The 72089-nt window shown below is 37.0% G+C and overlaps 5 protein-coding genes across 5 annotated transcripts; 3 read left to right on the top strand and 2 right to left on the bottom strand.

Moving 5' to 3' along the window:
* Positions 1-10138: 10138 nt before the first annotated feature.
* Positions 10139-10688, top strand: LOC133791521 (transcription factor bHLH25-like). Its single transcript, XM_062229442.1, has 2 exons — positions 10139-10516; positions 10614-10688. Exons 1-2 carry the CDS (start codon positions 10139-10141, stop codon positions 10686-10688), a joined length of 453 nt encoding a protein of 150 aa, XP_062085426.1.
* A 3699-nt stretch (positions 10689-14387) lies between these two features.
* LOC133789512 (pectinesterase inhibitor-like) lies at positions 14388-15130 on the top strand. The gene has a single exon (XM_062227347.1). It carries the CDS (start codon positions 14524-14526, stop codon positions 15034-15036), a length of 513 nt encoding a protein of 170 aa, XP_062083331.1. The 5' UTR covers positions 14388-14523; the 3' UTR covers positions 15037-15130.
* Positions 15131-31463: 16333 nt separating this feature from the next.
* On the bottom strand, positions 31464-32431 carry LOC133791522 (uncharacterized). The gene is made up of 3 exons (XM_062229443.1): positions 32096-32431; positions 31687-32015; positions 31464-31515 (listed from the first exon to the last, which is right to left on the bottom strand). Exons 1-3 carry the CDS (start codon positions 32429-32431, stop codon positions 31464-31466), a joined length of 717 nt encoding a protein of 238 aa, XP_062085427.1.
* Positions 32432-32569: 138 nt separating this feature from the next.
* On the bottom strand, positions 32570-33923 carry LOC133791523 (uncharacterized). The gene is made up of 2 exons (XM_062229444.1): positions 33357-33923; positions 32570-33289 (listed from the first exon to the last, which is right to left on the bottom strand). The coding sequence occupies exons 1-2, from the start codon at positions 33921-33923 to the stop codon at positions 32570-32572; spliced, it is 1287 nt and encodes a 428-aa protein (XP_062085428.1).
* An 18546-nt stretch (positions 33924-52469) lies between these two features.
* On the top strand, positions 52470-67288 carry LOC133791524 (uncharacterized). The gene is made up of 4 exons (XM_062229445.1): positions 52470-53212; positions 53296-53831; positions 53907-54047; positions 67223-67288. The coding sequence occupies exons 1-4, from the start codon at positions 52600-52602 to the stop codon at positions 67286-67288; spliced, it is 1356 nt and encodes a 451-aa protein (XP_062085429.1). The 5' UTR covers positions 52470-52599.
* Positions 67289-72089: the final 4801 nt, after the last annotated feature.

A 72089-nucleotide genomic window follows, 5' to 3' on the forward strand; every position in this document is an offset into this window, starting at 1 on the left:
GACTGTCACTCTGCTTCTGCTCCTCCTTCTTAACTTGAGGGAAATCCTTCTTTAGATGACTAGCACTCCCACAAACAAAGCAGGCCCTGATCCTGCACTCACCCTGGTGTCGACGCCTGCACCGCGGACACATTGAAAAACTCCTCTAGTTGTCACTGCCACCCTGACGGCCAATAGAAGCACCTCGTGCCCTCCTATCCAAACTGGGAGGAACAAAGGAATCTGGGGCCTTCCTCTTCTGCTCATTAGAACCACCACCATGACTGAACCCAACAAAAGGAGGCACTGTCCTCCTGGCATCGCGCCTAACAGCGCTATCCTTCCAAATCTAATCTTTGACCCTCTCAGCGGTAAGGGCCTTGTCCACAGCTTGGCCATAAGTAGTAGTCTCTAGATCCAAGGTAATATTCACATCATGGGCGATCATAAAATTCAACCCCCGCACAAACTTATCCCTCCTGGCCGCATCTGTCGGCACCAGATCTGGCGCAAACTTCGCCAATCTATCAAACTTTATTGCATACTCTGTCACGGTCGATCGGTTCTGAGTCAGGTTGATAAACTCATCAACCTTCACAGCTCGAACTGCCACACTGTAATACTTCTCATTAAACAAATTTATGAATTCTTCCCAAGTCATAACTAATACATCCCTCCTCTGAACCACCACATCCCACCAAATGCGGGCATCCTCTCTAAACATGTAACTAGCACAGGCTACCCTCTCATTCCCCTGAACTCTCATAAAATCTAGAATCGAGGAAATCATATTCATCCACTGCTCTGCCTGCAGTGTGTCTGATCCATCCTCGAAGGTGGGAGGATGCTGCTTCTTGAACCTCTCATACAAAGGTTCCCACTTATTCTCCATAGTAGACTGCACTGGCATTGGCGCTGCACTGGTAGCCCAGTAGCCTGAGGCGAGGCCTGCTGCCTCAACTGTCGCAACTCTTCCTCTGTTCGCTGCAGCCTCGCTTCCATCTCAGCAAACATCTCTTGCCAATTCTATGGGGTAGGCGGAGGGTCCTGACCCTGGTTGTCATCCTCGGCCCTATTGCTGCGGAGTCTAGCTGATTGTCGAGGCATCTCAACAAATATGCCTGCAACCAACGACGCCGCTCATCAGGCATGATAACAACATCCAAAACCACCCCCCAAGCACATCAGTCATCCACAAATAATAACTCATATAACGTATAACACACAATGGGCCATGCCCTGGCATCATGCATATGTTAATTCATTCATCATGCTCTACATAAAATAAGCAGGCAAACAAGGCATTCAAACACATATTCAGACATATTAGTCAATCTTACCAATCAACCCTGAGTTGAGCCTATCACTGCCAGCGTGTGTACATGTTCGGTCAATCTCCAGAACTAATAACCTTGGCTCGCTTTGATACCAAGTTGTAACGCCCTACTACCTTAGAGCCGTTACTAGGTGAGTTTAAAAACGTTCTTTCAACTCGCTAATCGAGGTTTTAGGTCAAATAGTGTAATTAAGCCATAATTAGAGGAAAAACTTTAGAAATAACACTATAGCATTGAAAATCATAAGAGTTTGACACCTGGGATCCCAAAATACAGTTTAGAGATATTTACAACATAAAAATTGAACCAAGCCGACTAAACGACGGAATCTAAGTACATTTACAAGCATTTCCCAAAAATCCTCTGGCTGTGGCAGCCAGGCTGGCCCAACATGTACACGCCGCCTCATGCCTGCTTCACTCATGGTTGGTTGGTCTTCTCTTTACCCTTACCTGCACCACAGAGCATCTGTGAGCCGAAGCCTAGCAAGAAAACCCACAAACAGACAACATATGCAACACATATATCAAACATATAAACAGGCCACGAATGGGCTAAACACATACGGCCTAGCTGTCCCAGGTGTTTAAAAAGCCCCGAGTTCGTGGACCACGTCGTGAGGATATCCCATGTATCCTTTTTAGGGACTCGCCCTGGCAACTCGCACTCCACGTGCTCAACGCTGCTCGCGGCCCCTTGCTGTTCTCGGCCTTACACTCAGCGTGCCCTTCGCCGTTCCCGGCCTCTGCCGTTCTTGGCCTACACCGTTCCCGGCTCTTGCCGATCATTCACATAATAACATTCAATGCATAGCAAGCAAATGCAGAATTCTAGCTATTTCAATCTAAGGGCTACGCCCTGCAGTTTAAACACATTGGGCTCAGCCCTGCATACCAGTTCTATTCAGACACTTTGGGCTCAACCCTGCATACAAGCTCTATGGGAACAAGTATGGCTGTTCAGAAATTTTTACAACCCGCCCAACCCGAATAATCAGCCCAAACCAACCCGAAAAAACCGCCGAAAAATGCAACCCGAATAAACCGACCAAAATTTAAACGCAAAATTGTTACATTGGGCGGGTTGAAAATAATTATCAACCCGCCCAATATAACCCAACCCTCCCAATTAAGAATTTATTATTTTTAATATATTCAAATAAATATATAAATTAATTAAGTTTTATTTTAATTTTTTTACTATAATTTAAAAATATTGTTTTAAGCTTAAAAAGATAAATTTCACACTATTAGTACTAGTATTTAAAAGAAAAAAATTACAAAAATGTAAAAAAAAAAATACCACTTTTGTTTGGGCGAATCGAGGCCCTTAAGCCATATTAGTGAATTTAGGGTTGTTACAACTATTCCCTCCTACTGAGAATTTCGTCCTCGAAATTTACCTGAATAGCTCAGGATATTGATTCCGCATCGCTGATTCTAACTCCCAGGTCGCTTCCTCGACCTTGTTGTTTATCCAAAACACCTTAACTAATGGAATTGTCTTATTCCGTAAAACTTTGTCCTTCCGATCCAAAATCTGAACTGGTCGCTCTTCGTAGGAAAAATCTGTCTGTAACTCTAAGTCCTCATATATTCAACCACGGTGCTAATAAGCAATTCCTGATATTCATCACCAAATAGTAACGCTAATAAGCATTTCTAGCATTCATAAGCGATAACAATACAAATAAGCATGTTCAAGCATTTATACATTTATAACAATGCTATTAAGCATGTTCTTTAATCTATGCCATTATTAATAGTGCTAATAAGCATTTCCTCACCTACATGCAATTAACAGAGCTAATAAGCATTTCTTTAACCTTTATAATCAATCATAGCGCTAATAAGCATTTCAATAACTTTCACATACGACAATCATGCTAATAAGCAAGTCAATTTATATTCGTGCTCAATCAGGGTACTAATAAGCACATTCTTCTCAATATTCATAATAGTAATAGTGCTAGTAAGCACATCTCTTATCATACACACAACAGTTAAGGGCAAGGCCCTATCAATATAACCCATGCTTCTTAATCAAGCATGAAAATAAGACATTCATATGTCAATTAGGCAGGTAAACATTAATTAACATAAATAATTACCGAAGCCTAACTCGAGCTTGTCTTCAGCGGCGAGTGTACATGCCCAGCCAATCTTCAGGAGCCAATAAACCTAAACTTCTCTAATACCAAATTGTAATGCCCTCCTAATAAGGACCATTACACCGTGCAGTTTAAATAGTGCTTAACTTGCTAAACGAGCCATTTGAGTTTAAACTGTGTAATTAAACTAACCACAGGTTTAGGTACTAAAAATTTCTATCAAAGTAAACAATTTTATTAAATATGTTTAACTTCCATGCATGGAATTCCATTGTAATTAAAAATGGTTACAAACCCAAAAATGAATACAACAGCCGACCTACGTGGCAAAAATCAGGGTTCAATCCCAGTTCCAACTGACAACCTCGGCTGTGGCGGACGAGTAGGTCACATATGTACACTTCACCCCTGAAACTCTCCAACTCATGGATGATAAGTCGGGTCCTTAAACCTTCAACTGATAAGTCAAATCCTTTCATCCTTTGACTGATAAGTCAAGTCTTTCAATCTTCGACTGATAAGTCGAATCCTTTAACCTTTGACTGATAAGTCGAATCTGTAGAGCATGTTATAACCTTGACTATTAAACCAGGCCCTTTATCAGGTAACACAGACAAATCTTCAGCTTATAAGCTGAACTTTCCCAACCAGATATATAGATTAACAACCACTGGATTACACAAGTGCGTATCGTAATCCTTCTTATTTGTATGGCATTCGAGCCAGTCAAGTGGATGTCGCACTCCCTTTCCATTTGTTTGGCATCTGAGCCAGTCAAGTGCATGTTGCACTCCCTTTCCATTTGTTTGGCATCCGAGCCAGTCAAGTGCATGTCACACTCCTAGGGTGGCCCAGCCATGGTGGCCCACACTCCATGTGCATAATGCCTATCTCAGCCCATAAGCTGAGTCCTACTGATCCTTGACTCATAAGTCGAGCCTTACAAGCCTTCGACTTATAAGTCCAAGCTTTAGGACCCTCGACTTATAAGTCGAGTCTTTCAAAATCCAACGTAACCTCGAATAATAAGTCAATCCCAACTAACATCCTAATAATCCCCTGGTTTATGAACCCAACTCTCTAATCACAATGGACAATCACCTATTTTGTTTATCATACATAGATACAAATACAATGTATTATAATACACTCAACAACATACATAGGCATAATCATAATCATGCGCATTTTAGTGTACTTAACTAGACATTCACCCACATAATTATAATCATGCTCATTAACAGGGCCAAAGCCTTAATCATGTCTATTTTTAACCATTGGGCTAAGCCCTAATCACACAATCACATACTGGATGCAGTTTTCTTACCTTCGATCCAAATGCAAGTTACTAGCGACGCCCTTTTAGTACGATTCCTGATCCGAGCCCTTAGCGATGACCTAGTCACAACCATAATAAGGAATTCCATCAACAACGAGTGATTAAAGGCTTTCAGACTGAGTCCAAGCCTCCGGGACATCGAATTCCACCTAATCATGGAAGTAGAATCGATCCCGAGCCCAAAAGGTTAAGTTCCCGACCTAAAAACACCCCTAGGTCCAAAAATCCCCTTAAGGGCCGCATCCCTGAGGACCCATGCTGCGGCCCGCCTCTAAATCAGAGGCTCAGCTGTAATGCCCTAAACTCCAGGGACCATTACGGTGATCCTTGTAAACAGTGCTAAACTCGCTAATAGAGTCATTTGGTCAAAATCATGTATCTAAGTATGATTAGAAATTTAGGGATTAAAAATTTTGGTTAAGATATAACATTTCATTAGAACGTTTATTATATACATTGGGATTCCAAAAATATAATTTAGAGGTCTATTACAAGAAAATATTTACAACCAGCCGATCTAGGCGGCAAAACAGGGTTAACCCTAGTTCCTCTTCAAACATCGGCCGTAGTGGTCGAGCAGCTGCATATGAACACATCGTCACCTAAGCTCTCCAACTCAAGGATGGTCCAACTTTCTTTTGCCTTTACCTGCACCACATAACACCCGTGAGCCGAGGCCTAGCAAGAAAACTCAATATGCCCATGAACAGTCATATAATGACATCAAATCATAAGGCACACGCCTAGAAAATATAGCCCTATTCAAGCAGGCAAACAGATTCATGAAATGATGGGTATCCAGGATAGAGAATCCTGCCCTCCTGAATGGATGACTATCAAGTCAATCTCAATCAGATAAGTGATAACACTAGTGGTTCTGGTAACCATACCGGGCTTATTGCCCTGAGTAGAAGAGTGACAATTGTAATAGTCACTAAGGTGGGTTCCGTTCCCAATAGCCATGTGACGATAGGGTCACCGGGGATTTACAAATAAGTGAACCTTTCACTAGCTTAAACAGGATATGTGCATGATGACTAGTCACCAACATAACCTACCTCATGACAGCAGAGTCATAACCATGGGATTCTGCTCCCTAGCCATGTGACAAGTAGTCACCTAGGCCTTTGGCCCTGGCTCTGAGTAACTAGCGTAGACTAGTCAAGCGCTTTTGGTGTTCATCGACCTTAGGGTTGGTCCAACATCAATGCTCCCAGAGTCATTCAATGCTGATATCGATTAGATCTAATCTTTTATCGGCCCTGCGTTCATGACGCTTATGCGATTTTCTGCTCTTAGGTCAGTGATGCGCGACCAGTGCCGTCCCTAACTAGTCAGTGCCATACACAAGTAAGCAATGCTACCAAACATATATCATATGTAAAATATCTGAATACAAGGCATTCAACATGCTACTTAACAATTGCTAGCATAATTAGGACCATGCATAAACACAGAGGATCAAGCTCTGAACAACTCATATTCAATATTCATAGCATGCCTTAATCACATGTTTCTCATGCAACACATGCATCACATTTAATCACTTGACATGCCTCAACAATAACCATGCATGCCACATTTAAACATCCAACATGCATCAAGAATAACCATGCATGTCATATATACACAGAGTGAAGTTTTCTTACCTTTGGTCCAAGCACATGTTACCAATAAACGAGCCACAAGCACGACCCCAATTCTAAGCCTCTAGTGATAACCTAGTCACAACCATAAATGGTGATCCAATGAGTTCAAGTTCTAAAACTAATCCCAAAACCAAGACCTAGCCTCCAAGACATCAAACCCCACTAATCCGGGTAGTAGGAATGATCCCAAGGCCTAAAACCATGTTCCCGAGGTCAAAATGCTCAAACGGGCTCAACACCCAACCTGAGCCGCGGCCCTAGCACCTTGAGCCGCGGCCCCCAGCCATCCCAGGAGCAAGGGCCGCGGCGCCCCTCACACAGGGCTGCGACTCCCAGCAAGGCCAAAATGCCTCCACCTGCTTCTTCGAGCTAGGGCCGCGGCCCCCCACCCAGAACCAGCCATAAACCAGATTTTAACCTTTTAAAACCTTCCAAAAACATATCCAAACTAAAAATCAAAGTTCCCAAACATCCCCATGATCCAAAACCCATAAAACCCAAGCTTCAATTCAATAAAAAACTCATCAAAACACAAAGTCCAATTCGAGCTTAAAAACTTTAAAAACTTAAAACTTGAATTACCTCCAATTGAATTGTTTCCAACTAAATCCTTTGGCTAATAAGCTTCTAACCTTTCCTAGGATCGCTATGCCTCGATCCTCGCTTGAATCCGAGTCCTAGAACCTAAGTTACCTTCGAAAATGCGATCGAGAGACGAAAATGGAACTTTGAGGGAGAGAGAACATACAGAACGTTCTTTTTATTCCACTACAAGAAAATGGGGTCTTTACCTACCAATTGTAAGTGTAGGTAAAACTAGCCTAATGGTGGGTAATATAGTTTACCTACCAATATTGAATTGGTAGAGACTGGTAGGTAAAGGTTAGTAGGGAAAGAGTCTTTACCTACACTTATTAATATTGGTAGGTAAAAGAGTCAGTGGACCCCACTAAGTTATAAATCAATTGATGAGTCATCAGATGACGTGTTTGATGACATGGCATCCTACGTGTATGCTGACATGGTTTCTGTAGTTTTACAAGTCTGATGACGTGGTATCATACGTGGCATCCTACGTGGTGTCATTTTATTAGCCCACATAGCATTATTTTATTGGTCTGTTACACAATTTATATTTTGTTCAAATTTAATGGTTATGTGTAGGTAAAAGATAATAACAGTTATTTATAAATGTTCTATATTAGAAATAAACTAGAAAAAAACCATACAATAATAAAATGTTTAATGCTAAAATTCTTTATAATGTTCAATACTAAAATAAGTCATAAAGTTATCATTTTAAGGTTACCTCTACCAAAATAAAAAAAAATTCATAAAGTTCATTCCTTAGTAAATTAATGTAAATAAACTAAGAATCATCTTGTGACTCCCGAACTGAAAAAGATGGTGACTCTCTTAAATTTGCATCTGAAGCTTGGTCTGTTGGAGGTGGTGGAGGCGGTACCATCAAATTGTTATGACGAAGTATATCCACAACCACACTAAGTTGTTCGTTAGTAGCATTAAGGCGGGAAGTTGTATAATTAAGTCGTTCAACTAACTCTTCATAAGTTGGTTGATTACCCACAATATTTTCACGATGTGAAGTAGAAGTTGTTACACTAGAAGACCGCCCCCACCCTCGCAAGTATACCGAATCACGTCCAAGTACACGCTCCATAATCTCTTTATCAGACAATTCTTCTGGAGGGTGATGACCCCTTAACTCCATCATTTTATCCTAATAATATATTTAATTAATTATTAGTAAGAAATATAATAAATAAAAATTTAAATGACTTACATATAATGACCCGAGCTCTGTTCCAGTCCATCCTTTCTCAGCATCATAATGCTTTAGACGCCATGTCTCAATTTGACCGGTAGGAGAAGTTAACACTATTCCACGTCAAATGTGATGTCGTGGTGTCGTAGTATTCTTTAATGCTCTTTCCTGAAGAAATAAATCCAAATAAAATTTATTAGAAAAAATCTTACAAAACCTTTTCTTTTGAACAACACAACTGTCTATTTATCACAAACTTTATTGAACAGTTAACACTAAAATCTGTAAACCAAAGACAAAACAAAATACTAGAAAAAGAAGTGATCCGAGTCATGAACCCCAATAAGAGACGCAATGGACGTGATCCGCTCCAACTGACATGGAACTACACTAATGAAGCAGCTGGGAAAGCCAACAAATTCGATAGGTTAAATTCCCCTAAAACAGTGGCCATTGTCCCTGTCATTTTGTTTTTAGCAGCTGTAAGTAAGGAAGAAATAATCTTGTATTCCTCTGATTGGTCACTAGTGCTGATCACATCTAGCTAACTAAGGAAGAAATAAAGAGCTTATATTCTCACTCTCACAACTCACAAGTTAAGTCTATCATCATCCTTTGCTTTTTTCAAAATATATAAATGGAATGAAGTAACAGATTAATCAGTTTGTTTGAACATCTATCTGTAAACTCCTCAAAATTGGCAATTCAACATTTCCATTACAGAAGAGTGTAATACCACTTGTAAAACAAGTAATAGTGCAAACACCTTAACTACATCAACTACATAGTTAGAAAAAACTTCATTCCCACAACCCAAATGAAAGAAACACAACAACTGAGGGCATCACAGTCAAAGAAAGATAGAAATTTCAACAAAGAGGTCATCTACAGCCAAAACAGAAAAAAATAGCAAAAAGCTAGATGTCAAGAACAATAACAATATGTAAATAGTATGTCGGGTCTCTTGTTCCTATCATAATAGCAATATTATGATAAAAAAATGTTACCTAAAATTCAGGAGAACGCTTATATATGTAAATAATATTAATTGCTAAAAAAAACGCTTATATTCTGATGATGTATATGATGTATAAACATACATGCATATATATATATATAGTAGTGTAATATATGGCACTTGTACCCTTATAATTTCCAATTTTCCTGAGTGCTAATCAGGTAACTGCCAGATATTGCTACATATAACTCAGAGAGCACATGCCATAATTGTCAAAAAGATTATCAAGAGACATCTATATATTAATAATATATATTATTATATTAATTATAGTTGATCTCTTTCAAGAATAAACTTTTTACTTCATTATTGCTAATATTCCTTGCCTAAATAGCTGGCCAAGAACCCCATTTGTACTTGAATCTATCTGTATGTGTCATTCCACAACTACATTTTTACAGAGCTTATAGTTCCTATATATATATATATGCATGTACGACTATTAAAGAGAAACTTTGTATGTGTCATTCCACAACTACATTTTTATAGAGTTTAGTTTCACAAACCAAATCACATTAACATGTTAATTAAAGCCTAAAGTCCCCACCTTTACATATTGATCAGAAACAAAGGCGTTAGCAATAAAAGTAATAGTATCATTCTTCAACCCAAAACATAGAACCGGGATAAAGCCAGAAAACAAATAATCAGCCATAGAATACTTTATCAGGACCACTTTCCCTTCTTCAACAACATTACCATAATATTTCAGACCGTGTACAAGGACTCTCTAAACAGCAAATAGAGCTGAATCCACATGTATTACCTAGCTTGAGCTACTCCGAGGATGGAGTCTAACTTTTCAAGTTCAGTAACAATTGGTGTCTAAAGATTTGACTTCATGCATATGTTTAGAATTCGGTACATTTTTTGGCAGAGTATTTTAAATCTAAGGTAGAGAACTCATGTTATTGGTACATATGGACAAGGCTTCTGTTCTTGGGGATGCTATCAAGTACATGAAGCAGTTACAAGAAAGAGTGAAAACACTAGAGGAAGAGATGAGAAAGAGAAACATGGAATCAGTAGTCTTTGTAAAGAAATTCCAACTCTTTGCAGATAAAGATAATAATTCATCTTATTCTTCAGATGAGAATTGTTCCTCATTCGATGAGCCGCTACCAGAAATTGAAGCAAGAGTTTGTGACAAGAATGTACTAATAAGAATTCACTGTGAGAAAAAGAAAGGGGTTATGGAGAAAACAATTGCTGAGATTGAAAAGCATCACCTAACAATTATCAACAACAGTTGCATGACATTTGGAAGTTCTTCTGTTGATTTGACAATTATAGCTCAGGTAGTGTTTATCATCCATTATATATATAATAGTATATTATTTCAAACGATTAAATTGTATAGAAAATTTGAACTACAATCATTATTACTTTTGACAGATGAACATGGAGTTCTCCATTACAATGAAGGATCTAGTCAAGAATCTACGCTTGGCTTTCAGCTTGTTCATGTGAAAAAGCTTCTAACTTCACAAAGATGAAGAGAAACCCATAACTAAAGAATAATTACCTATATATACAACCTATCCAAGTTTATTTCAAACTATGTGTCTTCAAGGTCTGAACTGAAGTGCTCGACCATGTTAAAACATACCAAAATGGTTAATTAGCTCATTTACTAAATTAATATTTGATTATAAAATATTCATTATATGAAAGAAGAAAATAAATTAAACATACCTGGCTGTTAGAAAGTCTATGACATCAACAGTTTGGGTGTTTGGTTGATATTATGGCATCACAGTATAGTATCATCAGTTTTGCCCCATTCAATTAAGAGACCTGGGCATTTGGTTGAAATTATGGCATAAACCTACCAAAAGTCATATAAATAAAAAAAACAAATAAATAATATATAGGAGCAAGTTTGGTTGAAATTATGGCATAAACTTAAAATGCAATCTGATACGAGTATGGGCGTTTCTTCTCATAAACCTTCTAAGGATTTCTGGGCTTCAGGGGAGGACGGAAGAGGCACCCTGCTCATGGACATCTGGGTTTTTCTTTTCAGGTGGCGGTCGGCGAGTATGGGTTCTTCTCTCAGGTGAGGATGGGCGCTTCTTCTCAAGCGATGGTCAGCGTCAGGGCCTCGGGGGTACTCTCGATGAGGATGGGCGCTTCTTCGACTGGTTTTCTAAGAGGGAGAGACCTGACCAGAGTATTTTTTTTTGTCTGAAAGGGTTAAATGATAAAATATATATTATTATGATTTTGTTTTTACTGATAGTTAGAATTAATTTAATTTTAATTTTTGTTTTTGTAATGTTTATTTGTTTTTAAGATTTGTACCATTTGTTAAAAATAATATGACATGAAAAATAAGTAAGATGACATGTAGGATATTTTTAACACATCATCACACAACTCAGCATCATTTTTATTAAAAATTAAAATAATAAGAGGGAAACATTGGCACCAAATGCAAAAAAAATTTCCCTCCAGTATATGTGTAGGGTAACACTCTTTACTTACCCATATTATTAGTAGATAATCATCCTTCTAAAATATTATAATATTGGCAATATTTACCTACCAATAAATCTTACGAATAAATATTGGTGGGTAAAGGTTCTCTTTACCTACCAATATATATTGGTAGGTAAAGATCAGATTTCTTGTAGTGTTCTTTTAAAAAATTACTTCAAGCTTAAGTAGCCTCAACCAAATCGTAACACTCGGGGTCCTGAAAACACTCTCGGGGACAAAATAGTCAAAATCTCCAGAATTTCTACTGATCTTACTAACTCCCAATTTATCACCAAATATTAATTCCCATTACCGAATAACCTGGTAATGCTCTAAATACCCCTTGACTCACTCCGAGTCAAGAAAAAATCCCATTGTGACTTTCCCACTAGCTTACCTCCTAGGATCGTCTTGTGCTGAGTAACCATGGCATAACCAAATAATAATAAAGCACCACACACATATCACATACATGCCAAATATGCCCGAAATGGCCAAAATATGAAAGTCACTCAATTACTCAAAAATGGGTTCACATGCATATTTAATACACCTAAACATGCATATTATCATTTAATAATACAATAAATCAATTATGGCCCTCTCGGACTCCTAATCAAGGTCCTAAACCTTATTAGGAAATTTGGGGCATTACATCAGCCTCCCTGGAAAACCAAACACGCACCGCAGCACTCCCTTGAGGCACTGTGACCCACCTCTGCCTCCGAGCCCACCTGGCTCCTTCTTGTTCCATAGGGCTGCGACACACCAAGAACAGGGCCGCGACCCAATCCTTCGAACCCAGAATTCCTGGGTTTTTCCTTAGCCGAACCCAACTAGAAGCCATGTAATTATACCCCAATCTTACAATTAAATCCCCAAAATCAATACACTTCTTTCCAGCAACTAAAGCTAGCTAATTACTAACTCACAACCCATCAACACCTCCAAAATTCATTCCCCAAAGTCTCAAATATGCAAAAACTTTAAACTTCATTCATAACCACAGAAACTTCATAAACGAATTTTGAATTTAAGACCTTACCTCTGATATGATGATTCCCTTGAGCTACTCTCCTAATTCCCAAAGCTCAACACCTCAATTTCTTAGGCTTTGTTCTTCAATTTTCCTCAAAATTTTCAAGCTTCCATGGAGAGAGAGAGTCATACGAGAGAGAGAAAAAGTGATGCTGCTGAGAGTTTTCCTTTTGGTTTCCTAAGCCCTCTCAAAGGTTCCCAGCCAACCATGTCACATATGTGGCCAGAAATGACCAAACTGCCCCTTTGCCCTTAGCTTATTCTACACATACTCCCAAGGGCGATTTTGTCCTTTGTCTCATACCCCACTACTCACAATTTACATCCTATAATTCCCGTTACTTCCAATGCTCTCACATGATTACCAATAGTTTCCCGCTAAACCCCAGTAATGTACTAAATCACTAGAATACCCCTGAGCTCACCCTGAGTCGGATATTAAACCCCGTTGTGACTCTTCCGCTAATTTGCTCACCAGAATCGCCTCGCGTCGAGTAACCCAAATATATCTACATAATAATGTAGTCTCAATCACACACATGCATAATTAATATTTCTAAACATGCAAGCATAATTATATTATAATATAATTCACATAATAACATGCTCATACTATATGAACACATAATTAACGCAATTATTGCCTTTCGGCCCCCTAATCTAGGTACTAAGCTATATTAGAGAATTTTGGATGTTACAATAAGTACTAGATAAGTACTATTAAAAACATAGAGTATCAAGTTTGTATTTTGATAAAACACATGGTACCTAATATGTATTTATCATATTTTGAATGGTTGTTTTTTAAGAATAACCCTTTTGGTATATGCTTTATTTAAATGATATAAAGGACAGCTAGTTATGTGTTTTGAATAATTAAAATGCCGCTTTAGGCAATGAATTTGAAAACACCTCAATCAAGGTATGCCATTACGGTAAATGCAACTACTAATTAGAATTTATATATATTGGTAGCAATATTTTTTTGTTCTTTTTTAACTTTAATTTGAGCTCATGATGAAAATATTTTGTACGGTGAATTGTATAATTTACCTAATCTCCAAATAAAGATATAGTAAACTGTTGCATTAGTTACCTCATTGGTCCTAGAATTTATCATTTCATCCCCTAAACTTTAATGTTGTCATTTCGGTCCTTAAACTATGAATATTACGATAGAGAAGTTGTAGAGATTATAGTGGAAATGTTCTAATTACAGAAGAAAATCTTTTTTAAATGAGCCAATAAAGAATGGTATCATATTTTTCACAAAAGACCATCTTATAACATATCTTCTTTTCTCTCTCTCTCTCTCTCTCTCTAATAAAACCTTTCATTTATAAATATTTTTTTTTCAAGAAAAATACGTAATAATACCTTATATATGATCTATGAATAATATTTTCTCATTTTGGAAAATAAAATTTAAACTATTAGAAATATTCCATTTGCGTCGGCAAAGATATATCTCTTGGCAAATAGATTTTTTTTGTGTGTGGAAAAAGTTTTCTATCTCAAATTGACTATATTCTTTCCCCAAAAGACATATATATATATATATAGAAAAATTATTCTTTTGGCCCCTGCGTATATTTTGCTTGATTAGCTATTAACTAAAGAAGGGAAAAAAAACTACCATACATATCTCTATCTAAACCTGAAGATCTCTCTATATAAACACCAACCTTTATACCATTCTGTCATATTCTCAGAGAGAGAAAGAGGAACAAACAACAATAAAAACAAAGATATCTACCTTTACAGTATAAGTCTAAGCCAAAACAAAATGAACCCCATTTCGATATTTTGCTTTGTGACCCTTCTCTCCATTGGTTTGAACCAATTCCCTCAAGTACAAGGTGATTTGATCTCCGACGCATGTAGCAAAGCTTTGTACAAAGATCTTTGTGAGAAGACACTCCGAGCCGACCCCAGCAGCAAGACAGCCACCCTCGATGGCCTAGCCAAAATCGCCCTCAAGGCAGCGGCTTCAAGCGCCAAAAACATCCAAGGCCAGATCACCGGTCTACTAAAAACGGCGACGGATAAGGGTGTCATAGCTGCCTTGAACGATTGCACTGATAATTATGATAGTGCGAATGAGCAACTCAGCGACTCACTCAGTGCCATCGATGCCAAACGCTACGCTGATGTTAAGACTTGGGTCTCGGCTTCCATGACCGATGGTGACTCGTGCGAGGATGGGTTCAAGTCAGGCACCTCTCCGTTGACACAAGCCAATACCAACTTCGGTCAATTTTGCAGTAATGTCTTGGCCTTAACCAACCAACTTGGTTAAACTAGTGTTTATTTGATTTTTTAGTCATTTGTTTTAGCTTTTTTGTTTTGAAAAAAAGGATTATTAAAAGAAGAATAAACAGTGCAGAGAAAATGTAAACAATGGCCAATGGAGCTCGTGTTTCATGGTGCTCAAATAATAATATTACCTACGTTATTGTATTTGCATTGTTTATATCTAAAAATTCATCTTTGATTCTCTTATTGATTAATAATTGTATTCATAATTTGACTGATTTCGTTTTTGATTGCTTCTTTTGATATAATTCTCTTAGCGCCGTAATATTTTAGGTAGCACAATATATTGTATTAATTAGTTATATATTTGACTTATCTCTTGTTTTGTTGGAATATTTGATATCATGTATATATCGATTTGCTTATGACAACGTCTTAAAGGGCAACTGACTCATGTTACGTAAATTACTAATTTAATCATTCTTATAAAAATAATTTAAAATTATAAAGTGTGTATCTAATGAATTTCTCAGTATAACATTTTTTTTTTCTGTCGATGAATCTTACAAAGATTTTACTGTAATTGTTTTGGAAAGATTGTTTTTGTCATATAATATCTTTTTTTTCTTCTTCTAACTCTAGGTTAAATAGAAAACTATTACCTATAACTACAAAAAACGGAAGAAGAAGAGGAAACTATTTTAGTAAGTGTGTAACCGGTTAAAAATCCGGAAATATACACATGTTAGATTGTGAAGGTGACTGATGTAATAATCTAGAATACTAGTATCTTTATTCTAGAATAGTCTAAATTATTAGTTTTATTTTATATTGTTTCTATTATGATGTCATCTATGTGAAGATTTTATAAATACTCCACTTGTTTTATTGCAAGGAAATTTGGAAATAAATATTGAAATAGAGTTTTGAGAGTCTCTCTCATATTTTGGGATTTCCTCTTGTTTGTTATGGATTTGGCATAAGCTATGCTCACCCAATCCAACTCACTGCATCAGTAACTACTAACTAGTAACCTATCGTTGCGATTTGATGATAAAAAAAGAAAAACGATACTGATCTACAACACGAGAATAAGAAACTATATTTGCAATAATATAGTAATTGTTTACCTAAAAAACTTAAAAATTTAGACATATATGTGGTTCCTTTTCGATTTAAAAAAAAAGAGGTTTGGATCCGGAAAAAAAATTAGATTTCAAAATTGCAACAGTAGAAGGAGGAATTATGAACGTTGCTGACAAAAGGAGTTGTGGGTGAACATTGTTGGAAGGGTGGGGATCGTTGACACCGGAGCCGTAGTCGCAGGTCGTTAATGCAAGATGGAGGTAATCGAGAGGTGCCAGGGTGATCACATGAAGTGTTCAGCCCAATTTTTCCTTGACTTTTCTGATTGAACTTTGGGTTTGGAGGAATTGCTTCCCATTTTGTTAGTTCAGTGTTTCCCCATAAATTTTAAGCTTTTAATGAATATTTTCCATAAATTTTGAGAAAAATAATTTCCCTTTATTTTTGCATAGTGTTGGCATAAAAGTCATAAAAATAAAATTTTCCATATATTTATATAGATGAAATCTTTTCATTAGTATACTAATATTATAAAGAAATTATAATAATGTTACAGATTTTTATATTTTCTTAATTAGTGCAAAAATGAGTCAACCATAGTAGAGACATTAATTGAAATCAAAACTAATCCTTACCATAAATAAAATATTCCCTTATTCAACCCAATTAACAATAATAATAGTGATATTAATTAAAAAAACACTCTTATAAACAGTATATATAACACCCAAACTTGCATTTGAATTTGTAGGAGAAACAAAAATGATGGCTGAAAAACTTTCATACGAACAAGAGTGAAAGCTTCACATTTTTTTTTATAATCTAACGGGTTTATAAATCATTTGGTTTATTATTTACTAATAATGCCAATTGTCATTGAAGAAGTATTGCTTTTATATTATAATAGAAATAAACCATGTAGTTAGCCATTGAAAAATAAGATTATTATACATCATAGTTGATTTCTATTTGCAAATATTTCAATAACTATTACGTTTCTTTCTTCAACCAACAATAATATGTTATTTATGTGTATAATATTATAAAGTGATTGGTTTATTATTTATATATATAATGAAAATTAGAAATAAACCATATAGTTAGCATTGAAAAACAAGATAAATATACCTCATAGTTGATTTCTATTTGCAATTATTTTAATAGCTATTATGTTTCTTTCTTCAACTAACAATAACATAGGGGTGTTCATAAAACCGCCCACACCGCACAAACCGTTCACACCACACCGCACCGTAATTTGCGGTTTAGAACCCTTCGTGATGCGGTTGCGGTTTATATTTTTGCCAAACCGCGCGGTGCGGTACGGTTTGCGATTTTAAATTTTATAAATGCGGTTCAAACCACACCGCACCGCGTCATTATATATATTAACTTTTTTATATTTTTTTTTTCAATTTTACTACATTTAAAGTTAATGCATAAATATTTATATAGTATAATATAATATACACAATATTTAGAAAAAAATATAATGTTTCATAGGATGTTAACACATATTTTACTTCAATCTAAATATATTCCTCTTTAATTAAAATAATATTTACTTTTATATTACATTTTTTATTTGTTATTAGTTTGTTATATTTTTATTGTTTTGCTTAAAGTTTATTAGCTTTATTTAATTATTTTGTTAAACAAATTATGGTTATGAGATTTATTATGAATCTTTTTTAATTATAATATTTAATTATTAAATTATTTGGCGATAGGTATAAACCGCCAAAACTGCACCGCATCACACCGCATTTTTACGGTGTAGGTTGCGGTTTGAAATTTTTTTCAAATCGCATATGTGATGCGGTCCAAAAAATTAGAGAAAAACCGCACCAATCGCACGACGAACAACATGTTCTTTATGTGTAGAATATTATAAATTGTTTGATTTTTTATTTACTAACTAGCTTATCATCATATAAAAATACTACGTATAAGTTGTTTTTTTATCAAGTTACATTTAAATACAATGACATAATTAATTAAATTATTATAATTCTAGGATCTGACATGATGAAAATCTTGTAACTATTATGCTAAGTTTAAAACTAAACAAAATAGTTTTTAAACCAATTAGTTTATGAAATGTCTAATTTAGCTTATTTTCTTTTAACTAAATGAATATAAACAAAAAAAGGTTATATTTACTAAAAGTTTTGTCTTCTCCACCCATAAATTTCAAATCTAAAAATTTTAGTGAATCAAACCAAATATCCTAGCAAAAAACGTATATATATATAAAAGAGTATACAAATAAATATATAGTAAGTAAATAAATATGAAGTAGAAAAAATGGATATAGAAAAAAAGTTTCCTTTTTAATTAATGAATAAAATCAAATCACTTAATATATTATATAAATGTAAATAGTTTCAAAAATCATAACATAATAAATGAAAATAAAAAGATAATACACTTTTATACTATAAAAAGAAAAAAAAATGCTATAATAGTGGAGTAATAATATTTTTTGTAATAGAAAGTGTGATTTTCCCTTTATATGCTTGAGGCTTAAGATTACATAATTTTAGTGTTAACAAATTTTTTACATAAATTATTATATCTAGACATTTGATGGTATGCAATACTATACTAGTGATAATATGTGTGTTGTTTTCCCCTGAAAAAAATGTGTACTTTTTTAAATATGCTCCATTTTTTTACTACTATTATTTATTCAATTCATTTTACTTTTTTTTTAAAAAAATTGCCGTACATATAAAAAAGAAAAAAAAAAGTCTTATAACCGTACATATAACAGATTAAGTTATAATTTAGTAACAATGTAAAACTTTAAAGTATGACTATAATAAGATAATATAATTAGGAATAGGTTCTATGAACACTGATTTTTAACCACTAGATTAATTAAGATTTGATGGCCTAGATTGTTTGTTTTATTTGATAACATTTACTATTTAATGAAAAATTATAACTCTTTATTTGTTTCTAAAAATAAAAATAGTAATTAGTTTATTTAATATGCTATAGTATTATCCTTTCAAAAAAATAGCCTATAGTAGTAAAAGAATTAATTTTATTCGTTGAAAAGGGATACGTTATTTTACATTTTACTTGTAAAAAAAAAGCAACATATTTTTATTAATTTTCTAATAATAGTTTTTTGTTATAATAAAATAAATTTTATATGTGCTAGCGATATCAAGATATAAATTGTGCTTATTTTTGTAACAAGTGTAAATTATTTTATGTATTCCATCTCATATTTTTTTAGCATATATATGTAAGGTATATAATTCCTACACAAATGACTCTTGATTAACAATTTTCATTATTATAAAATTGGATACAAGCAACGTGTCATTTATTAAATTTTTTTAAAATTTGTATCATTGTCATATAAATTTAAACAAAATTTAAACAACTTGTTGTATACATGCTTTTATTATTATTACTGGATACAAACAACGTGTAATGTGCACGTTTGTTTAGTTTAAATTATAGAGTTTATTAGTTATTTTTATTAAATTTATATTAATGTCATATAAATTTCAAATAAATATCCTATTTTAATTATATAATTTATTTATTTTTGTTTAAGTTTATGTTGTTCTAATTTTTGAATTTAGGAGTGACAAAAAGATATTATATATTATATATTTAATGTAATATTAACTATTATATGTGGATTTTAGAAAATTTTTTTTGCTAGTTTTTAAAAAAAAGTAATTTGTTGCTAATTAACAATAGATTATATTATATGTTTAATATGATATTATTGTAATAAGTGAGTTTAAGTTTAATTAAATTTTATTTAAGTTATAAAATGTATGATTTTATTATTTTTAAATAATTATTATTGTAAAATATCTCAAAAAATTCTATTTTAATTTGTTTAATTATTTATTATTTTTAAATAATTATTATTGTAAAATATCTTATTTTAATTTATTTATTATTTTTAGATAATTATCATTGTAAATATCTCAAAATTATCCTATTTTAATTTTTTTAATGATTTATTTTGTTTTATTTAAGTTTAACGGTTTACAAACTACCGTTAAATATAAAAATATTATGTTAAATATAAGAATATTCCGTTAAAGTTAACATTAAAAAATAAAAAACCGTTAAAACCAAGAATTTTCGTTATCTACATACTTATTATATAAAAGAGATATTACATGCTTTTCTAACGTCAGGAAAATATAATTAAATAGATATTATCTTTGTGCTAATTTAGTTAAATAATATAGATATTTTTATATATAATCATTAATTTATTTTTATAAATTAATATCTCATAAGTAAATATCTTAGTGGCAGTTTAGTTAAATAGTTAAATAGCGTAGATATTAATTAAAGATTTATATTTTAGTTTTACGGTTATTAAAAAATAAATTAATGGAAATAGATATTTAGTCCGTTATAAATACAAAAATACAAAAAGGAAAATAGATATTATAATTATGACTAAATACCTAAACTTTATTCTCCTATTTGAAAGAACTAACTATCAGTAAGACCATTATGATCCGAAGACTAACACCAAATCAAGAAGAGAATAAAAAATGAGAAAATTACAGAATACACCGTATAAAGCAAAAAAATTTGAAATATACGGTTTCCTACTTTTATACGGTTTTTTATACCGAATTTACGGTTTTTTATAAAGTCTTTTTTCAAAATTCAAACCCGAAAGTTTTATTGTCTTCTCTTTCTCTTTCATCTGTTTCATTCTCCCTTGTTTCTCATTTTTCTTTTTTCTTCATCCGAAAACCTAAGTGAGTTTCTTCATTTTTTTTCAAAATCGTTTGCCATTTATTGGTTAAACAATGGCTGTCACTCGTGAGGGGTCTGCATCTCCTGCTCGGACGGGTGCTGCGTTTTCTGGCCCAGGAGCCTCGAAGGAATCCGAGGATCAAGAGTCTGCCGAAACGAAGGGGAAACTTTTGAAGAGTAATCTTTCTCCTTTATCTAAAGGGAAAGCTGTTTTGAAGTATTCCTCGGATTCTCCCTTTCCTAATGTGATCGAGGATGATGTTGGTGGTTCAAATGAGTTGAAGGAGGGCGACATGCATGCGAGTGCTGAGTTAATCAAAAAAAAGTTGAAGCGAAAACATGTTCCATTGTCGAAGAGCAAATTCAGTGCCAAGAAATCAAAGAAACTATCGATTGGAGGTTCTAGTCGAGTAAAGTGCAAGGCTAACAGAAAATTTGCGAAGAAGAATGTTAGTTTACTGGATAAACCGAAGGTATTTATGGTTGTTTCGTTTAAATTCTTTTGATCTTTTTATCTTGTAGAGAATGGTGAATAGAATTGTATGTTTTATTCATGTGAATGTCATATATTTATACAACCTAGGAGAAACTAAAATAGGAAAGTATGAGAGAAAATAGGAAACGAAATAATTACAATTGACCCTATCTTCTAGCTAATTTACAGCTAATTATTCTAACACTCCCCCTCAAGCTGGAGCATAGATGTTAATCATGCCTAGCTTGTTACAAAGATAATCAACCCGTACCCCATTCAAAGCCTTCGTAAAAATGTCTCCTAATTGTTCTCCAGTTTTCACATATCCTGTATAGATCAAGCCTTGTTGAATTTTCTCACGAACAAAATGACAATCAATCTCAATGTGCTTATTTCGCTCATGAAACACAGGATTTGAGGCAATATGAAGAGCAGCTTGATTATCACACCATAATTTTGCTGGCACTGAAGTCTGAAATCCTACTTTAGTCAAAAGCTGATATATCCACATTATCTCACACACAGATTGTGCCGTAGCCCTATATTCTGATTCAGCACTGGATCTAGACACAACATTTTGTTTCTTATTCTTCCAAGAGACCAAATTACCTCCAACAAAGACACAATAACTTGAAGTGGATCGTCTATCCACCTTGGAACCAGCCCAATCTGCATCTGAGAAACACTCCATCTGGTTGTGCCCATGATCCTTGTAAACAATACCTCTTCTGGGTGCTCCTTTCAAGTAACACAAAATTTGCTCTAAGGCTGCCCAATGATGAATTGTTGGAGATGACATAAACTGATTGACAACACTAACTGAGAATGCAATATCTGGACGAGTCACAGTAAGATAATTCAGCTTTCCAACTAATCTGCGATATTTCTCAGGATCTTCAAATGGTTCCCCATCACATGTCAGATGCACAACTGGATTCATTGGAGCACTACAAGGTTTTTCTCCCAATTTTCCTGTCTCAGTTAACAAATCAAGTACATACTTCCTTTGAGATAGAAAAATACCTTGTTTACTTCGAGTGACTTCAACTCCCAAGAAATACTTGAGCACCCCCAAATCCTTCGTGTGAAACTGGGTATGAAGGAATGATTTAAGGGAAGAGATGCCTTCAGTATCATTTCCAGTAATAACGATGTCATCCACATACACAACTAACAAAATGATACCAGCAGTTGATCTTTTATAGAACACAGAATGATCAGACTTACTTTTCAACAAACCAAATTTCTCAACAGCCTGACTAAATTTACCAAACCAAGCACGAGGACTCTGTTTCAAACCATATAGAGACTTGCGAAGACGAAAAACTCGGCCTAACTCCCCCTGAGCAACAAACCCAGGAGGTTGCTCCATATATACTTCTTCCTCAAGATCTCCATGAAGAAAAGCATTTGTAATATCAAGCTGATACAAAGGCCAATGATGAGTAGCTGCCATGGAAATGAACAGTCGAACAGATGTGAGTTTAGCAACAGGAGAAAAAGTATCACAATAGTCCACTCCATAAGTTTGAGCATAACCCTTGGCAACAAGACGGGCCTTTAAGCGAGCAATTGTTCCATCCGGATTGAATTTAACCGTAAACACCCATTTGCACCCTATGGCCCGTTTTCCGGAAGGCAAATTAACCAAGTCCCAAGTACCATTTGCATCTAAAGCATTCATCTCTTCTATCATTGCAGCAAGCTAGCCAGAATGAGACATTGCTTCACGAACAGTTTTAGGAATAGTGACAGAATCAAGAGAAGCAATAAAAGAGCAAGAAGAAGAGGAGAGATGATTATAAGAAACAAAAGAAGAAACAGGGTATGTACATTGGCGTTTACCTTTACGTAGTGCAATGGGAAGATCATCTTTGAGTGCCGGATCTGATGACGAAGATGTAGGTGCAGGACATGAAACGGGAGGTGGAGGAGGTGGACGCCTGGTGTACACTATAGGAGGCTTAGGAAGTGGTGGAGGTGTAGACATTGCGGGAGCTATGACCGAGGCAGGTGAAGGAACAAGAGACTCATCAGAACATGTATCAAGCGCAGAGGATGTGACAGAATATACCAACAAATCATCATCCTCCCCCTGACGAGTAGGAGTAGGTGAAGATGAAAAATAAGGTGTATTTTCCACAAAAGTAACATCAATAGAAACAAGATATTTGTTGAGATCAGGACAATAATACCTATACCCTTTCTAAAGACGATCATAACCAAGAAAGACACACTTTAATGACTTAGGGTCTAATTTGGAGACATGCGGACGGACATCGCGAGCAAAACAAACACTGCCAAATACCCGCGGAGCAACTGGAAACAATGACTAACCAAGAAAAATAATTTTAAATGGGATCTCACCATTAAGTATAGAGGATGGCATGCGATTAATAAGAAAGCATGCTGTGGAAACTGCATCGGCCCAAAAAGGTTTAGGAACTTTCATTTGAAACAAGAGGGCACGTGCAGTTTCAAGAAGATGTCTGTTTTTACATTCTGCTACACCATTTTGAGGTGCAGTATCAACACAAGAAGTTTCATGAAGCATGCCATTAGAGGTCATGTAATATTGAAATTGAGCAGAAGTGTACTCTTTGGCATTATCACTTCGCAAAGTACGAACAGACACATTAAATTAATTTTGAATCTCAGCACAAAAAGCACAAAATATAGAAAACAACTCAGAACGATTTTTCATTAAATATAACCAAGTTACACGAGAATAATCATCCACAAAAGTAACAAAATACCTGAATCCAGGTTGAGACAAAATAGGAGAAGGACCCCAAACATCAGAATGAACTAACTGAAAAGGAACACTAGCACGTTTATTGACTCGAGGACTCAAACTAACACGATGATGTTTGGCAAACTGACATGACTCACAATATAATGAAGACACCTTACTATACTGGGGACAGAGTTTCTTGAGCAGAGGAAGGGATGGATGGCCCAAACGAGAATGAGCCTCAAACGCGGAAGCAACACTCGGACAAGCAATAGAGGCTGGTGGAAGTGGATCAAGAACATACAGGCCACCAGATTCATGTCCTTTACCAATAATCTTCTTCGTCATAAGATCCTGAAACAAACAATGATCGGGAAAGAATGAGATTGAACAATTTAGATTACGAGTGAGTTGACTAACAGAAAGCAAATTAAAGGACAAATTAGGTAAATGCAAGACTGATGACAAAGTGAGCAAAGGTGTGGGAGCAACAGTGCCAGATCCAAGAACAGAAGATGGTGATCCATCAGCTAAGGTAACAGTAGAAGTGGGACTATGAGACTGAAAAGTAAAAAAGAGACTGGAATTACTTGTCATATGATCTGTGGCACCAGAATCAATGACCCATTTTGAGGATGTGGAAAGAAGGCATGCATTAGAGTTACCTGAATCAGCTATCGCAGTGACAGAAGGAGATGAAGACTTAAGTGATTCCTGATACCTCGAGAACTTGGAAAATTCATCAGCAGAAATAAGGACCGATTTGTCAGTTGCATCACTAGTGCTTGCAATATTAGCAGAGTGTTTTTTGCTGATTTTTGAACTGTAACTTCCGACACTCAAACTTGGTGTGGCCTGGTTTCTTACAATAGTTGCACATGATGCTCCTGGAATCTGGTGTTCGATTATCTGGTCCTTGTGAATTACCTCCTTTGTATCAACTTAGAGTAGAGTTTTTCCATGGTGCAGAATTGCTACGACTCACCAAGGCGCTATTAAGAGAAGCTGAAGAGGTAGTTTCTGTGCGAAGAACACGAGTAAACACATCTTGAAAAGAGGAGACATCAAAACCAGAGAGAACTTGTGACTTTGCAGAGTCAAATTCAGATGAGAGTCCTGCAAGAAAACTCATAATAGCCATCTGCTCTCGTTGGCGCTGTTGAACCTTCACATCAGGACTAAATGGCAATAACACATTAAGCTCTTCATATGTTTTTTTAAATGCCATAAAGTAACTCATAAGAGACTGATCTTGTTTCCCCGCACGATAAAAGGCTTTGCAAACATCATATATGCGAGATATGTTGTTTTTTCCAGAATACAAAAACTCCAAGTAATCCATTAGTTCTTTAACCAATTTACAATGATTAATCAAACTAATTACCTCATTATCGATAGAATTTTGAATTTGAAGGAACAAGCGAGCATCCTCACGGAGCCATATTTTTCTTAAATCGTCTTTTTCTTTGGGAGGATCGTCAGTCAAGTGATCATCTTTGTCAATACTCCTCAGATACAGTCGAATCGTCTTACTCCATTCCAAATAATTCGAACCAATCAATTTATGGTCCGTGATTTTAGACATCACGGGAACCACATCAGAAACAACCACTGATTTCGAATCTGATTTTATCTCTTTCATAATCTCGAAAGTAAAAAACAATTGAAAGAGAAAAGGAAGAAAGCGAACACCAAAGAATGAACACCCAAACACGAAGGCAAAAGTATCAAACCACAAAATGAGAATAACCGCCGGAGAGCGATGCAAGGAGGACGGGGAAGGAACCCTAAACTCAAACCCTAATCTTTATTTTTTTATTTTTTTTATGAACCCTAATTTCGAATTTCGAATCACAATTCTAAGTATTGCTCTGATACCATGTAGAGAGTGGTGAATAGAATTGTATGTTTTATTCATGTGAATGTCATATATTTATACAACCTAGGAGAAACTAAAATAGGAAAGTATGAGAGAAAATAAGAAACGAAATAATTACAATTGACCTTATCTTCTAGCTAATTTATAGCTAATTATTCTAACATATCTGTTTTTGAATTTGTTTTGAATCTGTTTTTTATGGGTATGTAATTATATGTTATAATTTTTTTAATTATTTTCCCAAATTTTCTTGTTATTGTTTTATCTAATATAGCAACATTGTGTTTCAGAGTTATCTACTTGTTTTGTTGATTTGTTTAAAATTGTTTCAATTTTTTTTCTTATTTTAATTTCTCTAGTTGCTATATAATGGGTCTGTTTGTTTTGTTGCTGTTAACATTTGTTAATTTTTTGTATCGAAGTGTTGCATGTTTGTTAATGGTATTACCGATGTTGTAACCATGTTTTTCTTTTTTTGTAAACATATGTTACAGGTCATAATTTGGTAGTTTTTGTAACGAAGTGTTACAAGGTTTTTAATGTTCTTACCGATGTTGTAAATATGTTTTTATTTTCTGTAAACATATGTTACAGGTTCTAATTTGGTAGTTTGTGTATTTTATATATTAGGTTTTATATTCTTGAAATATGTTTTCAATGTGGTTAATGCTCTGATTTGAGTTATTTTTTTTAATTTTGTTAGGTTTTTGTACCAATATGTTACAGGTTTGTTAATGGTATTACCGATGTTGTAACCATGTTTTTGTTTTTTTGTAAACATATGTTACAAGTCCTATCTTGGTAGTTTTTGTAACGAAGTGTTACAAGGTTGTTAATGTTCTTACCGATGTTGTAAATATGTTTTTGTTTTCTGTAAACATATGTTACAGGTTCCAATTTGGTAGTTTGTGTATTTATAGATAATAGGTTTTATATTCTTGAAATATGTTTTCATTTTTTCAAGTTTTGATTCTATCTGTTTTAATTTCAATTCATTAATTTGTGTTTTACTTGTCATCTAATCATTGCTTTGTCTTGTTTTAAAATTCTGTTCTTGGCTCAGGTATCATTCACAACAATGTGGATTATATTTTTCAAGTTTGATGATATATTTTATTATTTTGTAAATTTATGTTACAAGTTTGTTAATTTTGGTTGTCTATTATTCTATGCAGCTTATGGAATGCTTTATCAAACATGAGGATCATTATAGAGCAAGAGTCAATTTTCACTGTGGTTTTGAGAAGATCAATGTGATCTCAGAAAAATTGACTGAGTCTCAAAAGGTTTTGTTTAGTAAGACTTACTTTGGTCATTTTCTAAACCTTAAATCTTATGCTAATCAAGCTAAATTGGTTCACCATGTTTTGTTGAGAGAAGTTAACCAGCCAAACTTAAATGAAATGTGGTTTAAAGTTTGTGGAAAGCTAATTAGGTTTTCATTGGGTGAATTTGGGTTATTGTCTGGGTTAAATGTGTTTGGTGACATTGATAGAGGTGGAATTAAGAATAGTAATCCTATTGGATTGTATTCTAAATTTTTTGGTGACCATACAAGGGGCATTTCAAGAATTATTGTTGAAGAAAGGTTTAAGGCTGCCAATTTTGATAATGATGATGAGGCTGTTAGGATGGATGTACTTTACCTCATCACTAAATTTTTGTATGCTTGGCAAAAAGAGAAGAACATTGAAAAAACTGACTTGTATCTTTGTGATAGTGGTGGTTTTAATCATTTTCCATGGGGAAATGATATTTTTAATGTGACTCTCTCATCTTTGAGAGATGCTTTAAGGGAAAATGAAGTTGTTATTACTAGACAAGGTTTTTACCCAACCTATAAGTTGAATGGTTTGCCATTTGTTTTCCAAGTTTTCATTTACGAATCAATTCCTAGTTTAGAGGGAACTTATTGTGAGAAGGTTAGTTATGGTCTGCCTAGGATTATGAATTGGTCATCTGTTGCAATCCCATCTCATAAGGAGCTTGGGAGGAATGTGTTTTCATTACATAAGGTAATTTTTATTCTTTTTGCTTTTCTTTATATATGAATTTATTTGATATTTTTAATATTGTAAACTGATTTTTCTAATTTGTTATTTGCAGACCGAAATTGTTAAAGTTTTGCCCACTGATGAAGAGAACAATGCCTTCAAGCTTGAAGGTTTTTTCCAGTGCAACAAGGATTTGAATGTTGCTGATTTTGAGGATGATGATTTTGTTGCTCCTCCAAAGAAACCAACAAGTGAGGCTCCTTCATCATCTTATGTTCCTTGTGTGACATTTGGCTTTTCTGATCTGAAAATTATTGTGGATGAATGTCAGAAGAAGTGTAATATTATGTCTAAGGAAATTGCAATTTTAAAGTCTGCTAGTGAATCTAGACATAGGGCATTGATGGAGATGTTGGTTAATTTGAAAAACGATCAAGATTTAAAACACAAGGCAGTTATGGAAATGTTAGGTGAGTTGAGGCCAAAATCATGTGGTATTAATGATGATATTGATCCTGTTGATGGTGGTTTTGTGGGAGCTGATGTTGGTGATACTTCTGGTGGTGGTGGTGTTTTAAAGGAAAAGGATAAGTTTTTTGAGAATGAAAGTTTTACCCAAGTTTTTGATGAATGCATTCAAGCAATGCAAGAAGATGCTGCTGGAGATATGGTAATTGTAGATGATAAGATTGATACAGTAAATGCGAATGAGAAGACTACTGGGAATGATATTGAAGAAACAATGGTATGTATACTTATCTAAATATTAATTTTATTGCTTGGTTGGTTTGTTATTTTTTATTTTATATTTTATAGATGTTTATATTTCTGTTAATATATATAATTAATATTTTCCTTTTATTAATTTTTGTTTTCCCTTTTTGATAGGAATTTGATTTTGTTTCCATTGGAGTATGAGAAGTGGAAGAGAAAGTTTAGAATTCTTGTTTTGTAAACCTTTTGTTATTAATTTGTAAACTTTAAATTTCTAAGTTAGTTTTGTACAAGACTTTTCCAGAGCATGTATAAACTCTGTTATGTTTTTGTAAACTTATGAATTTTGGAATGTTTTTTTTGGCAATTATTCTTGTTTATTATATCTAGAACTTTTTTTTCCAGAGCAATGACCAGGTTATTTTGGTTTCATGATATGTATTTTTTCAAGGTAATGTATTCGTGTATTTCTTTATTAATTTCTAAAATTTTGTTTTTCCATAGAATATTGTCAAACCTCATGATGATGTAGTTGATGTTGTTAAAGATCTAGAAGAAGAGGCTCATATTTTTAACAACATGAATGTGGAGATTTTTGATAAAGTTGTTCATGCAGCTATTGGTGATTTGGCAAAGAAAAAGGTAACTAAACATGGCAGATATTGTATTTTTTTTTCTTTTTGCAATATTTTCCAATAGTTGTATTATTGAGTTTTTCATATTATTTTTGTTTCTAGGAAGTTGTTATGGCAACACCCATTGCTGGTTCTTTGATGAATACAGTAGTTGTGTCTAGTCCTGTTGTTGGCAAAAGAAATCCAAAGCCTACTACAGTTTTGCAATCTTCTTTTGTGAACCAATTTGGATTATCTTCTTCTGAGGATATGAAACATTTAAATGTTGTGAAGTCTAAAAGGAAGGTTGTGGGACGATATGCATTTGGAGACAATTTTTTTTTATATGCCTAATCAAAATGACCAAGACTCTTTTAACAAGTGGTTTTCTCTGGGGCTGAGAAAAAATAATAAGTATGCTTCTATTTTTTAATTGTTTTTTTATTTATTTTGTATTTCAGTTTCTGTTTCAACATAATTCACTTTTTAATGTTTATATTTGTTATAGGTATAAGAAATTTGATGATAATAATAGTATCATTAGGGAGCCATTTCAGTTTTGTGTAACTGAGATTGAGAGAAAAAATTGGTTTTATGATTTAGTTAAAGATGGGAGGGATTTGGACAATGAGGTATTTTTTTCCCTTAATATTATTAAGTTGTTTTAGTTTTACTGTTTTCATTATTCTTATTATGGTTTGCTTCTTGTTTTTTCAGCATATTAATGTGGCTTTTTATTACCTTAGAAAAAAAGCCAAGTATTGTGAGTCAATAAAGGTTAGAGTTACTACTACAGATAACTCTTTTGATCAAGTTATCACTGCTCTGTATGATGTGTATCTGTCAAGTGACTGTGGTCAATCTGTTATATCGAATAACAATGTACTTTTTGAGTATATTTGTGGTTATAAAATGCTTTGTAACACCCCTTGGTTGCTAGTAGATTTTGTTTTATTCCCTATTAATATGACTGTTGTTGGCTGTAATCATTGGATTCTTGGTGAGTTCAATGTGAAGCAGAGATTTTTTAAAGTCTACAACTCAATGAGGAGTAGAGTTATGGATAAGAAAGTGTTGAAAGTTGTTGAAGCATAATCTCCCCTTGTTTCTTTCTTTAAATAATTTTTATGAGTCAAGGGGAGATATTGATCTAAATGCACAAACATTCAAGGGCATTGATATGTGTCATCCGTTGGGCATTGTGCTTGATGATGAGGTTCCACAACAGAGTAACAAGTAAGTGGTTTTTATTTGTTATTATTATTTTTTGGTTGCATGATTTTATTTATATGCATTTATGTATTACTGATTTTGATTTTTTTTTGTAGCGATTGTGGGATTTTTGTCATAAAGTATGCTGAATTTCTTATGCATGGACTTATTGAAAATATCCCCAATCCTCTGAATGTTAGTTTCCAGAGAAACAAAATTGCAGTTGAGCTATATGTCCATGCTAAAAGAAAGAAAGATGAAGGCTATCTATCTGATGGGGAGTTCAGAGGAAGAATGAGCAAGAAGAAGTTGAATATTAATGCAATGGAAGTATGAGAGGATCAAAGTAGTTAACATTTTGGCTTTTATCTTGTAAAGACGATACATACTTATGGCAAGATAACTTTTGTGTTTTTGTTTTGCAAACTTTTAAGCAAGTATCATGTTTGAATATTTTGAATACTGTGGCATATCAATGAATTTTGCTATTAGCCCTTTTTTTATGAGGAATGTTGTACAGAGGTGTCTCAAGTTTGTAACTTGAGTTCACAACTTTATTTTTATATTTCATGTGTTAGGTAACATGTGTTAAAAGTTTGTAACCTAAGTTCATGCAAAATTGCGTAGCATTACTTAACGTCTATTAATAGTCACGATAACTTCAGTTTCAAATATGTATCAAATCGTTACAAACTTTTGAAGTTAATCCTTTTAAATGGACTGGAAACTTACAAATGAAAATCAAATATTTATGTTTCAAAACTGTAACATAAGTTAATAAAATAACTTATTTCCCATTTATTTGATATTGGAAGTGTCTGTGAGAAACTTGTAACATATCTGTAACAAATATGTAACAAAATGTTACATTAATATTCATTTCAGATATATCTGTAACAAATATGTAACAAAAATTTACACATAACGCCCTGAACATTAATTCTGATATATTGATGCAAATTTTTTCCTAAGTTTTTATAATATTCCATATATTCAATAAAATGTCATAAATCTTTATCACAAGTAATAGTGATAAGTAATGTTCCAATAACTGTACTGAAACATACAAAGTTTCAAAATTCAAATAAAAAGTATTTTCAATCTATAAGCTTTAAGTGTTTTTTTGTTCTCAATAGAGGCTGGTTTGTGCAGGTTTTTCGGTTGTGCCCAAGCTCTCCACACCTTCCACATTTAAGCTGATAAGACCCCTCTCTTGCTGAAACAAACCTTTTTTTCCTTGGCCTTCCACTTTTTCTGTTTCCCTTTGGAGGTAGTACTTCTATTTCCTCAACATTATTTGGAACTCTCCATGTTTTTGGTTCTCCCAATGGATGTATTGATGCATTATAGGTGTTCAACATGGCTTGTTTTGTGAAATAATATGAGCAATATTTTTTATACTGAAGGCTCATCTTTCTAATGACTGCCATGGCATGTTCACAAGGTAATTCATCCAAATCAAACTTGTTACAAGTGCAAGATTTCTTTGCAATGTCTACAATGTTTGTTGTTAAACCACTGTGTACACTGTAAATGAGTGTGCTAGCTGGTTCTACCTGCAATGAAATAATAATAATGAGCAAGGAAGTATATTAATACAGTGGTATTTATAAATAAAAGAAATAGTTGTACTTACAGTCATTCTTAATGACTTGACAAAGTTCTTTCTTAAGTATTCCTCTTGTTTCTTTGGCAATTCTGTAAACGTTGCTTCTGCTTCTTTTTTGTTGTTGTAGCTCCATTTTTGAATCAGGTTTCTAAGGCACTCAAGTAATGTTGTTACTGGAAGCTCTCTCATTTCTTTTAGTGCTGCATTAATGGATTCAGCTGTGTTTGAAGTCATAGTTGCATATCTACGACTTTTGGAGTGGATTCTTGCCCACTTTTCATATTTAACCTCATTGGCCAGAAAAGGACGGATTCCTTCATGTAAATTGTCCAAGTCCTTCATGTATTTTTCAAAATCTTCCATGTTATAAGCTTTTGCAGCAGCATGAAATGCAATATTGGTTGCTTTTGCATCTGTTCTAAACTTGTTCTTTATGTTGCAGAAAAGATGGTAGGAGCACACTCCATGAGTTACATTTGGAAAGACATTTTTTATAGCATTCTATATGCTTTCATGTCTATCTGAAACTATACATAACTCTTCTCTTTCTCCATAACATTCTTTTATTTTTCTGAAGAACCACTCCCATGAATCATTGTTTTCAGAATCTGTTATAGCAAAAGCCAATGGGAAGATGTGTCTATTTGCATCTTGTGTTGAAGCTGTGAGAAGTGTACCGCCAAATGCAGCTTTTAGGAATGTTCCATCAACAACAATTACTGGAATGCAATGTTTCCAACCTAGAATTGATTGTCCCATAGCCATAAAAAGATATTTAAATATGTTTAGACTATCAATTTCCAAATCTGTTACAGTACCTGGATTTTTGTGCTTCAAAATGTGCAGATATCGTGGAATGTCTCGGTAGGAATCTTGACTTGAACCATGTACATAATTAACTGCTTTTTCCTTAGATCGCCATGCTTTTTGGTAACTCATGGAAACTCCATATCTGTCCAACATGTCTTTAGCTATATCTTTAGGTCTATAATTTGTTTTTGGATCTGTGAACTTGCTCTTCACAACATTCCCAATCATACTACTTGAAGCTTGTCGGTGATCTCCAAGAATAATGTCCAAGGAACATGTGTGGGCACGATTGAACTTCTTAAGTTGGAACATATCTGTCTTTCCATATCTTGCAGCACGAAATGACCACGTACATTTTGAATCAAGGCACTTCAACTGATATTCTTTTTTGCAAGATTTGTGGACCTTGAACTGAAAATTGTTTTTTTATGGCATAGAGACCAATTGTTGTTGTAAGAACCTCTTTGTTTTTGTATACCTGTTTTTCTCTTATTCCATCAGAAATTGCATGAGTTATAACTGTAGTTTCTGTTTCGATATGTTCAGGAATTGATTCATGTCGTTCCTTCTCCAAAATCAAATATGTAATTTGATCTGCCAATTGAATAAAATTTGGTATTTCTTGAGGTTCATCTATAGAGAATGTCGATGTGTCTGAAATATCATTCTCTATATTATTACTACTTGAAGCAACAGTAGAACTCATCTTTTGAAGTGCTCCACAGGTAATTGTTTGGTTGTTCTCTGTTACAGAAACTATCAAAGGGTATTTTGTGAGTGTTCTGTCATTTCTTTTGTACTCCAAGTAGAATTGTATAGAGCTATCACTATTGATCTTCAATGGAGGCAATGTTTCAAAAATCTGGTACTCAATTGTTGCATTTTCTATTGACAGAATGGTAGACAACTCTGTAGACAAGATATTCATTAGTGTTGTAAATGAGCAATCTAATGGTATTAACACTCCCAGCATTTTGAAATTCTCATACACATTATTTTCATTCCAATGACCATCATAATATACCAAAGATGTTATTGGATTCATATCTGCAGATGAATAAAAAGAAAAAAATTAGATTGATATGTAAAATTCTTTATATTTTCATTATAAAACCAAATAGGAGCATCACAGATTTAGCAAAGACAAATACCTTATGGGTTATAAACTACCAAATCCAGCACAAGCTATTCATTAACACACCCCCAAATAAAATGAGAATTTAGCATATAAACTCCTCCGTTTATTGGTTTTTAAATGACCAAATTCTGCACAAGCAAGAGCAAATAACTTAAAGATGAGACAATCTAAGAAACATCTTTATAATATTGTAACAGTTTTTTTTTTATAAAAGGTTTTCAGGGTTTTCAAATGTTTCTATGGTAAAATTTGTATATGATTCTGTGGAGATATGTGTTAAAATATATGTTTTTGCTAGATTTGTCTTAGTGATTTCCGAAAGTTATAAATTATGTTCCAAGAACAAAATAGAAGAACAAGGAAACTTACCACAAAACAGATTTCGTGTAGTTGTTTTTTTAGACCCATCGATTCTGAAATTTTGCAGTAGATTGCAGAAGAAACTTTCTGATTTTTCCCAGTCTTCTTGGTTTTGTAAGTTGAAATCCTTGGAGATCTCTGAAAATATACTGAGTACATCATGTTACATAAAGATTGGCTGAGTTGTAATGGTTGGGTTGGGACTTCCGTATATAATGGTGGGAAATTGGGTCTTCCGTGACTTGTGGGCTTAGCTTTTACCGTAATATTGTAAGAAATAGAGATTACTGTATTTTTCGAATTTTTTTGGTGAAGTTCCGAATATATAAAAATTTCCCATAAAAAATCACCAACTTATTAAACATATATATAACATACACCAAACAAAAAAAACATATGTATATGAAAACACATCTATTTAGGTTTAAATATAGATCGTAGCAAACATGTATATTGGTGTTTTGTATAAAAACAAATATATAGAGTAGTTTTAAGAGATGTTTGTAGAGTGCAGAATCAATTTTTTTAGGGTAAAATAGATTAAAAAAATATAAAAAAAATTAGAAAATAAATAAAGTGGGTTTAAGATATTTTAGAGTATAAATGAATGGCAATACAGATAGTATGTAAAGTAAATATCTTAGAAAGCCACATCATCTCCTAAAAGTTCAGTTTTATAAAATAAAAGTTCAACTTTATAAAATATAGAAGAAAACGAAGAGAAAAATATCTCTAGGAAAAAGTAGAATAAAAAAATATTTTTTTATATAAGTAGAATAAAAAATTAGAAAAATTTAGAAAATAAATTGAGTAGTTTGGAAAGATTTTAAAGTGCCACATTAACTCCTTGATATAAATATATAGATATTATCTTTGTTGTAGTTTAGTTAAATAATATAGATATTTATATATATATATAATCATTAATTTATTTTTATAGATTAATATCTCATAAGTAAATATTTTAGTAGCAGTTTAGTTAAATAGTTAAATAATGCATATATTAATTAAAGATTTATATTTTGGTTATACAATTATTAGAAAAAAATAGATTAATGGAAATAGATATTTACTCAATTATAAAATACAAAAAGAAAAATAGATATTATAATTATGACTAAATACAAGCTTATAATTTGGTATCATAGCAGTCTAGGTTTAAGGGTTCTTGAAGATTGGCTGGGTATGTACACTCGCCGCTAAAGACAAGCTTGACTCACGGTTCGGTAACCATATATGTGATTGTATGTTTGAATGTTTAAATGAAATATAAATGCTTAATTTGCATGTTTATTAGGGAGCATGAGATATACTTATAGAGCCTGGCCCTTGACTGCTATGTGAATATGATAAGGCGTGCTTATTAGCATTGCTACTGTAAGTGAATAATTGTTTGAATGCTTGCTTGCATTATAATTGTGTGTTGTTGGTTGAGTTTCGATGTTGGTTCATGGGACGATTTTAAACATGTTATCATTGCCTAATTAGCTGAGTCGTTGATTATAGATAAACTTGGAGAGTTATGCCTCCAAGGCGATCGATTCGACTAGCCGGCATTGGGGTTAAGGCTAGAGATGATGAGCAGGGCCAAAACCCTCCGCCAGTTCCTGAGAACTTACAACAGCTGTTTGCTGACATGTAAGCTAGACTTTAGTGTCAGGAAGAAGAGATTCGCCTTCTGAGGCAGCACGCTGCACCAAGGAGTGTTGCACCTAACTTTCCATGGCACCGGTTGTACAACCGCCTGAGATTGGGAACAAGTGGGAGCCGCTTTACAAAAGATTTAGGAAATAGCATCCTCCAACTTTTGAGGGAGGACCAGATCCACTTAAGGCTGAACAGTGGATGAGTTTGATTACCTTCATCCTGGACTTCATGAGGGTGGAAGGTAACGACAGGGTGGCCTGTGCCACCTATATGCTTTGAGATGATGCCCGCATCTGGTGGGAGGTAACATCACAGTCTCGAGATGTTTTTACCATGAGTTGGGATGGGTTTAGAGACTTGTTCAACTAGAAATACTACAATATTGTTGTCAGGGTGGCAAAGGTGAATGAGTTCACTGGGTTGGTACAGGGCAGCATGATAGTTACTGAGTATGCCCTGAAGTTTGATAAGCTAGCGAAATTTGCACTTGATTCAGTGCCTACAGATGCAGCTAGGCAGGACAGGTTTGTTAGAGGGCTTAATGTTATGATAGCCCGAGAAGTGAGGATCACATTAGTACCTAGGGAGAAAATTTATGCCCAGGTGGTTAAGAAGGCCCTCACTGCTGAGGAGGTAGAGAACAAGATTTTGAGGGAAAATGCTGCGAGACAGGATATTCGCAGGGCAGTGCCTCCACTTACAGGGTCTGGTAGGGGCGGAGGCCCCAGTGATTAGAAGAGGAAGACCCCTGACCCCTCGACAACTGCTGGTCCTAATAGGAGGGGTTGAGGTGTTCAGGGTGGCCGCCAGGGAGGCGGTGAGACATGGAGGAGTTATCCGGAGTGTGCTAGATGCAAGAAGCGCCATTTGGGAAAATGCAAGGCAAAGGCCTGTTACTTGTGCGAGGTGGTTAGACAGCTCAAGAAAGATTGCCTGAACTTGAAGAAAGAGGAACCAAGGAAGGCGGACAACTTGAGTCCAACTCGAGTGTTCACTTTGACACAGGCAGAGGTTGAGGCTAGTCCATCGGTAGTGACAGGTCAGCTTTCTAGCACTGGCTTTTCATATACTGTATTGATTGACTCTGGTGCTACACATTCATTTGTTTCTAGTAAAGTGATTGATAGATTGTGTAGGCCTAGTGAATATTATACCGGGGGGTTTGGGACTATACTACCTACGGGGGAATTGGTAGTTTCTAGGAGATGGATTAGAGCACTGCTAGTGATGGTGGATAGTAGGGAACTCTCAGTAGATTTGATTGAGTTGGGTATGAATGATTTTGACATGATTTTGGGGATGGATTGGCTAGTTAGATATGGGGCCACTATAGATTGTAGGAAGAAGATGGTGACTTTTGAGCCAGAGGGTGAGGACCCCTTTATTTTTGTGGGTACTATGCATGGACCCCACATTCCTATGATATCAGCGTTGAGGGCTAGGGACCTATTACAAGGAGGTTGTATAGGTTTTTCATCCAGTGTGGTGGATACCACTAGAGTTACATCGGTGGGGCCAGGAGAGACTAGGCTGGTATGCGAGTTTTTGGATGTATTTCATGAGGATTTACCGGAACTGCTGCTGCACAGGGAGATTCAGTTCATCATTGAGTTAGTGACGGGTACAGAACCATTGTCGAGGGCACCATACAGGATGGCTCCGGCAGAGCTAAAGGAGTTGAAGATATAGTTGCAGGAGCTAATAAATTTGGGATTTATCAAACCTAGCTTCTCGCCATGGGGTGCCCTAGTTTTATTTGTGAAGAAGAAGGATGTGACTTCGAGAATGTGTATAGACTACAGGGAGTTGAACAAGTTAACTATCAAGAACAAGTACCCACTACCGTGGATAGATGACTTGTTCGATCAGCTGCAAGTAAGATGGTATTCTTGAAGATTGATCTTTGATCTGGTTATCACCAGCTGAGGATCAAAGACGAGGATATTCTGAAGATGGCCTTCAGTACAAGGTACGGGCATTATGAGTTCTTGGTCCTATCGTTTGGATTGACTAGTTCCCTAATAGCACTTATGGATCTGATGAACAGGGTGTTCAAGAATTTTTTAGATCAGTTTGTGATTGCCTTCATCGACGATGGGTAATGCAGAGATTGAGGGATCATTTGTTGTACGCTAAATTTAAGAAGTGTGAGTTCTGGTTACCAGAGGTAACATTCCTTGAACATATTGTTAGTGCAAATGGGATCAAGGTGGATCCGACCAAGATAGAAGTAGTTAGGGATTTATTGAGGCCAAGGAGCGCCTCAGAGGTTAGAAGTTTCCTTGGATTAGTAGGATATTACAGACGGTTTGTGGATGGATTTTCGAAGATTTCCACACCATTGACTGAGCTGACGCGAAAGAATTTGAAGTTCACATGGTCAGAAAAATATGAGGGTAGTTTCTAGGAATTGAGGCGACGATTGATTGCTACTCCGGTGCTGAGTCTTCTTTCATATGGGGATAAGTTTGTTATGTCTTTCGATGCATCGAGATTGGGATTGGGATGTGTGTTGATGCAGATTGGGAAAGTTATTGCCTATGCGTTGCGGCAGCTGAAGGAATATGAGCAGTGGTATCCTACTCATGATCTAGAACTAGCAGCGATGGTATTCGCACTAAAAGTATGGCGACATTATTTGTATGGAGAGAAGTGCGAGATATACACCGATCATAAGAGTTTAAAGTATTTCTTCACCCATAAGGACCTAAATATGAGACATAGACGTTGGCTAGAGTTGGCTAAGGATTATGACTGTGACATCCCTTACCACCCAGGAAAGGCCAATGTAGTGGCAGATGCTTTGAGTTGGAGGGGCCTAGAACAGTTTTTTAGCTCGAAGCAGATATCGAAGGAATTAGTAGAGGAGATGACTAGAGCGAGGATAGAATTGGTTGTGGGCTAGTTGGCCAATATTACCTTACAGTCCACCCTCTTGGAGAGGATAAGAGAAGGCCAGTTGGGTGATGCATAACTATAGGAGGTTGGAGGAAATGTCCTAGCTGGAGTGCCTAAGGATTATTCCATTTCAGAGATGGGTTTACTGAGGTATAAGGGTCGGACCTGTGTTCCGATGGATATGGGTATTAGACGAGAGATTCTGGATGAATCCCGTACTATACCATACTCACTCCATCTAGGCACCACGAAGATGTACCAGGATCTACAAACTTTGTATTGGTGGCCTGGGATGAAGAAGGACGTGGTTGAGTACGTAGCCAAGTGTTTAACTTGTCAGCAGGTAAAGGCTGAACACCAGCGACCAGCGGGGTTGTTACAGCCTTTAGGTATTCCCGAGTGGAAATGTGAAGATATTACCATGGATATTGTAGGAGGTTTGCCCAAGACGGTGGGGGCAACGTGACTCGGTGTGGGTGATAGTAGATAGGTACACTAAGTCGGCTCACTTTCTGCCAGTGAGAATGACCTATACTGTGGATCAGTATGCGTAGTGTATGTGAGGGAGATTGTACGTCTCCATGGGATTCCTAATTCTATAGCATCAGATTGAGATCCCATATTTACCTCTAAGTTTTGGAATGGTTTGCATAAGGCTATGGGAACTCAATTGAAGTTTAGTACAACTTTTCATTCTCAGACAGACGGGGAGTCTGAGAGGACAATTCAGATATTGAAGGACATGCTTAAAGCATGTGTGCTAGACTTCGAGGGGTCTTGGAGTAAGTACCTCCCATTGATTGAGTTCTCGTGCAACAATTGTAACGACCCAAAATTACTAATAAGGCTTAAGGGCCTTGATTAGTGTGTTGGGAGGGCATAATTGGTATTTATGTGAATTGTCGATAAAATGCATAATTATGTAATATGCATGATCCTATGATTAGATGGATATGTGAAATGCATGTTTATGAGTATTAAATAAGTATGTTGGCCCTGTTTTGCTTAGAAGGGCATATTTGTAATTTTGGCCCGTTGGGGGCATAAATATAATTATATGTGATTAATTGTTGATACCACATTATTATGTGGATATATTTGCAGCATGTGGCTCGAGACGGTCTTAGTGAGCGGATTGGCGAAATAGTCACAACGAGGATTTATACCCGGCTCTGGGGAGCCTGATGGTCTTTTTGGGAAATATATTGGAGATTTTTGGACAATGGGGAAAATTATTGGAGATTAATTGGGTGACGGGAATTAAGTGATGAACATTAGGAGGACCCGAGAGATTAGCGGGAATTGGGAGCAAATGACCAAAATACCATTAGGTTGATTAAAAGGCATAGTTTTAGTTGGGATGGTAAAAGTATCTTTTGATAATTAGGTAAGAAAACTGATTTACTCTGTTGTTCCTTAGACTTTGGTAGAAAGTAATAGAAGTAGAGGAAGGAAAAGAAGAAAAACATAAACACTCAACTCACCTCATTCTCTCTCCCTCACGTTTTGCTCTCTCTTACTCTGCCTTGAGAAATTTGAAACTGAGAACTCAAGAGAAAGCCTGGGCTAGGTTTTGGGACCTTAATCCCTGGAGTAGCTAAAGAATTCATCTGGAATTAGTTGCTAAATTAAGGTAAAGTTTAAGGTTTTATCTGAGTTTTTATCGGCTTTGTTGAGTATGGTTTTTGACTTTGGTTTTGGGATGGGATTTTAAGGATTTAAACTTGGGAATTGACGGAATCAAAGCTGGGAGGACACAGTGAAGGCAACCTAGGGTCGGATTCAGTAATCAAAGGTAACAATTTATGACTTTTATTCTCTGGGTTTCTGGTTTTCAGATGATGTTCTTGAGCTTCTGAGTTCAATTGCGATTTCTTTGTTTGATGATGCTTTTAGCTAAGTTTTTAATGTTGTTTGGTTGAGCTATAGTGAATTGTAGGTTCAATTTTGAATTTAGTTTAGGTTTGGAGTGGGTTTGTGGAGCTTTGGCTCGGGAAAGTTCGAAGGAAGAAACCCAGAAATTGTCATTTATGATGCTAGCATTGTAGCGCCAGGTTTAGAGCACTATAGCGCAAGCCTGCATTTCTGGGAGGCTTAGGTCTCTGTTTGTAGCGATGTAGCGCCCCTTTGGCGGCGCTGTAGCGCTACCCTGCCTCCAGAACTGGGTTTTTAGGTACTTTTTAGGGTTTTTCTTGGGGGCTCGGGGGGGACGGTTTCACCACTTCGTTTAGTGGAATTAGAGGTCCTAAGAGCGTGAGTTTGGTCCCGGGATTGTACTTTGGAATTGAAACTCATCAAAGTACCATTTATGGATTGTGACTAGGTTTATCGCCAAGGCTTGGAGCTAAGGACCATGCTCAGAATCAGTTCACCTTCTCCGCTCGAAATCAAAGGTAAGCATGCCCAGTTATGTAGTTATGTTGGGACTAAGAGTTCCCTATACTTGTATGCAATGTCATATGATGGTATTATGCCATGTTGACATGAGATAAACGACCTAAGAGTGCCATAATTAATATTGGCGCACAAGGACGCGACTCAGACACTGGTAGCTGAGGTTAATTAAATAATCACTGAGCTTGGCCTAAGCGAGCCAGAGTCAGTGGGTTGAACACTGGGCTCGGCCTAAGTGAGCCTAAGACAGTGACTTAGTCAGAGGGTGTGGCCTAAGGGCGTCGACCCTAGTTATCGAATGATATGCTTACTATTGTTAATTTGATGGATATGATATGCTGAATATCTGGATGTTAGATTGTGGATTTATCAATTGTTATCACTGATTATGTGAATGTTGTGGATTGCTAAATATTTGGATATGCTTAATGAATTATTTGATTACCGATATTGATCATGCTATGATGTTATGGTTTTCTTGCTGGGCCTCAGCTCATGGGTGCTACGTGGTGCAGGTAAAAGCAAGAGTTAGATGGGTCAACCATGGGTTGGAGAGCTCTGGGGGCGAGGTGTACATTATCAGCTGCTCGGCCGCCATGGTTGAGGGATTGTGCAGGGACGGAAACCTAAAACGTATATTTTTCCATTGGAGTGGCCTTGGTTATTTATAACGTCTGGAAATTTTATAAATATGTCCTTTAAACCCTATTTTGGGATCCCATGTACTAAACGTTCATTTGAATGAAAATAACATGTTTATGACCAAAATATTTTAATCCTAATCTGTTTATGACTTTAGATTCAAAATTTTATTTAAATGACTTGATTAGCAAATCTTGCACTATTTTAAACACACAATGTAACGGTCTTGGTTATCCAGGGTGTTACAACTTGGTATCAGAGCGGTCTAGGTTAAAGAGTTCCTGAAGACTGGCTGGACATGTACACTTGCCGCTAAAGACAAGCTCGACTCAGGGTTTTGTAAATTAATACATGAGATTATATGCTTAAGTGCTTGAATGAAATATGAATACATTATTTGTATGTTTAATAGAAAGCATGAGATTCTGATAGGGCCTGGCCCTTGATTGCTGTGTGATGATATTGAGGCGTGCTGATTTGCATTGCTATCGCATGTGGATGAATATTTGGATAATTTTTTGTATAATGATTGCATGTGGTGAATTGTTTAAATTGAACTTATATGTTATACCTGTTAGGTGGTATATAGAAAGCATGGTAAGCGTGAATGTACCTGGTAAGAATGAAATTTGATAACTTAATGCATAGTATTGTAGATTGGTGTTTATTATGCTTTATGTATGCATGATTACTATGGTTGTTTGGACCTGGCCGTGGGATGGTTCTGGGTATGAGCATCAGGGCTGAGGGGTTTAGTTGGTGATGGCAGATGAATTCAGATTGTTGTGCTCAGAATGGTTAAGTGGGCCTGGTAATGTTATAGTGGGAGTAGCAGATGATAGCAAGGATTGGAATCCTCCATCTGCCTTTGAAAGTTGCAGCAGATGTTTGCTGATTTGCGAGAAAGGCTGTTAGGTCTGATAGAGGGAATTAGATGGGTGAAACAACGAGTTTTGCTGGGGAAAAGAGCTGTTTTGTATACCTTGATGGTAAGGGCACCAGTGTTGGTTTAACGTGAGGGTGAAGATAGATTGGAATTATTATATGGAAGGCTTTACAAGTATTATCCTCTAGTTTTGAGAAAGGTTTGGGTATGCTCGAGGATTGCTAGTGGATGGGCATAATTAATCTTATCCTTGATTATATGAAGATGATAGGTCGGGACAACGTGGTTGTGTTAAGAAGTTGTGACAAAAGGATGCCCGAAAATGGTACCCCAGACCAGAAGTGTTGCCATGATGGGTTGGGAGGAACTCGGACAGTGATTTGATAGAAGAGGTTACTATGAAGTAGTTGGAGCTACAGAGACTAATAAGTCTATGAACTTGGTTTAGAATGGTAAGAAAACGACAAGGTATGTCGATAAGTTTGGTGGGTTGGTTAATCCGCTTTAAGAGTTGGTACAAGTGGATGTAGCCGGGAATGATGATACATTTAAGGACTAAACTCTGGGATGACCTAGAGCATTAGGGCCGCTCCAGTGCATGAGATTTTCATCTGTGCTCGGGCAACAGAGAGGGCCATGTTATTTAAGATACAAGGAATGGGGTATGGAGTGCAGATTCCGTAGGGTAAGAAATGTAGACAACGATATTCCCATTTGAGGGATTTAGTAAGGACAGATTCTCGGTAATTAGAAAAGAAGAACTTTGGATAGTTCTATGAGTCCTAGTTTTGACAGGAAGGGGTTTGGTTTCAGGATAGCCGTTAGGACAGTGATAAGATCTAGTAAAGTTGTTTAGTATGCATCAGAAGCAGGAAACGCCATCTAGAAAGACACCAAGAAAGGGCACGATTTCTACATGGAATAGTTTGATATGTTAGGACAGACTGCCCAGGATTAGAGAATGGAAGACTGGAATGCCTTATTATATTTGAAACCCGAGGTTTATTCCTCGGAGATGACCAGTTAACTGGATAGTTCACGTTTTTGGTTATGTAAGAGCTGAAAAAGAGTGTGTTGTGCATACCCCCCCGCGCCTAAAAGAGATTCAGATATAAAGTTTATGTCTCAGGGCTATGGCATGAGGGGTTTGGGATATTAGTGTTTGTTGGGGATGACTTAGAAACCTCTGAAAGAAGAATTGGAACACAAGTAATAAAGAGGTTCGTAGTGAAAGTGGTTGAATTTGTTATGTAAGAGCCTTGACATGAGCTTGAGCGGGAGCTGATTTGTTAGATAAGAGACAACTCTGGATTGTAGGGGATATCACTTAAAGTATTTTAATTGGACTAAATGGAAACTGAATTGGTCAATAAGGATTCAGATGAGTGTGTAAGGAGTGGTTGGGTGTGCTTCAGGTTTTGGCTATGGACAGATTTGGTATCAGGAGCATTACAAAAAAAAAAAAAAAAACGGTATTAGCTTGATAGAAATAATTACTGGTTCAGTCGAAAAAGTAATTGATTTAGGGATGGATTAGAAGGAGCATCGTATAGTGGGATTCGTTGGCATTGCTTGTTAAGGATGAAGAGTTTAAATGCCCGGTTACAAGATAGGACAATGTCTTCAGGAATTGTTCTTCAATCTAGTTATTACCAACTAAGGATCAAGGAAAGAGACATTTCAAGAATTACTACTTGTACCAAGTGGGGTATGATGGATTATTTGTAAATGTTCTTAACTGACTTAAGCTTCAACAACACAAGTAAGTTTGACAAGCAGAAATGATAGGAACAGTATGGACAAGTCACATTCAAGTTCATTGGCGATATGTTGGACTACTTCCCAGTTAGAAGCAGAATGCAAACGACTATTGCATTGGTAATGTTAAAACTGAAGAAGTAGGATCACAGGTAAGGCTCCAGAAGGTGTCAGTTTTGACCTCGCCGAGGGTATTTAAGGTAATGCTACATGAAGATTGGGGGTCATGCATGAAAAGATTTAATCTGAAGCCACAGAGAAGTTATTGAAGAACGTCTGAAGGATAGAAAGCACAAGGAGACCGGTGAACACGTCATCTACTACATAAGTATATTCGAAGGTAGCTACACCAGAGATTGGAATAATAGAAAAACTTGAAGTTTGACTGAATGGAAAACTTTGCATCAGATTTTCAGAAAACAGAATAAAGGATTGGTTAGCACCCTGTGGTATAGGAATTCACATGTAATGGATGGATACGGAGGAGTAACGTGAAGGACATTATTTTTGTTAAGACATGAAACTTTGAGCGGTGCATCACAGGCTGAGACGTGCCCAGACACAGACTGAAGGGATGATGGTTTGAGCCTCGCGGGAGTTGAAAGAGTGGGAACATGATCGGTATACATGGAACATAAGGTTAATGATGAATGCATAGAGTAAGGAATTTGATATGCGTACTATTGTTAATTTGATGGATATGATATGATGAATATCTGGATGTTAGATTGTGGATTTATCAATTGTTATCACTGATTATGTGAATGCTGTGGATTGCTGAATATTTGGATATGCTTAATGAATATTTGGATATGCTTAATGAATTATTTGATTACTGATATTGATCATGCTATGATGTTATGGTTTTCTTGCTGGGGCTCGACTCACGGGTGCTATGTGGTGCTGGTAAAAGCAAGAGTTAGATGGGTCAACCATGGGTTGGAGAGCTCTGGGGACGAGGGGTACATTGTCAGCTGCTCGACTGCCACGATCGAGGGATTGTGCAGGGATGGAAACCTAAAATATATATTTTGCCATTAGAGTGGCCTTGGTTATTTATAACGTTTGGAAATTTTGTAAATATGTCCTTTAAACCCTATTTTGGGATCCCATGTACTAAACGTTCATTTTAATGAAAATAACCTGTTTATGACCAAAATCTTTTAATCTTAATCTGTTTATGACTCTAGATTCAAAATTTTATTTAAATGACTTGATTAGTAAGTCTTGCACTATTTTAAACACATAGTGTAACGGTCTTGGTTATCCAGGGCGTTACAATAATAGATATCAATCAACGATTGGAGTATCTCTATACGAGATGTTGTATGGAAGGAAGTGTAGATCGCCCATTCAGTGGGATGAGATGGGGGAGAGGAAGTATTTGGGACCAGAGGTGGTTTAGAAGACTAATAAAGCTATTGAGAAGATCCCAGCTCGAATGCTCGCTTCACAGAGTAGACAGAAAAGCTATGCTGATCCTAAGCATAAGGACATGGAGTTTCGGGTAGCGGACCACGTATTTCTGTGAGTTTCGCCATTACGAAGGGTTAGGAGATTTGGGAAAAAGAGCAAGCTGAGCCCTAGATTCGTAGGACCTTTTGAGATCCTGGAGAGGATCGGGCAGGTAGCCTATAGATTGGCTCTGCCACCATCATTATCAGGAGTTCACGATGTATTTCATATTTTGATGCTTCGAATTTACGTCTAAGATACGACCCATGTATTGGGATATGAGGATCTGATGCTACAGACCGATTTTTCATATGAGGAGCGACCAATTCATATCTTAGACAAGAAGGATAAGGTTCTGCGGAACAAGACGATTCCTCTAGTCAAAATTGTATGGAGGAATAACAAGGTCGAGGAAGCGACCCAGGAGCTAGATTCGGCTATGTGGGATCAGTATCCCGAGTTGTTCAGGTAAATTTCGAGGAAGAAATTTTCGGTAGGAGGGGATAGTTGTAACGACCCAAAAATGCTAATAGGGTTTAGTGCCTTGATTAGCGTGCCGAGAGGGCATAGTTGGATATATGTGTGATTAACTGATTAAATGCGTGATTATGTGGCATGCATGATTTATATGATAATATGAGTATATTTATATGCATGTTTACAAGTATTAAATATGCATGTGGGTCCGTTATTGTTTATAAGGGCATTTATAAATTTGGCCCGTTGCGGGCATAGATGAGATTATATGTGTTAAATGATTGAGACCACATTATCATGTGGATATATTTGTAGTATACGGCTCGAGGCGATCCTAGTGAATGGATTAGCGGAATAGTCATAGTGGAGTTTAATACTCGGCTCGGGGTGAGCCTAGGGGTATTTTGGGAACTTAGTGAATATTTGGGGATTTATTGAGTAATGGGTAATTATTTGGGCATGTCGAGATTAATTAGGAATTTGTAGGACGACTCGAGGAACTAGCGTGAAACAGGGCAAATGACCATTTTTCCCTTAAGGGAAACAAAGGGGTTGAGTTATCTTTAGGGGCATTTGGGTTGTTTGGTTAAAGGATACACTCAAATTAGACTCTAGGAAATTACCAGAACTTAGTGGAATATTTCTCAGCACTCTTCTCTCTCTCTTGCACGTTCTCTCTCTCTCCCTCTTTTGTGCTTGGAAGTTAAAGGAAGTTGTTGAAGGAGAAGCTTAGGAATTGAGCTGGGAAATCTAGGGAAACTAAGCTTGAAGCAGTAAAGGAATCGCTGAGGATTAAAGATATTTATTGAGGTAAGATTTCAGGTTCTAATCTGTTAAATTTCTAGTTGGGTTTTGAGCATGTTTTGAGATACTTAAGGGAGTGTCTGAATTTGGAATTTAAGGAAGATTGGACTAATGTTTTAGGCTATTAGTGTTGTTTGTAAGGTAAGTTTAAAGTTGAATTCTGAGGCTTTGAGTTGGGGAAAAATGCAGAAGAAGCTGAGGACTTAAACCAAGATATGTCCTTGGGCTCGGGGACTTAAACCTAAGCGCTCGAGACGAATTCTACTAACCGGTTTAGTAAAATTCAAGGTCCTTAAGGCTAGTATCTTATTCCAAAGCATTTAATTGGATTAGATTTTAATAGTTATCTATTTTCGCTGCTCGGGATCGCTCCACATCCTTCGCTTAGGAATCGAGGTAAGAAAACTGTACCCAAGCTGTGAATGAGACTGAGATTCCCCTGTATGTGAATATATGCAAGGTTATAATTGTATTTGTGATTGGAAATATCTGGAAAGGCAGGTTAGCTCGTACCGATATCGATTGAGTGTTGCGCAACCTATATATCTGTTATGTTTGATATGGAAGTTCGGCCTAAGGGAGTCGTGGCTGATGTTAAGCGTACTGAACACAGCTCGGCCTAAGCGAGCCGAGATCAGCTAAATAACTAAAGGGCTCGGCCTAAGGGCGCTGACCCCTAATTAACTGTATTGAAATTGAATTATATGATTGGATTAAATTGTTATTGCTGCCTAGCTTAGTACTTGTACTCCGTTGTTGATTGAACTGGTTGATCTAAAATTTACTATGCACACTTTGTTGTTATCTATGCTTGGATTTTGTTTTCTTGCCGAGCCTTGGCTCACGCGTGCTACATGGTGCAGGTAAAGGCAAGGGAAAGCTGGACCAGTCATGAGTTGGAGAGCTTTGGGGTGGGGTGTACATCGACATCTTCTCGACTGCCACGATCGAGGGATTTACAGGGACTAGAGCCAAAATTTGTATTTTGGCCATTTAGGCTAGTTGCGATTATATTTAATTTTGAGGATTATAACCGCCTTGTAAACATTATTTTTGGGATCCCGTGTATAAAACTCTTATTTTAATAAAAGTCAACCATTTTACGATCAAAACCTTTTAACCCTAAACTGTCAGTTGACTTTAGAAACACGTTTATGTTCAAATGACTTGACTAGCAAGTATTGCACTATTTCAAACACACAGTGTAACGGTCTTGGTTATCCAAGGCGTTACACCAGCTTTATAAAACATAGAAGAAAACAAAGAGAAAAATATCTCTAGAAAAAAGTAGAATAGTTTTTTTTTATTTTTTTTATATAAGTAGAATAAACAAATTAGAAAATTTTAGAAAATAGATTGAGTAGTTTAGAGAGATTTTAGAGTGCCACATCAACTACTTGTAGCTCTCCTTTATATAAATAATAGGTAAAAATAACATGCAATGTACATTTGCTTAGTTTTAAAGTTATAAACATGCTTATTCAAACATGTATTTATTTTTATTAAATTTTAATTATTATATAAATTTTAAATTAATAAACAATATCATAAAAATAAATAAAATATGTTTAATATAATGTATGACATAAATGTATTAAAGGACAAAACATTCTCTGTAATTTCAATAAAAATCTGTTAACTTTTTTTTTTCAATATATAATAGAATGAATTACAATTCTATACTATATATATATATATATTTATATCAATAATTTCTACATATATGATATCTAAACACAACATTGACATAGATATATATTTATATGGCTACATGACATATATATATATTTTACAATAATATTTAAAAATAAACTAATAATATAATAAAATAAGAATAGAAAAAGTCATAGCGTAGAGTAGTATACATGCATCAACTATTTTTAGTTTCTAATATAACTCGCAATGTCCGTTGGTGAATTTGATGAAGAAAAAGAGTCCCAATCACTTGATAAAAAATAAACTATTACACAAATTTATAAGATAAAAAAATGATATGCATGACTTTATTATTTTTAAATAAATATGATTTAACTATTTAAATTATCATAAAATATCTTAAAAATATCATATTTTAATTAATTAATTTTTTTTTACTTTATGTTTGTTCTAGTTTTTTAATTTGGCAGAGACAACAAGAGATTTTATATTATATGTTTAATATAATATTAATATTATACATGAATTTTAAATTTAAGTTTGTTTCTAGTTGATAGTAGATTATATTATGTTATATGTTTAATATGATATTATTCTAATACGTGAAAGTTAAGTTTAAGTTTAATTAAATTTTATTTAAGTTATAAAATATATGGGTTTTATTATTTTTAAATAATTGTCATTGTAAAATATCTCAAAAATATCTTATTTAAATTTATTTATTTATTTAATTTGATTTAAGTTTAAATCATATTTACAAACTACTATTAAATATACGAATATTCTGTTATATATAAGAATATTCCATTAAAGTTAACGAAAAAAATAAAAAAAACTGTTAAAATCAAGAATTTCCATTATGTACACACTTATTATATATGTTGACGCCGCTTTTCGTCAACAGATAAAAGAAGAGAGCACGCAAACAATTAAAGACAATGGCTAAAACAAACAAACGAATCAGACACGCGGTTTTTACGTGGTTCAGCAGTTAAATCTGCCTAGTCCACGAGTCTCTGTTATTAATCTCAAGATTATCTCTGAACAATCCTTTAGCATGAATTCTCCAGAGTTTCTCTCAAGAATCAGAAATTCGATCCTTTACAATGGTGCATGCCTTCTCTATTTATAGAGAAGGATGCAGAATACTATCCCACATATTTTGGGTAGTTACTCTTTTGTGAATAAAATAAATGGCTTTAAATGCCTATAATCAGATATAAAAGGAAACGTCCCTGAAGACCAGGAAACGCATAACTGACCAAATAATATCCCACGATTCTTGGGGATTTACATTAATAAATGAGGATCATATCCCATATCTACAACACTTGTAGATATTCAAGGTAGTCATTGCGTATCTCCAAGGCTTCACGTCATTGTGCGAGCCGCTGACACTTCCCGAGCTTACATTTCTTTCGAGATGGCATATCGAGCTCGAGATCCCTGCTCCGAAGTTGCTTCTGAAGATGAGGGGCTCACAGAGCTATCCTTCGAGATCGAGATCATTTCGAGGTCACCATATTCGAGATCTGTACCATACTTTGCAGGCTCCGATTTACAATCGTAGAGCATACCCTTAACCCTCACGAGACCATTTAATGCGAACTCAGCTTTCGAGGTCATATTTTCTACGGCTCGAAATCTGGGTATAACATTTTTCCCCCTCAAAAGTATTTGTTCGAATCCTAAGAGAAGGAGACTTTTGAACTACTTTTTTCGGGAACCATACTGTCACTCTCTTAAAAACGGACACGTGCCAGATGGGTATTGCTCATTTTAGGTACTTGAGTACCTTGGGAACATGCCCACGATCGTTCGTCTGACAGCTTTTCGGCGCTATCTCATCATCGACTCCCCTCCATTCGATCTGATGAGGATTTCAATCAACGTTCCTGATTAATTCAGTTTTCCCACCTATTTATGCAAGACTCCCTCTTCGTTTTCTTCACATTTTCTCATCACAGACCAGAAAAAAGAAACACTCCCTAAACCTCTTACCACAGTTCATGCTCATTGCATGTTTTCCAGGCCGAAGAAACAAAAGAATCCTGGTTTGTACGACTCAGTGAGTTCTTTCCTGCAACCTCTTCTCCACTCGACGATTTCGCTGCACTCCCCATTACTGTGTAAGTACGCCATTTTTGTTGTTCCTTTTATATTGTGCTGGCTGTGTATGTTAGTTTACGTTATTAGCATGATACGATAGGAGGATTTGAACCGATAGGTTTTTAGGCTTTCTGGATTTTCACTCTGGAAGTTCGTCTCTGGTTTATATTCAGATTCAATCGTTTGAATGTGGTTTCAACTTTCTGGGTTTTGAAGATTTTAGGCTATGATTCTTGTACACCAAGTTTTCGGGTAAAAACCCTTATTCTTGACAATTACACGAAACCCGAAAAAGCCCTTTCCTGGCTAACCGCCACCTTTCTTTCCCTTGAACTTCGGGATTTTCAAAAAATCATCCACGTTCTTTTTCTTCCCTGTGGAACACGCGCTCGGGTCTTAATATTTAGTTTCTTGCCCTTAGTTATCCGAGCTTATCTTATCGAGTTCGTGATCCTTGCATGCATGGCCCTCACCATTTTTTCTTTCTCGTTAGATGTCACAGAATCTGGAAAGACGGTGGGGGTCATTACGAGCAATCCCTTACGAGCCCAAATCTCCGAGCCCGGAATCGGTCTTTGTCCGGAACCAGCGTCGAATTAAAGAGTACGAGATCGCACGCGAGCAAGAAGACATCCGAGCCCACTATCGCCGCCAGATTGACGAGGTCATCGAAAAGAAGAGAAGGGTCCTTCGGGAAGCCATCTATCCGGAGCCGAACCCCGGACCTAGGCCAGTTCCCCTTGACCCCGCGTTAAAAGTCACGGTAGCATACTATCCGGGGGAACTTCAGTTTTCCTTAATGGCGGAGCCTTCGTCTTCGCAGCCTAGGAGGGAGATGTTTGAAGCCGAGTTCTACCAGAGCTCGGTTACCACCTCCGACCAGATAACTGACATCCTGGCCCTTCATGGCCTTAGCTCATTGGACACACTGAACTGCCGAGCTCCGACAAGACATGAACGGAGCTGCTTCGCTCCTGGGGGCCGTGATTCCAGTGTGAAGTACGCGGCCTGGAGCCAGGAACACCTAAAGGCAGGAGCTTTGCTGCCCCTGAAGTCCTTTTTCAGAGATTTCACCGATTTCGTTGGGTTGGCTCCATTCCAACTCAACACCAACTCATACAGGGTGCTGTCTGCCCTGAGGTCCTTATTCCACGAGCTGGGGTGGATAGGACCTTCACCCCAAGAGATTTTATACCTCTTTTGTTTGAAGAGTAATCCCTCCCGAGCTCGGGGAGGAGATGGTTTTTACTACCTTTCGAGCTATCCCAAAGAGACAAAAATCTTTCAAGACCTTCCGAACCATCCCCCTGACTTCAAAAGGGCTTTTTTCTGGACAGACGGTCTGTTCCCGTCTCGACATCGTTCGTTTAGGCGAATTCGTAAGTATTCTCGTTACTTTCTATTTTTGAGCTCGAATCTTTAGTCCTTGTATCCATGTTTAGTTGAAGTGTATCTCGCCTTTCAGCTAACTTTCAGCGTCCCACCCCCGACGAGACAATGAAGGAGCACAGAGGGAGCCTGCTCCGACTCCCTTATGGCAGGAGGTCTCTTTCATTTCTGTTACATGAGGACAAGCTTCGAGCTTGTGGCTTGTTGGGACAGGGCCAGTCAACCTCTGACTGGTCCAGTAAAAAATACGAACGCTGGGAGGAAGTGCCTCTGCCCACAGGCATCCTTCCTCCGAGGAGGGAAAGGAAAGCACCTCTCCCAATTCGCTCGAGAAGTCCGCGGTCAGGGAACGAGGCAAATGATGAAGCCTCGGGTTCGGACTCCGATGGAGGTAAAACCCTTCCTACTTCGCGAATGTGGTCTCCCACTTTATTAAAACACAGGCCCAATAGACTAGTCTCGTGCCCACAGGATAGATATCACTTCTATATATGGAGTTGGGTAGATGACTGTGTCCATAGGTTTGATAGTGGGCTCGGGAAATACGACACTATGTATACCACAGACGAGATGTGGAATGGGATAGCTGTGCAGTATGGGACCAATGACTATAGGGACCTTTCGAGGTTATCACCAACTTATAGGGAAGGCCCTCCCCCCGCCTCTTCTGAAGACGGGGGAATTTCATGGTCCCCAAGCTCGATCTCGGGGGAAAGTTCCAGTTAGGTTTTTTCTTTCACCACTCTATATAGTGTTGGAATAACTTGTATTTCTTTCACTGACTCACTGTGATGACTTGTGCAGGCAACATGGACTCCGACCTCGACGCCCTCATCGACAATGCGGGTGCCAAGAGGAGCAAGCGCCCCAGGGCAAGGGGACTGACAACCAGTCAGCCTGGGAAAAGCTCCAAGAGATCCAGGAAAACGCCTCCTCCTCCCCCGCCGGCTTCGAGCTCTGCTGCTGCGTCGACTGGCCAAACTAGCGTCCCCATGACGATACCACCCTCGCAGGCCGTCGTCCCTGTGGTGGCGCCGGCCTCGCAGACTGATATCGCTGCCGTGGTTGAATCCCAACCTCCTGTGGCGGGTCAAATGCCTTCTACCCAGCTCGTCAAAAGACCTTCTGCTTCCCGAGCCCAGAAGCTAACTATTTCCACCCATATGGATTCGTATGTGGTGGATAATGCTGCCGGTCCTCACGGGTCTACGCTGATCTCGGATGTAATGTCCCGGATTGGCCAGAGCTACGGCAATTTTGAGGCTCCTCAGTGGCAGTGTCTAACTGGCACTCGGGACCGCACTGTCCTGTACGAGAAGAGTATCGAGCACACTGCCGCGGTAAGTATCCTATATATTCCCTTTGCTCACATTCATGCTGTCTCGAGGCTAATGATGGTTTCTTCCTTTTTTCAGGCTCTTGCTTTCACTGCCCAGCTTAATTACGAGCTGAACAACGAGGTCCATACGAGCAGGACCCTTGCCCAAGGGGAGAGGGACCTCCACCTTAAAGCGAATGACGACCTGAAGGCAGTGAATACTAAGCTCGAGGCAGTGGTTAATGAGCGTGAGGAAATGGCCAAGGAGCTCGGAAAGCTGAAAAACGAACTCGAGGAGCAGAAGAAAGAAAACATCCAGCTTCGGGAGACCAACAAGAAGCTCGAGGAAGACAAGGCCGTCACCCTCGACCTCATGGAGGATATCAAGACCCGCCTTACTGCTGAGTTCAAAGAAAAGAAGGAAACGGCGGTCGATTCAGCCATGTACCGGATGTGGGCCTATAACGAAGAACTGGACACCAGTTTTTTGGGTCCCCTCGAGGCGTCCTTCCTCGAACGATGGAATGCCCGGCTCGAGAAGGAAGAGGCTGACCAGCTCGAGAAGGATAAAGCTACTCCGAGTACTGTTTCGGAGGGAGCTCAGGAGGATAGTCATGCTATTCGTCCTGAGGGGTCCGGTGCCACTGATGCTGAGAAGGCCAAGGAGACTCCTCTTCTTTGAATCTGACCTCGGGGAGATCAGTTTTCGGGGCTGCGTCCCATTATTTCTGTAATTATTTCAACTTGTGCCCACGGGGCTGATACAATTCCCTTTATTATTCTTTTATATACTTACATTTCTTGGTTCGAAATATTTTGCATATTTTTATAATTGATGGACCGGTTATGTTTATTTATGCATACAAACATAGTTTGGATTTAGGCTCGAAATTCGATGCATTCATGCATAGTTTATTCGATTTATCCGTTTCCAACCTCGTTATTTATCAAGGTCGGACATTACTGTAACCATGAACTGAAAAGTACTTATATGGCATGTAATATGAATGATTTGGTTAATCTTTTTAGTCACTTTCCATCATCCTTAGTATCTTAGCTCCGAGGTTATGAGTTCGAAACTATTTTAAGATGTTCCAGCCTCGATCTCGACATATTTTGTGACGGGTTTATGCTCCCATTCATCATTGATCGATAATTTGGCTGGTTTGTTCCAAACCTGTTATGCTTGCACATCTGGTTAATTCCAAACGTTTTTGGTTTTTGGTAGCTCGGTAATGTCCGAACTATCTAAGCCCGCATACTTGGTTATTTCCAAATACTTAATGTTTTTTATAATTCGGTTAAATCCGAACTATCTAAGCTCGCTCGGTTAAGTCCGAACTATCTAAACTCGCGTATTTGGTTATATCCAAATACTTTTTTGTTTTTGATAACTCGGTTAAGTCCGAACTATCTTAGCTCGCGTATTTGGTTGTATCCAAATACTTTTTGTATTGTATTTTTTTTTTTTTAAAGCTAGAGGTATGTATACCAATGTTGCCCCCTTAATATCCTATGAGTGTGACCATAGGTTATTAAATTAAGAGAGATTGCAAAAATAAAAATAAGTTACATGTGAAACAAAGTAGACCCTTTATTTGAAATTCAAAAACAAACTAAGTACAGAAAATCATGGTTACGGGCGACACTTCCTACACTATTGATAATATGGTCTAAGGTGTTCGCCATTCCATGCTCGTGGTATGAGGTTCCCATCTAATCTCGCAAGTTTGTATACGCCAGGGCGGATGACTGATTCTATCTGGTATGGTCCTTCCCAGTTTGGCCCGAGTACTCCTGCTGCTGGATCTCGGGTTGCTAAGAATACTCGTCTCAAAATCAGGTCTCCTACTCCGAACTTTTGACTTCGGACCCTTTTATTGAAATATCTTGTTGTTCGTTGCTGGTAAGCAGCATTTCTCAGCTGAGCCTCCTCCCTTTTTTCTTCGATCAAGTCTAGGGTTTCTTCGAGCTGAGTATGATTGGAACTTTGGTCGTAAATCTGAGTTCGAATTGTCGGAATTTCAACCTCAATGGGCAACATTGCCTCGCAGCCGTATGCTAGAGAAAACGGGGTATGCCCAGTTGATGTCCGAGCTGTAGTTCTATATCCCCAAAGGACTTGGGGTAATTCCTCAGGCCATCGTCCCTTTGCTTCTTCCAACTTTTTCTTCAAGGAACTCTTGAGAGTTTTATTAACGGCTTCGACCTGACCGTTCGCCTGAGGGTGAGCCACTGACGAAAAGCTCTTTATTATACCGTTCTTGTTACAAAAGTTGGTAAATAAGTCGCAGTCAAACTGGGTTCCGTTGTCAGACACAATCTTTCTTGGCACTCCATATCGGCATACGATGTTCTTTACCACGAAATCTAGGATCTTCTTTGAAGTTATGGTCGCTAGTGGTTCAGCCTCTGTCCATTTTGTGAAGTAATCAACCGCGACCACAGCATACTTTACTCCTCCTTTGCCAGTTGGAAGTGAGCCTATGAGGTCGATGCCCCATACCGCAAAAGGCCATGGGGACGTCAACATGGTTAGTTCGGAAGGTGGAGCTCGGGGTATCGTGGCGAATCTCTGGCACTTGTCGCACTTTTTCACGAACTCAAAAGAATCCGATTTAATGGTTGGCCAGAAATATCCTTGGCGTATAATCTTCTTGGATAGGCTGTGCCCCCCGGTATGATCTCCGCAGAACCCTTCATGAATTTCTTCAATAATCTTCTTTGCCTCGGGGGGAGTCACGCATCTGAGCAATGGCATGGAATACCCTCTTCTGTATAGTCTTCCATCCAGGATGGTGTAACGAGGAAGTTGATACATTAGTTTCCGAGCCTGACTTCGATCTTTTGGAAGAATTCCATTTTCGAGGTAGTCAACGATCGGGCTCATCCAGGTCGGTTCTGTCTCGATCATGCACACATCTTCCTTGTCTGGCTCAGTAATGCTGGGTGCTGACAAGTGCTCTACGGGCACAACATTCAGCTCCTCATTTTCGGCGGAGGTGGCGAGGCGAGCTAAGGCATCTGCGTTTGAGTTTTGTTCTCGGGGAACCTGTTCGATTGCATAAAACTCAAAAAACTCCAATGCGCACTTTGCCTTCTCCAGATAAGCTGCCATTTTTGTGCCGCGAGCCTGGTACTCTCCCAAGATTTGATTAACTACGAGCTGAGAGTCGCTGTAACATTGTATAGCTCTGGCCTTGAGTTCCTTTGCTATTCGTAGTCCCGCCAGTAAAGCCTCGTACTCAGCTTCATTATTAGATGCTTTAAAGCCGAATCTTAATGCAGAGTGAAATTTGCTCCCTGCAGGGGTGATCAGAATAACTCCTGCCCCCGCTCCATTTTCATTTGACGACCCGTCGACGTAAAGTTTCCATAGCTCGTGGGCCGTGGTTGTTACTTCGTCGTCGGCTGTACCGGTGCATTCTACTATAAAATCTGCCAACGCTTGTGCCTTAATGGTTGTTCTCGGATGGTAGGTGATCTCGAATTGTCCGAGCTCAACAGCCCACTTAAGGAGTCGACCAGATGCCTCTGGTTTGGACAAGACTTGCCTTAATGGTTGATCTGTCAGTACATGGATAGGATGTGCCTGAAAGTAAGGGCGGAGCTTTCGAGATGAGTGGATCAGACTGAGGGCGAGTTTCTCCATCAGTGGATACCTTGACTCTGCCCCCAGTAATCTTTTACTGATGTAGTAGACGGGTTTCTGTATTCTCTCTTCCTCTCGGACGAGCACCGCGCTTATCGCGTGTTCAGTTGTTGAGAGATATAAGAACAGTACTTCTCCCGTCTCAGGTTTCGATAGGATAGGTGGTTCGGCTAAGTGCCTTTTTAGCTCTTGAAAGGCTAGCTCGCACTCGTCTGTCCATTCGAACTTTTTACTTCCTTTCAATAAGTTGAAGAACGGGAGACCGCGGTCCGTTGACTTCGAAATGAACCTGCCCAGAGCTGCCATCCTGCCAGTCAAGCTTTGAACATCTTTATGCTTCCGAGGTGACGGCATATCAATCAGGGCCTTTATTTTATCAGGATTAGCCTCGATTCCACGAGAGTTGACAATGAAACCCAGAAATTTCCCTGAAGACACCCCAAAAGTGCACTTCTGAGGATTCAACTTCATGTTGTACTTTCTGAGCACGCCAAAGCACTCTTCGAGGTCATCAACATGGTTCTTGTTAAGTTGAGACTTTACGAGCATGTCGTCAACATAAACTTCCATGTTGTTCCCTATTTGCTCTGAGAACATCATGTTTACGAGCCGCTGGTACGTTGCTCCGGCATTCTTGAGTCCGAATGGCATGACATTGTAGCAGTAGAGCCCTTTATCCGTAATGAAGCTTGTATGCTCTTGGTCGGGGGCATGCATGGGAATCTGGTTATATCCAGAATAGGCATCCATGAATGACATCAGACCATGCCCCGCCGTGGCATCCACAAGCTGATCAATTCTCGGTAGGGGAAAATAGTCTTTCGGGCAGGCCTTGTTGAGGTCTGAGTAGTCAATGCACGTCCTCCATGTCCCATTGGGTTTCGGGACCAACACTGGATTGGCCACCCAAGCAGGGTAAAAAGCGTCCCTTATAAAATTATTTGCTTTCAGCCTGTCCACCTCCTCCTTTAGTGCTTTCTTTCTGTCTTCATCCAGCTGCCTTCGCTTTTGCTGCTTCGGAGGAAAGCTTTTGTCTATATTCAATGCGTGGCTCGCTATATTAGGGCTTATTCCCACCATGTCAGAGTGGGACCACGCGAAGACATCCTGGTTTTTCTTCAGAAAGCAAATTAATTGCTATTTTGATTCGTCTAGGAGGTGTTTCCTGACCTTCACCTTTTTCGAGGGACTGGATTCATCGAGCTGAACCTCTTCGAGCTCCTCCAAAGGTTGGAGGTCAATCTTCTCTTCAATCCTTGGATCGATCTCCTCGTCAATTTTTAGAACTGTCCCGTCTTTATACTGTATGACAACAAGTGCTTGCGCGCTTGTTTGTTTCTTTCCCCTTAAGGAAATGCTGTAGCACTCCCTTCCTGCCAGTTGATCTCCTTTCAATGTTCCGACCCCGCTTGGAGTTGGGAACTTAAGGGCTAGATGCCTTACAGATGAAACTGCCCCCAGCCCGACCAGGGCGGGTCTCCCGAGCAATACATTGTAGGCAGATGGTAACTCTACTACCACGAACTCCATCATCTTGGTCACCGAGACTGGATAGTCTCCCAAGGTCACAGGGAGTTCAATGGACCCCATACAAGCGGTTCCTTCTCCAGAAAAGCCGTACAAAGTGGTTGCACAAGCCCTCAGGTCGCGAAGGGAGAGCCCCATTTTCTCTAGGGTTGCTTTATAAAGAATGTTAACTGAGCTCCCATTGTCTATGAGAACTCGGCGCACTCTTTTGTTGGCAAGCTGTAGGGTGATGACGAGTGGATCATGATGAGGGAACTGGACGTGAGAGGCATCCTCCTCGGTGAAGGTTATAGGCTGAGTCTCAACCCTTTGGCTTTTTGGTGCCCTTGGTTCGGGTTCATATGGAGACCCGTCCCCTGTTTTCAGCTCATTCACATATCATTTTTTAGCATTTCTGCCCCCTCCTGCGAGATGAGGACCTCCCGAGATGGTTATTACGTCCTCTCCATCTATCGGTGGAGGCCTATCCTCATCCCGAGATCGGGAGTTATTATTCTGTGTCGCCGGAAGTGCGGCTACTCTCTGGCTGGCAGTAGTCTGTCCAGTATTCTGGTTTTTGACATACTGCCGGAAATAACCTCTCGAGATCAATCCTTCGATCTCGTCCTTCAGCTGTCGGCACTCATCAGTTGTGTGGCCGGTGTCCCTATGAAATCGACAATACTTGCTGGAGTCCCTCTTGGACTTTTGATTCCTCATAGGATCTGGTCGCCTGAAGGGGACCTGGTTTTCATTAGCCAGGTATATGTTTTCCCGGGACTCATTGAGCTCGGTATGCACTTTATATACGGAGAAATATCTTTCTCCTTTTTTCTTCTTTCCTCCATCAGCCTCGGGATTATTTCCCTCGCTTTTTTTTCTCTTGGAAGGATTCTCCGAGGCAGGCTGTGTAACTAGAGGGTCAACCGAGGTTGAGGCGGAGTTAATGTTTATCGTTGTAGTTTCGGTCTGCGAGGTCGCTTTGAGTGTTGACCTCGCTTCCTCTACATTAACAAATTTCTGCGCCCGTCTGTTAAACTCGGTTATCGACCTCACCGGTTTCCCTTGTATGTCATCCCAAAGTGCACTCCCGGGCAAAACACCAGCTCGGATGGCCATCAAGTGCCCGCTGTCATCCACGTCACGAGCTCGGGCGACCTCTAGATTAAATCTTGTCAGGTAGCTCTTTAGTGTTTCGCCTGGTTGTTGTCGGACGTTAGTCAAAGTGGATGCTTCGGGTCTGACTCCCACCATAGCCCGGAACTGCTTCTTGAAGTCTCAAGACAATTGATCCCACGAAGTTATAGAATGTCTCTTGTACTTCTCGAACCAACTCTTGGCAGGCCCGGCCAATGATGTTGGAAACAACATACATCTGAGCTCGTAACCTACGTTACTAGCTCTCATAATAGTGTTGAATGTACTCAGATGGCTGCACGGGTCGGTTTTTCCCTCAAACGCTGGGACATGAGGAATCCGGAACCCTTGGGGGAACTGAGTGCTAGAAATATTGGGAGCAAACGGCTCGAGCTCCTCATCAGAGTCCTCATATCGACCGTTTCCTCGCTCATTCTTCAAAAGCCTAAAGGCTTTTTCGAGCTGATCGATCCTTTCTTGTACTGGGTCCTTAAGCGGTGTTTGGAATTGATAGTCATTAATCGCGATCCCAGGCTCGCGTCTCCGTGAGGGATCTCTACGCCCATTCAGATGATTCCTAAGATCCGGGTTTGTCTGATCTCCCTTTCCCCTGCTCTGATTCAGGTGATTGCGCAGGTCGGGATGGCTCTTGTGATTCCCAGTATTTTTACGACCCCGGTCGTGTTTACTGACAGACCTTGTTTCTCCGGATTCATCGCTAGTGAAACTCATCGATCGGTCATTTCGTGGTGGATCCTTTCTACGTCGCCTCGTCACTGCAGTACGAGATCGGGACGTCTGACTTCTCTCGGATGGCGCGCCTTTCCGCCCCTGGAACGTCTCCCCGTTTCCTTGTCTCTCCCCTGTACGCCCTTGATCTTGATCTCGACCAGGTTGAGCGTTCCTGCGGGGAGGTGAAGGATATCTTACGGGAGACGGAGGAAACCGTATAGGTGACGGTGGTTGTCGTCCTTGCCTCGGCCTGGAAGGTCCAGAATTTGCCCGAGATGGGCCGGTTGCGTTTGGTGCGCTACCAGGAACCTGAGTCCGAGTCTCGACAGGAGCTTGGTTGTTCTCAGTTCCTGTAAGCACTTCCACGGGTGGATTAGGCGGGACCCGAGCTCGGGTACTCCTCTGAGGCGTAGAAGGAGCAGATGGCTCTGTTGGTGCTGGAGGCTGAGCTGGCCTCCTTGTGTTAGCATTTTTTCGTGGACGTCCACGGGGCTTCCGGGGAGGAACATGCACGTCCCTTGGAGGAGGGGCTCGGTCTTCGCGCGGAGGTGGGGGCTGAGCCACCTGCGCCTCCGCGGCTATCCTAGTCAACTCCTCGTTACGTTTGTTGGCATCTGCCAGCAGTTGTTTCAGCTGCCGATTCTCCAATTCTACAATAGGGACATAACGCTCAGGGTTATAGTACATGTCCTCATCCCTTGGTTGTGGAGGTGGTCCCCGGGAATCAGAGGACCCACTCCTTTCATCAGCGTCCGGGTTCTCCATTGGCTGTTTTCCAGGACGCCTTGGGTAATTTTCTTCAGGAGTGTTCTGATTGTTTGTAGCCATGATCTCTCAGGGATGGATGCTTGAGGCTCTCAATGAAAGCACCAAACTGTTGACGCCGCTTTTCGTCAACAGATAAAAGAAGAGAGCACGCAAACAATTAAAGACAATGGCTAAAACAAACAAACGAATCAGACACGCGGTTTTTACGTGGTTCAGCAGTTAAATCTGCCTAGTCCACGAGTCTCTGTTATTAATCTCAAGATTATCTCTGAACAATCCTTTAGCATGAATTCTCCAGAGTTTTCTCTCAAGAATCAGAAATTCGATCCTTTACAATGGTGCATGCCTTCTCTATTTATAGAGAAGGATGCAGAATACTATCCCACATATTTTGGGTAGTTACTCTTTTGTGAATAAAATAAATGGCTTTAAATGCCTATAATCAGATATAAAAGGAAACGTCCCTGAAGACCAGGAAACGCATAACTGACCAAATAATATCCCACGATTCTTGGGGATTTACATTAATAAATGAGGATCATATCCCATATCTACAACACTTGTAGATATTCAAGGTAGTCATTGCGTATCTCCAAGGCTTCACGTCATTGTGCGAGCCGCTGACACTTCCCGAGCTTACATTTCTTTCGAGATGGCATATCGAGCTCGAGATCCCTGCTCCGAAGTTGCTTCTGAAGATGAGGGGCTCACAGAGCTATCCTTCGAGATCGAGATCATTTCGAGGTCACCATATTCGAGATCTGTACCATACTTTGCAGGCTCCGATTTACAATCGTAGAGCATACCCTTAACCCTCACGAGACCATTTAATGCGAACTCAGCTTTCGAGGTCATATTTTCTACGGCTCAAAATCTGGGTATAACAATATAGAAGAGATATAATTTTATATAAGTAGAATAAAAAAAATTAGAAAATTTTAGAAAATAGATTAAGTAGTTTGAAGAGATTTTAGAGTGGCACATCAACTTCTTGTAGCCCTCCTTTATATAAATACTAGGCAATATAACCGCATCTCGCGCGGTGTTTATACTAATTAATATTATATTTATTTCTGGAAAAATAAAATTTTGGTTTTTCTTGTAAACTTTTTAAGAGTTTTATATTTTTTCGGTAAAAAAATTGTACCTAAAGAAGTTGATAACATTTTCACTGAATAAACAACATAATATGAATCATGACATTTTTCTCTTTGGGAATCATTTATTTTCTTTGGTGGAGTAAAATTCTCAAGTCTCTCGTTCAAATTATACTCATTCAACCTCATCTTGTAAACAAAATATTTCCCACAAAGGCTTTGAATCTCTGGAGGAACATTATTATTATATGAAGACAATCTATTAAACAATTTGTGCACTGACACGTGAGGGTGTCTTCACCGAATTTTTTTTCATGATGGTGTTTATTATATAGGGAACCTCATGTAGGTTTTAAAGAAATTCTAAATAATTAATGTACAAATTTTTTTTTTTCAAACAACTTGTTTTACGCGTTCTTTTATTTATCTATTATAATTATATTTTGCATGGTTTTTTTTAATAAAAGCTTAAATTATGTATAAAAAAATTTATGTTTCGTGTGAGGGTTATTCTGGCCAATTACTCTTTTGGACCATTTATTTTTAAAAATTAACTTTTAAACCTCATGTTTCATTAATAGTATAAAATTATGAATAGATAAATTGATTATTTGAATACTGTACTTTGGCCGATTACCTGTTTTGATTCTTTATTTTTTAAAATTAAGGCATAAATAATGTTTATAAAAAGTAATTTTTATATGACTTATGCTTAATAGTGTGGGTACACACCATTTTGAACATTTTATTTTAGCCGATTTCCTGTTTGGACCATTTATCTAAAATAATTAACTTGAGAACCTCGCCTTTTGTCAAAATGTTAAAAATAGAAATATATATATAGATTATTTGAACCACATGTATTTTATTCGATTACCTGTTTGGACCATTTATTATTAAAAACTGACTTTTAGACCTCCCGATTTGTCAAAAGGTTAAAAATATAAATAGATAGATTATTTATTTATTATGATTATATATAGATATTTTTAATTAACGTCTATTATAATTGAAATTCCGTTTTAGTAATTACCAAATTAATTAAACCATGTGAATTAATTAAAGTGCGGAATGGTAATTAACTGTTTACACAGATAGCAGTTCTGTCGGGACAGAATCCGAACTTGTCACGACAGAAACTAAACACAATAAATAGACAATGCAAAACAATAAAGAACACACCAGATTTTTACAAGGTTCAGAAACCCTTTCGGATAACCTACTCTTTGGGGCCACGCCCAAAGAATAAACCAATTAGTAAAGAAACAATGTGTACAAAAGCATTGACTTAAACAATGCAAGACTCCCTCTTAAACTATTGCCGCAATCTTGTTGTACTCTTCTCTACGAATCTGATTTGATGAAACGTTGATTCTCTTGAACTCCCTTCAAAGAATAGCGAGTGCACACTTCCTCCCAAAGTGAGACTTAGATAGAATCCTCTCCCGAAGATCCTTATGAACACGTTCACAATAGACATTATTTGTTTACAATGGACTAGATAGATATCCACAAGTACACTCAGCACTCTCACAAAGATTAAGATGAACAAACTTAATCTCTACAAATAAAGACACTCTTCAAAATAACATAATGTTTACAAATATTGAAAATGGAAGAAGTGAAAATTCCAAAGGCCTTGGCAAGGAAATCGTCCAAGGCCATCATTTTCTGGTATCTTTGAAATCAATTTGCGAATTCCTTTGATTAAGGCAATCAGCCAGCCAGATGAATTCTATGACGACAGAAAATGAAACTGATGAGCCAGCAATGAAATCGGTTTTATCTGGCAGAACGAACATGGTCATTTCTTTTGACCATGTTCATTTTCGATACTTTCTTTATTCCAGAATAATCATAATCCCTGAAAATAATCTCAAGATAATTGCAAAATATATTATTACCAAATATTTATTATTTGTGATAAATAAGGTAAAAAATATATTCATACTTAAAGATATTTTCACACTAGAAAATCAGCTGAATCATTAAATCAAGAATCAATATGGATATGCTACTGATTTTCCTTAATAAATTTAAAATATTTTGTCTAAAATAAAGTTAGCCAATAAAGGACTTTACAATCTCCCCCTTTGGCAACTTGATAGACAAGAATATTTTAAGAGTTTATTTTGAAAGATCCTGCAAAGACAAACCAGATTAGAGCAAATAGTAATATTACATTTCTCCCCCTGCGAAAGACATCTCAATTATAACCAATATCATAAACAAGGTTAACTTTTTGAGAAAGTTTAACAAGATAAAGACCCAACAAAATAAACCTTACTCCCCCTTGTTATCTATCAATAAGCCAACGGAGTAATACCAACACAAAAAAACAATCCAAAGAGTCAAACTACTACTCCCCCTCTTTGTCTATCAAAAAAACCAAAAGGCAATGACAACACAATTTTTCAAGCCTTCTTTGTGGTGACCGAGACGGTTGTTACCAATGGGAAATGGATGTACTCCACTGCCTCGAGTTTTCATCATAGTTGCAACAAACAAAAACAATTTTTTTTTTTTGGAAGAATGAGGAAATGAGTCTCTCTTTGACCGATTATAAAGAGAAGAAAATGGCACTCAGGGATTTGATTTTATTCCTTTTTAAGACCAAATTGATGAATTGATATCCCAAAGAAAAAAAACTTTGCACAGTCAAGGAACATAAACCAAAAATAGAAACTTTTGATGTCAAATAATATAATAAGTGACAAAATAAAAAAAAAAAAACATATTACCACAGTTTCCCTTTCTTGATAGCCACGGTCAAGTATTTTTTTTTATTATATAATATAATATATAAAAAAAAGTACCAAAAATATCCTATTCTGATTGTGCCCAATGTCTTCGTGCCTTGTCCTTGGAGAAATTAACAAACATTAATTCTTAACATATTTTTACTATAAGGTTATAAAATATATTTAATATAAATCATGCTTTTTTTTTAAATCACAAAATATTTACTCCTGACACAAAAAATATTTTGTCCAAATTAATAAGTGTGTATGAGTCTTATAAATTTTTCCAACAGTATATCTTCAGCATTTGTATGTGATTGTGAAAGCAGAGATCATTGCCTTATATGATAATTTTAGCCTTTTTCAGGGTCATTGCCCTATGTGGCAATTTTTTGCCCTTTTCTCAAAGAGTACCCAAATTAGACGCTTTCACACTATACTGAATGATGCATTTATCAGTGGTAGAGTATCTTCTACATAATTTTTAGTTACATAGTTCCAACTTACTCAAAGATAACATTTTACACAACAGTGTAGGTAGCTCTATTCTAAGATGGAGCCTGAAAATACTTTCAAGGATCAAATGCTCATACACTACAAACACAGATTGATTTGGAAGAATATTAATTGGAAAGACTATTTATTTTGATTTTTGATTTTTAAAAAATGTGCATGATATATATTAACTATAAATTCTAACAAGTAGTAAAAATACATTTTGTCATAATGTTTGAAACTTTCTATTTGTACAAGAACATGAAGACATCAAGCAACTCTTTCTAGCACGGGGATATGACACAACACAAACAATATTTAATTAGTACAAACCCCCAAGGATTTCCTGAGGGAATAAAACCTGACCGTTTCAAGGGCTTTTGTGAAAATATCTGCAATTTGTTTGTCACACTCAATATATTCTAATACCAAAGTTTTATTTTCAACAAGATCCTTAGTGTGTCGCGAGACATCATCAACACAAAAACATTTTTCATGAGAAATTTTCAAATGTTTTCCAATCGACATGGTTCACATTTACCAAAAGAATATTTACTTAAAATCGGTAAATCATGAACATGACTCATACTTCCAATTTTTCTCAAATTTTCAAAATCCACATGATTATGTTTTTCATGACACAAATTAGTATCACTCCTTGTAATTGTGTGACAATTGTGTGATTGAGATAATGTGTAACAATTATCGACAGATTTATAACCCTTCAAAACATAATTTCCATCTTGGTCAAGCACAAAACAATTATCAAGAGAAAAATTTACAAACAAGTCTTGGTCACAAATTTGACTTATACTAATTAGATTAGTTTTAAGTCCATAAAGAACATTTTGTAACTTTGGTAGTCCTTCAGAATTTAGAGTGCCACTACCAAGTACCTTACAAGACTTACCATCTCCAAATGTGACTTCCCCATTTTTCAAAGTCTTGAAGTCAGTGAGTATGCTTTTGTTACCTGTCATATGCCTTGAACAACCACTATAAAAAAACCAAGAGTTAGAAGCACATGTTCTAAGACAAGTAAAGGCAGCAAGACATTTGAATTTATTTTTCTTCACCCAAACTTTCTTAGGTGGAGTCCTTTTCTTCAAGGGCATTTGTCTCAAATTACCATGATGATTAAAGTAATTTTTGTGAAGAAAATTCATCAAGGTAAAACATTTAGGTCGAATATGACATTTCACTCCACAGAAATTGCAAATTGGAATAAAATGACCAGTTTTTTTATTCTCAAAATTTCTGGTCTGTTTCTCATGTGTTGTGACAGATTGAAAAGATGATGCCACATGAGTTTGAGTTGTTCTTGCAGAAGGGTCAGTTGTTGAAACAATAGGAAGATTTCCATAAATATAAATTGTTTTTCCTTTAGGTTTAGATCCATTTGATCTTAACCTAGAAAAATCACAAGATTTTTGACCTACAAGCACAACATCATCCAAAACCATAGATCTATGATTAAGCAATTTGGCACCTTTCACAATTTTATCAACTTCATTAGACAAACGATTGATTTCAGAATCTTTAGCAACAATCTCAATTTCATATTTTTTAACAAGAGAGTCAAGTTCTTCATTTATCTTCTTGAGAACTTTGTTATTGTTTGCCATCAAACGATTATCTGAACATACTTTCAACCATTGATCATACATGTTTTTGTATGATTCTTTCAAAGAATCCTCATCCAAATCAGATTCATCCGAATCACCATGGGAACCCTCATCTGTTGAAATAGTATTATTTAAACAAACAAGGTTCTCATTCACCTGCACAGAAAGAGGTAAGCAAGAAAAAATAGAAGTTAAGGCAAGATTAGAATTTTCTTCCTCATCATTACTTTCAGAGTCCCGGTCACTCCAAGTAACTGCCATGACCTTCTTATTTTTCTTTAAGGTATTGGCACATTCAGCTTGAATATGTCCAAAACCTTCACACTCCTTGCATTAAATACCTTTGTTTATTAGTAGATTCAAAAGGTTTTGAAAAATTATTACCTTTGGAGGATTTAGACATGCTTTTCTTGTTATCAATCTTTTTCATAAACTTCTTAAATTTTTTCGATAACAAGATCATTTCATCATCATCTTCCTCATCTGAGCTTTCCATTTTCTCTTTGGAAGATTTCAAGGCAATCGATTTCTCATTCACAGCAATGGGTTTCTCTTGGTGGATCTTTTGATTAAGTTCAAAAGTTCGAAGAGATCCCATCAATTCCTCAACTTTCAAGATGTCAAGGTTCTTTACCTCCTCAATGGCTGTGATCTTGGATTGAAACCTGTCAGGAAGAGTTCTAACAATTTTCCTAACCAAAATAGAGTCAGACAACTTTTCTCCTAAAGCAAAATATTCATTAGCAATGTCAGACAATTCTTCATAAAACTCAGTGAGGGTTTCTTTTTCAGACATGCGAAGGTTTTCAAATCTTGTGATCAACATCACAAGCCTAGATCGCTTAACATCAGTGGTTCCTTCAAATTGAGTTTGAAGGATTTCCCAAGCATCTTTGGCAGACTCACAAGATAAAATCAGTTTTATATAACTCTCACCAACACCATTAAAAATTGCATGTAAAGCTTTATTATTATAAATTGACAATTTATCTTCTTCATTAGACCATTCAAGTTCAGATTTTACCTGTGTCTTACCGAATTTCAAATCTGTGTCGACAGGTGGTGTCCAACCGGTCAATATTGATCTCCAAGCCCTTTCATCAAGGGATTTGATAAAAGCTTTCATCCTTACTTTCCAGTATGGATAATTTGTAACATTCAGTAATGAAGGGCGAGTTATAGATCCACCTTCTGCAAAGATAGACATTTCACAAGGCACAAAACAAACGGAAAAATACAAGATCGCACTAAGAGTTTAGTGACCCGCTTTGATACCAATTGAATTTCCGTTTTTAGTAATTACCAAATTAATTAAACCATGTGAATTAATTAAAGTGCGGAATGGTAATTAACTGTTTACACAGATAGCAGATCTGTCCGGACAGAATCTGAACTTGTCATGACAGAAACTAAACACAATAAATAGACAGTGCAAAACAATAAAGAACACATCGAATTTTTACAAGGTTCAGAAACCCTTTCGGATAACCTACTCCTTGGGGCCACGCCTAGAGAATAAACCAATTAGTAAAGAAACAATGTGTACAAAAGCATTGACTTAACACAATGCAAGACTCCCTCTTAAACTATTGCCGCAATCTTGTTGTACTCTTCTCTACGAATCTGATTTGATGAAACGTTGATTCTCTTGAACTCCCTTCAAAGAATAGCGAGTGCACACTTCCTCCTGAAGTGAGACTTAGATAGAATCATCTCCCAAAGATCCTTATGAACACGTTTACAATAGACACTATCTATTTACAATGGACTAGATAGATATCCACAAGTACACTCAGCACTCTCACAAAGATTAAGATGAACAAACTTAATCTCTACAAATAAAGACACTCTTCAAAATAACATAATGTTTACAAATATTGAAAATGGAAGAAGTGAAAATTCCAAAGGCCTTGGCAAGATATTTATATGCAAGGAAATCGTCCAAGGCCATCATTTTCTAGTATCTTTGAAATAAATTTGCGAAATCCTTTGATTAAGGAAATCAGCTAGCCAGATGAATTATGTGACGACATAAAATGAAACGGATGAGTCAGCAATGAAATCAGTTTTATCTGGCAGAACGAACATGGTCATTTCTTTTGACCATGTTCATTTTCGATACTTTCTTTATTCCAGAATAATCATAATCCCTGAAAATAATCTCAAGATAATTACAAAATATATTATTACCAAATATTGATTATTTGTGATAAATAAGGTAAAAAATATATTCACACTTAAAGATATTTTCACACTAGAAAATCAGTTGAATCATTAAATCAAGAATCAATATGGATATGCAACTGATTTTCCTTAATAACTTTAAAATATTTTGTCTAAAATAAAGTTAGCCAATAAAGGACTTTACAATAATTATTATTAACATAAAAAATAGTAAGGTTAATAGTAAGACCTGAAGTCAAGGAAAACACAGTAAGAGCTGAGTGCAAGATCTGGACAGATTGAGGATTAGCCTTGCAAAAAATAAGTAAATCATCCGCAAAGCATAGATTAACAAGATTGAGAGATTTGCACATAGGATGAAATCTGAATCCTTTATCCTTGGAAGCTTTGGGAACATTCGAGTAAGGTAATCCATCACAGTGACAAAAAGCAAAGGAGAAATAGGATCCCCTTGCCTAAGCCCTTTACCTCCCTGAAATTGACCTTGGATTCTACCATTTAACAGTAACGAGTAGGAGGTACCTCTCAAGCAAATCATGATCCAACGGATAAATTTACTAGGAAAGCATAGAGCTTTTAGCGAATTCTCCAAGAAGTCCCAATCAATTGACTCATAGGCTTTACTAAGGTCAATCTTCATAGCACATCTAGGTGAGCTATTTTTCCTATTATATCCCTTTATCAAATCTTGAAATATGAGAACATTATAGGCAAGAGATCTATGCTTTATAAACGCACCTTGATTAGAGTTAAATAATGAAGGAAGGATAGTAGCAAGCCTATTGCATAGCATCTTAGATATGCATTTATAGATGGTAGTGCAGCAAGCTATTGGCCTAAAGTCAGCAGCAGTAGAAGGCTGGTCCACCTTCGGAATCAGCACCAAGAGAGTGTCATTTAAGCTTTGAGGAATAAATCCTGTCTCAAAAAATTCAAGGATAGCTTGTGAGACCTCCCTGCCTATTTCTTTCCACAGAACCTTGAAAAAACCAGCCCTGTACTCATCCGGTCCTGGACTTTTAATAGGATGAATGCTAGAGAGGACCATTTTAACATCATGAGTAGTGAATGGCTTAATTAGGTCCAGTTGGGAAGTTAAATCTAAAATCGGGCCATAAGAGATACTTTGCATATCAATATAACCATTAGCTCTACCCGAACAACCTAAGTAGCTCTGAAAAAGATGAAGGAAATGGTGAATTACCTGCTCGTAATCATCGACAACAGCCCCATCAGCTGATATATAAGAAACTATGCGATTAGATAACTTCCTTTTCTTCAAACTGGCATGGAAAAAAGTCGTATTGTCATCCCCAAAGCGAAGCCAAGTAATCTTACTCTTTTGTCAAATAAAACTCTCATAGACCTTCTCATGTCTTCTATATGCAAAAAACGCTTCTCTTTCAGCCAAGACCAGAGAATCATTACTAGGATCAGCCTACAATGCATTATGAGCCTGCTAGAACAGAGATTTACTATGCTCAAATTGGCACCCAACATCTCCCATAATCCTCCAGTTGAATCTCTTTAGCACATGCTTAAGCCTAGTCAATTTCTGAGCCAATCTCGACAAACAATCACCCTCAGAACAGATAGGTTTAGTCCAGCTATCTAACACACTCTCTCTGAATCGTTGATGAGAAGCCCACATATTGAAGTAACGAAAAGGCTGAATCCCCAAATTCCTAACTTCAACTTGTTTGATAAGTAAAGTACTGTGATCAGAAACCACCTCCCATTGGGAAAAAGCTGAAGCTAAAGGGAACTTATCCACCCAAGCCTCATTACAGAAAATTCTATCCAATTTAGAATAAATGCGATGCTCATCCTCTTGGTTGTTAGACCAAGTAAAATAAGGTCCCATAACCTTCATTTCTTCAACCAATCCTGTAATATCCGTTTTCCCGGAAGGGCAATTTCGTAATTTTCCCATTGTGTGCATCATTGTCATTTTTTTTTCTTTTCCTTTGATGGATTATTGGATATGTATGACTTCCAATGGAAATAAAATTCATGGTTTCTCATGTTTGAGTTTTTGTGGAATCACAGCATGAGAATAATGTCAAGTGAATAAATAATGGCTCGGGTTAAGTTATTTATTTATTTAAAAATTATAATAGTAATTATTATTATTATTATTATGAGTATAATAGTAATAATAATATGCTTGAAATTATTTTATCTTATTATGTGTAATTTTTGGTTTGCCATAATATTAAATATTAGAATTTGCGAAAAGACCATAATACCCTCAAGTTTGGGATTGGTTCAAGGGGCATTTTAGAGACTTTATTTCTTCTGTTTTAACATGATTAAATATTCATAAAATTGGTTAAATTTTCG

The sequence above is a fragment of the Humulus lupulus genome, chromosome 7, assembly GCF_963169125.1.
Source record: "Humulus lupulus chromosome 7, drHumLupu1.1, whole genome shotgun sequence".
In the NCBI taxonomy this organism is placed as follows: Eukaryota; Viridiplantae; Streptophyta; class Magnoliopsida; order Rosales; family Cannabaceae; genus Humulus; species Humulus lupulus.

Coding starts and splice junctions, on each gene's coding strand:
- LOC133789512 (XM_062227347.1), top strand. CDS start 14,524: ATGAACCCCATTTCGATATTTTGCTTTGTGACCCTTCTCTCCATTGGT.
- LOC133791522 (XM_062229443.1), bottom strand. CDS start 32,431: ATGGAAGATTTTGAAAAATACATGAAGGACTTGGACAATTTACATGAA. Junction 32,016..32,095: donor TCAAGTCATTAAGAATGACT/GTAAGTACAACT, acceptor ATTTCATTGCAG/GTAGAACCAGCTAGCACACT. Junction 31,516..31,686: donor GGAAGGCCAAGGAAAAAAAG/GTTTGTTTCAGC, acceptor TGTATGTTTCAG/TACAGTTATTGGAACATTAC.
- LOC133791523 (XM_062229444.1), bottom strand. CDS start 33,923: ATGAATCCAATAACATCTTTGGTATATTATGATGGTCATTGGAATGAA. Junction 33,290..33,356: donor ATGGAATAAGAGAAAAACAG/GTATACAAAAAC, acceptor AACAATTTTCAG/TTCAAGGTCCACAAATCTTG.
- LOC133791521 (XM_062229442.1), top strand. CDS start 10,139: ATGGACAAGGCTTCTGTTCTTGGGGATGCTATCAAGTACATGAAGCAG. Junction 10,517..10,613: donor ATTTGACAATTATAGCTCAG/GTAGTGTTTATC, acceptor TACTTTTGACAG/ATGAACATGGAGTTCTCCAT.
- LOC133791524 (XM_062229445.1), top strand. CDS start 52,600: ATGAAGGAGCACAGAGGGAGCCTGCTCCGACTCCCTTATGGCAGGAGG. Junction 53,213..53,295: donor GATCTCGGGGGAAAGTTCCA/GTTAGGTTTTTT, acceptor TGACTTGTGCAG/GCAACATGGACTCCGACCTC. Junction 53,832..53,906: donor GTATCGAGCACACTGCCGCG/GTAAGTATCCTA, acceptor TCCTTTTTTCAG/GCTCTTGCTTTCACTGCCCA.